Source organism: Cotesia glomerata, linkage group LG10, assembly GCF_020080835.1.
Source record: "Cotesia glomerata isolate CgM1 linkage group LG10, MPM_Cglom_v2.3, whole genome shotgun sequence".
In the NCBI taxonomy this organism is placed as follows: domain Eukaryota; kingdom Metazoa; phylum Arthropoda; class Insecta; order Hymenoptera; family Braconidae; genus Cotesia; species Cotesia glomerata.
Window position 1 is genome coordinate 4,349,124 of NC_058167.1, and position 68,072 is coordinate 4,417,195.

Here is a 68,072-nt window from a genome sequence, read left to right on the forward strand (position 1 = left end):
AGAATGGCGCTCATCATTACACCGCACCCCTTGTGCTACATCGGAGAGAAACAGTCAAGTGGTTGTTGAAGAAGCGATGGACACTGGAGCCGAAGGTGACGGAGAATCAGTCGCTGAAGAAGAAAGTGAAACTATCACAACGGCAGAGACTGAATCCTTTGACCAAGACGGCCGCATCCTGAGGAAGTTGAAAAGAAAAATTCGTTCTCCCGAAGGCGGAGCTTTTCATACTCCCAAGAAGCTGAAAGACGTTGGACCTGGTCATCCCATCAAGAAGCAGGAAGTGGTTAAGGATCTTCCACAAAACTCTTGTGAACAGAACAAGAAGCCAGGCTGGGAAAAGGTGCAGTCCAGAAAGGACAAGAAGAAGGAGCGCAAGAAACTGCTCCCAGAAAAACCTCTGGTGCCTCCACCGAAGCCGAACCAGAAGCCAAGAAGAACAGCAACGAGACCGGAGGCACTTATCATCCGTCCAGCGAACAAAGATAAGTATTCTGAAATACTTACACGGATCAAGGCGGACGTTCGCCCAGATCAGGTCCGCAACACAGTCGAGAAGATACGCAGGACCGCGACAGGGAACATTCTCATCACGCTGTCGAAAGGCAGTAGTGATAGAGGTAAAGACCTGCAGAAGACTATCGCGGGAATACTTAAGGAGGACGCAAATGTCATTAGTACAGGACCTGAAGAAGACCTGGAAATTCGCGATATTGACGATACTACAACTAAAGATGACATTCTAACAGCTTTACAAGAGGCAGCTGGAAACGATTGTGGTATAACAGTAGAGGCCATTAAAATTCGTAAGGTCTTACGTAGCAGAACACAAATTGCGTCGGTGACTCTGGCAGCAACGGTAGCGCAGAAAGTGGTAGGAGAACACGGTAAGATTAGGATCGGCTGGACCAATTGTCGTATTAGAACAGTACTAAGACCAGTCCGATGTTATAAATGCTGGCATTTTGGACACCGTGCGGTTCAGTGCACAAGTAAAGTCGACCGCTCCAAACTTTGCATTAAATGTGGAGAAGAGGGACACAAAATCGCCGAATGTAATAAGCCTGCTAAATGCGCACTGTGTGCGGATCAATCCGGTACAGAGAATAACGCCCATCATGCCGGCACAAGCAGATGCCCAGTATACCAAGAGGCACTCAAGAAGATAACTGACAAACGAAAATGAGAATACTGCAGCTAGACATCAATCACTGTGAAGCGGCACATGATTTGCTCATGCAGACAGTACGTGAACAGAAGCTTGACCTTGTGCTTATATCGGAACCGTATAAACACCTCGGCGGCCAACCATGGGAAACTGACTGCACCAAAAAAGCTGTCATATGGTCCTGTCGCAAGCTCCCCTTCCAGAGTGTCGTTAACAATGGCAGCGCCGGCTTTGTAGCAGCATCGGTAGATGGCATCCGCTTTTACAGCTGCTACACACCACCTAGCCTCACTATTGTTGAATTCATGGACTTTCTGGATCGACTGACGGAGGACGCGAAGCAGTACTACCCAGTGGCAATAGCTGAAGACTTCAACGCCTGGGCAGTGGAATGGGGCAGCAAACACACCAACGCTCGAGGTAAAGAACTACTGGAAGCTTTTTCTACGTTAGATGTAGTATTGTTAAACAGCGGCGATGCGCCGACGTACACTAAAGGAGACGCAAGTTCTATTGTGGATCTTACTTTTGTCAGCAGCAGCCTCATCAGAGGAAACTACGACTGGAAGGTGATGGAGATCTACACGGCCAGCGATCACAATGCGATTCTCTGGGAAGTATCAAAGGACCAGAATCCTAGAAGACCGGCTAAGAAACTTGACATCGTTGGGTGGAAGGTGAAATCCTTTGACCCAGGTGCTCTAGTAGCTGCCCTAAATAGTGAACCGCTTACTACTGGATCTGCAGAAGAAATGACCAAGGACTTGATGAAGAGAGTGACCCAGGCTTGCGACACCTGCATGCCTCGTAAACGGGGCATGAACCAAAGACCTTCGGTGCACTGGTGGAACGAACACATCAGCTTCCTACGGAAAGAGTGTCTCAAGAAAAGAAGAATATCTCAGCGTGGTTATCGGCGGCCTGACTCAGCGGAACTAGTCGCAGAATACAAGAAAGCTCGTCGAGACTTAAACAAAGCCATCAAGGATAGCAAGAAGAACTGCTGGAAAGAGCTAATCAACGAGGTGGACAAAGACTTGTGGGGCAGACCTTACAAGGTAGTCATGGCAAACTTGAAATACCAGCCAATGCCGTCTCCTACGTGTCCTCAACTCCTACAGAAGATCGTGACTGCACTGTTTCCACGACAGCGCGTTTTCAACTACCTGTTGACACAAGACGAACTGAATGATATCCCACCTGTGACGAAAGAAGAACTGATGGAAGCTTGTAACCGCGTCGGGAATAATAAAGCGCCGGGATTGGACGGAATCCCTAATATTGCCTTGAAAACATCTATTAAAGCAGCGCCAGCGTTATTCCTCGATGTCTACAACATCTGCTTGAAGGAAGGGATTTTTCCTCGGAAGTGGAAACAACAACGGCTGGTACTACTTCCTAAAGGAAAAAGCCACCGGAAGAACCGTCATCTTATCGTCCACTCTGCATGTTGGATACAGCCGGTAAGATACTCGAACGTATAATCCACCAAAGGATAGAAGCAGTTGTCGATCCACTATTAGCAGACAATCAGTACGGATTTCGAAAAGGACGATCAACCCTGGACGCAATCAACCTGGTTGTCGGTATAGCCAAAGACGCAATCGCCGGTACCAGATGGAAGGGTGGAACGAAGAAATATTGTCTGGTGGCAACCCTAGACATTAAAAATGCCTTCAACTCCGCCAACTGGGATCGCATCATGCAAGCTCTTCAAGAGATGAACGTACCAGGATATCTACGAAGGATAGTCGCTAGCTACTTCACGAATAGAGTCCTTAGATATGACACGAAGAATGGTCCAAAGGAGTATGATGTTACTGGAGGCGTCCCGCAGGGTTCTGTTCTCGGTCCACTTCTCTGGAATATCATGTACAACGGATTGCTGAGACTGAAACTACCAAGAAATGTCAAACTGGTAGCGTACGCGGACCACGTAGCCGTAGTAATCGTCGCCAAGCATATTGATGAGATAAATCATATGTTCACGATCACCTTTGAGCGAATTAACCAGTGGATGGACACAGTAAACCTACAACTGGCTAAACAGAAGACCGAGGCTGTACTTATCACTAGCAGAAAAGTGGTGGAAACGATCAATTTAAACGTCGGAGACCAAGAAATCACATCCAAACCATTCATTCGATATCTGGGAGTGATGCTCGATTCCCGACTTAACTTCAAACAACAAGTTGAACACGTGACCGCCAAAGCATCAGCAGTAGTGGCTAACCTAGTACGATTGATGCCCAACATCGGTGGCCCGAAGCAGACAAGGAGGTTATTGCTATCATCAGTAGTTACATCGGTCCTCACGTATGGGATATCCATTTGGTCCGACGCACTTGAGACCCAAGAATCATGGAGGAAAGCATATCCGGTTTACCGACTGAGCGCGCTAAGAGGAGCCAGCGCCTTCCGAACAATATCAGAGGAAGCAGTGTGCGTCATTTCTGGAACTCTGCCGCTTAGAGTCTTAGCTAAAGAAAGACGGGCCCTTTACCATCGAAAGAGGTCAACTACACTGAGCGCTGAAGAACTAAGAACAGAAGAACGGCAGCACAGCATCTCGCGATGGCAACTTGAGTGGGACGCCGCAGGAAAAGGAAGATGGACACACCGCCTCATACCAAAGATCGACGTTTGGCTGAGCCGAAACCATGGTGAAGTCAACTATTACCTAACGCAGATGTTGTCAGGACATGGGTGCTTTCGAGAGTATCTGCACCGCTTTAAGCACGACGATTCTCCGGAGTGCCCGTCTTGTCCAGGGGTTATTGAGGACGCAAGGCACGTTTTCTTTGTGTGTCCACGTTTCGATCCTCAGCGTGAGGAGTTAGAGAGGATCCTGAACTGGAGAATCCAACCAGAGACAATAGTAGATGCAATGTTGTCGAATCAAACTGCTTGGAACGCTACAAGCACTTTTGCCACAGAAGTGCTTACAGAGCTGCGTTCCATTGAAAGAAAAAGAGCAAATGACAGAAACTAGAAGGAAGGAAAAATAACACCTTAGCCACCAGAAGGAATAGCGGTAGCTGGATCCTCCCCTCACGAAGTAATGCCTGACGGCGGTTTCCATGAGGGATTAGAGGAAAGAAGAAAAGGGGTTTAGGGTTTAGTGGGTAGGGGCGTTAGGGTCGAGTTTTAGTATGACACTGCGTCGAGTCGCCACATATCCAGGCCAAACAACTATGCCTGGAATCCGTAAGAAGGATTCCCCCCCCTAAGATAAAAAATTACACACACACACACACACACACACACACACGGACATACTCGTGTGTGATTCAACCGGAGTCACGATGAGATCAACTATTATTTAACGCAGATGTTATCAGGACACGGATGTTACCGGAAGTATCTTCACCGCTTTAAACACGATAATACCCCAGAGTGCCCGTCCTGTCCAGGGGTCAATGAAGATGCGGAGCATGTTTTCTTTGTGTGTCCACGTTTCAACCAACAGCACGATGAGTTAGAGAAGATTCTGAAAAAGAGAACCCAACCAGAATCAATAGTAGAAGCAATGTTGTCGTCAGTAGCTGCCTGAAACGCTACAAGCACTTTTGCTACAAAAGTGCTTACAGAGTTGCGATCCATTGAGAGGAAAAGAGCGAAAGACAGAATCTAGACGAAAGAAATAACATCTTAGCCACCAGAAGGAAGAGCGGCAGCTAATTCCTCCCCCCGCGAAGAAATGCCTTACAGCGGTACCATGGGAGATCAGAAAATAGAAGAGAAAGGGGTTTAGGGTTTAGTGAGTAGGGGCGTCAGCGTCGAGTTTTAGTATGAAGCTGCGTCGAGTCGCCACATATCCAGGCCAAACAGCTATGCCTAGAATCCGTAAAAAGGATTCCCCCCCCCTAAGGAAAAAAAAAACACGGACATACTCGTTACATACGTACGTACTCTCGTGTTGGGCTTGCTGGGTCCCGCATCGGGCGCCTCCCCAGGTGGCGGATAGGGGAATGCCCGGCATATCTGCGGATATAGAAAATGCGGTCACTAAATTCGACGGCGAAGTCATCGTAGCTGGAGACTTCAACGCTAAATCGGCTGAGTGGGGCGCTGCTTTCTCCGACACCAGAGGTAACGAGGTCGCTGACGTCGCGGCTAGACTCGACCTTATAGTGCTGAACACCGGGAGCACCACGACCTTTAGAAGACCAGGGTACCAAAAATCCATCCTCGACATCTCGTTGGCGACTCTAAGGACTGCCAACATGATCGAAGACTGGACTGTATCCGATGAATGCAGCGGCAGTGATCACCAGTTCGTAACATTCAACGTTGGATTGGCGTCTGCTTCGGTTTCACAACGCGACCTTTCTAAGCGGAAGTGGAATGCCACGAGGCTTGATCCAGAGGCATTGCAAGCTTCACTTGCACGAAGCTGGTCTATCCTTCAGAACAACCCGACTCCGGATACCTGCAGCAAGACGGAAAAGGCAGTGCTAAATACGATGAAGGAAATTGCTGCCGCATGTGACGCCTCTATGCCACGGCTGAAAAATCAGAGTTTCCCTAGGCCGGCGTTCTGGTTGTCAACAGAGATAGCAGAACTCCGGAAAAAACGCCACAGACTACGTCGGCTAGCAACGAGAGCTGCGAAACGCTCCCCCAATCAAGATCTACATTTGAGCGAGTATAAGCAGGCCAAAAAGAACCTAAACCGGGCAATCAAAGCAAGCAAAGCGGAATTGTGGCAAGAGATCTGTAACGACCTTGATAAAGATATCTAGGGTAAAGCCTACCAAATTGTCACCAAACGACTTGGAAAGGCTCCACCAGAGGCACCGAAGTCTCCAACCTTAATGGACAGCATTGTAGCAGAGCTTTTTCCCAAACACCCACCGTGGGAGAAGAAACACCACGATAGAAACAGCGAAGTAACACCCTTCACAACTAAGGAACTACAAGACGCGGCCAAGTCACTCAAAACAGGAAAGGCACCCGGCCCTGCTGGCATCCCAGCATCGATGATCAAGACTGTAGCCCTGGAATACCCAGACATACTCCTGAACACCTACAACGCATGCTTGACAACTGACACGTTTCCCGCGGTCTGGAAGCGGCAGAGATTGGTTCTGCTAGATAAAGGCAAAGGTGGTGCTGCAACACCCTCGTCGTTCAGACCACTTTGCATGCTGGACATTGCTGGGAAATTGCTCGAAAAGCTTATACAGGGAAGACTACGAAACGACATCGATCGTGCTGGAGGCTTTGCCGCAAACCAACATGGCTTCCGGAAAGGACGTTCAACAGTCGGCGTGATCCAGACAGTCGTAGGGACAGCGAGAGAAGCATGGACTGTTAGCCTCAAAGCTCGTGAAGTATACATTCTCATAACGCTAGATGTCAAAAACGCATTTAACAGCGCGAATTGGGGAGATATCCTAGACGCTCTGGAACACAAATTTGACGCAAAGCCAGAGAATTTGGCACTAATCGACAACTACCTTGAAGAAACAAAGCTAATAGCAGAAACTACAGAAGAACGACAAGAATACACCATAACGGCCGGCGTGCCGCAAGGCTCAATAATGGGGCCCGATTTATGGAACGCCGACTATGACGAGCTTTTTAAGATTCTGTTACCAAAGCAAGTAGAGCTAACGGGCTTTGCAGACGACGTCACGGCCACGATAATAGTAGACAGCGTAGAGGAGGCCGAACTACTAGTTCGGGAAACCATTGATGCCGTCGAGACTTGGCTCGATAAACACCACCTGAAACTCGCCAAGCACAAAACCGAGATGGTCGTTCTGACTCGTCAAAAATGGTTACCCAAACCATTCGCTGTGGACATGGGAGGAACAACACTAACGTCAACAAGGGCCCTGCGCTATCTGGGGGTAATGATAGACGAGAAACTATCTTTTCGCGAACACCTCGATAATGCATGCCAGAAAGCCAGCAAGACGGTGTCTAGCCTAGCAAGAATTATGACCAACACCATGGGACCAAGAACAAAAAAGAGAAGAGTTCTTCTAAAAGCAGTCCACTCGGTACTGCTCTATGGAGCTGAGATATGGGCAGACATATTAAAGCAGAAGACCTACCGGCGAAAGATAGCAGCAGTACAGCGGCGAGGCGCTCTCAGGGTTGCCTGCGCCTACCACACAGTTTCCGAAACGGCTGTATTGGTCATTGCGGGAGCAACGCCCATCGAACTATTAGCGTTCGAGAGAGTTAAACTCTATGACGCTAAAGATAGTGACGAAAACATGAAGGACGCAAGAATGAGGATAAAGGCGGAAACGCAGCAAGAGTGGCAGGACCGATAGACATCGAGAGAGACGGTACGCCTGATCCCAAACATTAACGTCTGGCTTTCTCGAAAGCACGGAGACACGGATTTCTTCCTGACCCAGCTATTGACGGGACATGGGCAGTTCAATGCCTATCTTTTCAAGATGGGTTTGCACAGCACACCAACGTGCAAATACTGCCCAGACAAAATTGACAACGCCGAGCACACGTTTTTCGAGTGTGATCGGTGGAAGGACGACAGAATCAGCACCGAAGAAACAATAGGCACAACGCTCTCCCCTGAGAGCTTGGTAACTTGCATGATCACAAAAGAAAAAAACTGGTCAGCTGTTGCAGCCTACGCGCAGCGCCTTTTAAACGAAAAAATCGCAGAAAGGGATTAGAAACCAGTAGTTACAAGAAGTAGGTGTCGTGAGACACAACATGGACTGGATCGAAGTAATGCTAACGCGGTCCCGATCCAGTCTTCCCTGTAACATCTATGAAGAAAGGAGAGAGGAGGATGTTTAGTCGGTATTGTTACAAAATAATATTGACTTCTGAGTCCGACATACCCAGGCACCAACACCTAGTCATGGCACTAACACCAAGTCCTGGCATACGTTAATGTATTTTACCTCCTCTATAAAAAAAAAAAAAACACACATACGTACTAGGGTGCTTTTTTCTTCAACTCTTTTTTTCTTTTTTTAGTCTCATCGTGAAATTTTGTTGCAAGTACTCAGAAAAAAATACCCTGAAAGTTTGGACCCTTAATATTAATATTAAGACCTCGACCCAGGCGTTTAAAGATTTCCCCTTAAAAAAACACAGAAACTCTGATTTTTTTATGTTTAAATTTCTATAGCTCAGTTGAATTTCATAGCATCGCTTTGACCATGGACGGGTTTTTTTCAGAATTGAACTTTCTACAAAAGTGTCCATTGCGGCTAAGCCGTAACTCAAACCGGCGAGGTAGTACAGGCCTCTAAACACGATTTTTCATGAAATTTGCGACTTGATGAATTAACTTTTAATTCTTATCAGATCTACGTTTTGATAAACCCTTTTGAATGACGTATCGTAGAACTCAATCGGTTGTTCGTTTTTGAGAAACCGTACGACAAAAATTTATTGACACACACATGGCCGGACACCTCGGCGGGAATAATCAGAATGGCTTCCTGGGACCTTAAAACGTGGACATCCGATCAAAACTCGACTTTTGAAAATCGGACCGAAATCAATAACTTCCCATTAATAAAAATTTTCAATTTTCTTAGCAGGAAGTTAAAAATATATATTTATATGAAATATCGTGAATACAGTAGCCAGTTCTCACGCAAACATATGTAGATGTACTTATTTTTATTTTGTTGGTAACTTTTTTTAAAAAACTAAAATGTTGAGTAGCTAACTTCAGAATGTCGGTTTTTCGTGACGGTGTGCATGCGCATCGTAAAAATTTACCCTCATCATTTTTGCCTAACGCGTCAAAAGAAGTTTAACTTCAAAAAATTAGGAAAACGGTTGACCCTGAAGGCCATCCCTACAACTTCCCGCTAATTCCATACTTGGACGCTTAAAATTGCACTTATGCCGTTATTGAGCTCTCCAAGTTCAAAAATACAATTCATGTATTGTTTTGAGCTCTCCGAGCTCAAAGAGATAGCTTTTCTATGCTTTTGAACTCTTAGAGCTCAGAAGTCTGATAGAAGTTCGATATAATACTACTTTTTGAATTTTCAAACCACAATAAGTTATTGCCAATAACTTTTGAATGAATGAACCGACTTTCACGCGGTTGGTGGCATTCGACGCAGTTTTTCAAATTCTATGATATACTTTCAAACACAAATTGATCAGACCGGGAATTTCGGTGTTATTAAAAAAAAAACTTTTTTTTTTATTTCTCTCGTCAACGATAACTCACGAACGAAGAATATATGGCGAGGCTTTCGCCTACCTTCGAAGAGGCCGTTTCCTGAGCTCAAAAGAGCTATATACGCACGTATATTTGTCCTACTCCCACCATAACGAGAACACAGCCCAGTTCGCGGACAAGGAAAAACCGCCGTTCTCTTGTGTTTATACACATTCATTGAACAGATAACTCACGAACGAATCAACTGATTTTGACCGGCTTGGTGGCGATCGACGTGGTTTTTCAATGTTAAGAGCTGATTAGTTTTTAGAATTGATCGGTCAAGCCGTTTAAAAGTTATTCAAAAAGACCACATTTGAAAAAATTTTTTTTCATTGTTTTTTTGAGATTGCTCAAAATCTACCGGTCCAAATCAGTCCAAACTGTATTTAAAATCTAAGTTCAGTTGAGCCCTTTCGAATGGCGCCAACCGCGATGAAATCGGTCAAGCCGTTCAAAAGTTATGAGAGGTTTACATACACTGATAGAAGGATTTAGTTCTATCGAATAAGATTTAGTAACAGATACTAAATGATTTAGTAACAACCTTAAATTACTAAATATTTAGTAATAAGTATTAAATCATTTATCAAAGCTCATTTAGTTCCATCAAATAAATACTTAGTAGTATTTAACAAATGATTTATTGGTATTCAATAAATCGTTTATTGGTATCAAAGAAATTAATTTTTTAACTAATTTTAGCGTGTAACTTAACTTTTTAACTTTAAATAAATGAAAATAATTAAAATAAACAATTTTAAGTAAAAGTATAAGGTATTATATGAAGGTATTATATAAAGAAAAGAATCTCATTAAATTATTTTTTTTTTGTTTGAGACATTTATAAAATTTAAAATTAAACAAGTTTTTAACATATCAATAATAGACAAATTGAAAAATGTAAACTAAACTCCACTGAGAAAAGACAGCAATAGAAGTCATTTAAGAGCTGATTGAATTTTTGAATTGATCAGTAAAGCCATTTAAAAGTAATTACAAAAGAACCACATTTCAAAAATTTTTTTTCTGTAGTTTTTTTAAGATTTCTCAAAATCTACTGGTCCAAATCGGTCCGAAGTATATTCAAAATCTAAGTTTGGTCAAACCCTTTTGAATGGCGCCAACCGCGATGAAATCGGTCAAGTCGTTCAAAAGTTATAAAAGGGTTACATACATACACATACACACACACACACACACACACACACACACACCTGCGGCAGAGGAGAAACCGCTACCAGGCGCGTCTCCCCGTAGTGGATGGGAGAACGCTCGCTGCCCTTGGATGACACTAGGTCTCTTAGTTGATGAGGTACAGAGGGTAGGAGCCAAATAAAATACGCTCCCGTGGACGAAACTCCCCCACCCCCCTTTAATAGGTTGGTCACACTAACTGACCTAGCAAGACGATCGTTCCCTGCTGTAACTCACTGGGAGTGTCCGGAACCCGTGTCGATTATTTCCGACGATGCAGGCTACGGCTGATGTGAGCTTGCTCTGCCGAGGTGTAAGTTGCAGTAGCGGATCAGGAGCCAGCCACTTCGGGCCTTGATCAGGAAGTATGCAGTGAGTGTTAGAGATCGGAATCTTCACCGCCCCGAGCGAGTCTAGTCCGTCCGTGTATTCCGGGACTGGCTAAGAGTCGACCAGGTCTCAAGGAACTGGGGTAGGAGTACTATCTTCGAGGGTACACCCGTTCCTAGTTATGGCAACCCGCTCCACTCCGTACGATGCGCTGGTAAATCAAAAAGTATGAGTAATTCACAGGAAACAAACAAGAGTGGAAATAGGCTTCATGCCCAACAAGCAGCAATTGAAGCAAGCGCTGAAATGAAGAGAACGCAAGCGCTGGAGCGCCTTGAAAAGCTGACCATTGAGCTGCAAGAGTTTGTCCAAACTAAGGTCAATATCCACAAGGAGATAAAGACCAAGACAACTGGTGTAGACAATGCTCTTGGAAGATTCAAGAAACTGGACAAGGAATGGCAGTCATCACGACGACGCATTCAAACTGAAGTTGAGACGGAAGAAGCAATGGACACTGGAGCCGACGGTGATGGCGAATCTGCTGCTGAGGGCAAAGGTGAAACTGACAAAAGACCTGGAAAGATAAAGGACCGAAATTCGCCAAAGCCAACCGACAAAGTCACAAAGAAGAAGGACTTGAAAAAAAGCCCTCCCAAACGACTGGCAGGGCAGAGCGACGAATCTAAGAACGCGACTGATTGGGAAAAAGTACAGTTTAAGAAGGAGAAGAGGAAGCTAGCTAGAGAGCAACTCTCAAAGCAGCCGCCGAAGGAGCCCAGGCCAGAGCCTAAGCGGAAAAAACCACGCAAATGGATCATTCTGCGTTACATAAAGCAGGACGTCTCAGATGAGCAGGTTTGTTCAACGGTAGATAAGATCAACAAGACCAGAAGTGGCGACTTGTTGATTACGATTTCGAGGAAGAGCACTGACAAAGGCCAAGCCCTCCAAAAGACGATCGCAGATATCCTTAAGGAGAAAGCCAAAGTGATCTGCAAAGGACCACAGGAGACCATCGAGGTCCGAGATGTCGATGACGAGACGACGAAAGAGCATATTCAGACTGCTCTAAAGAGCGAAGCTGGAGAAAGTTGTGAAATCCCACTAGAGGTAATCAAAATACGTAAAGCCTTTAGGGGTCCGCAGACAGCCACAGTTTTACTACCAGCAGCTGCAGCACAAAAGTTACTGGAGGGAAACTGCAAAATAAGGATCGGCTAGGTCAATTGCCGAATGAGAGCAACGAAGAGACCCATACAATGCTTCAAATGCTGGCACTTTGGGCACTTCGGATCTCAGTGCAAAAGCAAAGTCGACCGGTCTAAGCACTGCATAAGGTGCGGAAAAGAAGGACACAAAATTGCTGATTGTAAAAATCCAGCTAAATGTGCACTGTGTGTTGAACAGCACGGCGTAGAAAAGGCGGCTCACCATGCAGGCACGAACAGATGCCCCGTCTTCCAAGAAGCGCTCCAGAAGATAACGAAGGCAAGAACATGAATATATTGCAGGTCAACCTCAATAATTGTGATGCTGCGCATGACTTGCTCATGCAAACTGTGCGCGAAATAGAGGCAGACGTAGCACTTATAAGTGAGCCTTATAGACATCTGAGTAACCAACCCTGGGAATCCGACAGCACTAACAAAGCCGTCATCTGGTCCTGCGGTAAATGTCCTTTTCAGAGAACAGTCAACAATAAAGAAGCCGGCTTCGTAGCAGCATGGGTAGATGGCCTCCGCTTCTACAGTTACTATGCACTACCTAGTCTCTCTAATGAACAGTTTGAAGACTTTTTTGATCAGCTAACTGAGGATGCAAGAAAACACTTTCCCGTGGCAATAGCTGGTGACTTCAATTCCTTGGCAGCAGACTGGGGCAGCAAGTTCACTAATACATGTGGAAAAGCACTTCTCGAGGCAATGGCCACACTGGACGTGATCCTTCTTAACACCGGTGACACGCCAGCGTATACTAAGGAAGAGGCAAACTCAATTGTCGACCTTACATTTGTCAGCAGTTGCTTAGCTCGAAGAGGTTTTCCTTGGAAAGTATTGAACATCTACACAGCCAGTGACCATAGTGCGATACTATGGGAAATATCAATTGGCCAGAATCTAACAAAAGTCAACAGGAACGCCAGCGCGGTTGGGTGGACAGTTAAATCTCTCGACCTCACTGCTTTAGTAGTAGCCCTAGAGTGCGATCCGATCATCGTAGAAACTGCTGAAGAGAAGACCAAGGACCTAATGAGAAGAGTCACCCAGGCTTGCGACGCCAGTATGTCTTGGAAACGTGGCATGAATTCAAGACCTTCGGTGCACTGGTGGAATGGTTACATTAGCATTCTACCTTCAGAGTGTCTTAAAAAAAGAAGAAAGTCTCAGCGTGGCTACAGACGACCTAACTCCGCAGAGCTGTTGGCAGAGTATAAAAAGGACCGTCGAGAACTAAACAGAGCCATTAAAGAAAGCAAAAGACGCTGCTGGAAGGAACTGGTCGCAGAAGTAGGGAAAGATCCATGGGGCAGACCGTATAAAGTGGTTATGACCCACCTGAAATGCCAGCCAATGCCATCACCTACGTGTCCACAGCTCCTAGAGAAGACTGTTACTGCGCTGTTTCCCCAACAGCCAGTATTCACCTACAAGTTGGAGCAGCTCAACCCTGAAGACATTCCAACTATCACGTTGGACGAGTTGATAGAGGCAGGCAATCGAGTAAGGAATAATAAGGCGCCGGGATTGTACGGAATCCCTAATATTGCCCTGAAATCAATCCTTAGGGCAGCACCGGCATTATTCCTGGACGTTTACGATACATGCCTGAAGGAAGGGACTTTTCCCCAGAAGTGGAAACAGCAATGGCTAGTGCTACTTCCGAAGGGGAAAAAGCCGCCGGAAGAACCGTCATCCTATCGACCACTCTGCATGTTAGACATGGCTGGCAAGATATTCGAGCGCATAATTCATCAGAGAATAGAGGCTGTAGTCGATCCACTCCTGGCAGAGAACCAGTTTGGTTTCCGAAAAGGACGGTCAACTGTGGATGCGATCAAATTGGTTGTTGATACAGCCAAGGATGCAATCGCCGGAACGAGATGGAAGGGTGGAAAGAAGAAATACTGCTTGGTGGCTGCTTTGGACTGTAACGGGTACCTTTTGACGTATTTTTACCCCCGGCTCGATTTAAGCTCGCAGGTGTCCAGGATTCTAACGAGGGTAAATCTAAATTAATTAAACTCGAAAATTTAATTATATTTATCAAAAATAGAACCTCTTTATTCTAATAAACAAAACATTAAATTCATACATTTTACAATAACGGCGATTAATTAAACAAAACCCATACATACACGGCGTTTACTAATATCATTACCGACTTCGGTAATATCATACTCCCGTTGTTTACAAAAAAAACGCGTCGCTAATTCCCTTCCATCGGCCCTCTGGTGCCCGATTCCTGACGGGTGACTAGTGACGCCCTGCAGGTCCTACTTCGCGATTCCCAAGGGGAGAGTGAATAAAATCCACCTCGCCCCACCTAATCGGCTGTGGTTGCCACCTTTTGGCTGAGGGCCTCCAGGTGGAGAGTCGCCTTTTCTCGTAGGAGATCAAGTTCACTTACCTGTGGTAGTCTGCACCAGGTAGAGTGGACCCTCTTCTAATTCCTCGGCCAGAAGTCTCTAGACAAGAAATTAACCCCAGAGAAAGGTTGCTCAACGGCGGATAATTTTCGGGCTTTATCAACCCGAAAATTATTACTAACACCGAAAATTATTGGCAAATTATCACCACCTATCGCTCGCCGTCGAACTTCGGGAAATCCCCAAAAGTTTCTAAGTTTTTTATTTAAATTTCCGAAATTAAATATTAGATTCATTCAATCAATTTAACAGATTTCATTAATTTCATTCAAATTACATTTTCATACTAATTCATCCACGACACTTAGAAAATAATTTTTATAAGAAATAAATAATTTTCGTAAAATTATTTTCCCATACTAAATGGCCGCTGGGACCTAGAAATTAATTATTGATTGGATATTTCGAATTTATTCGAAATATTTCAATCAATTGTTATTTTTTTTTAAAGTCAATTTTTGTTCTTTGAAAGAACAAAAATTATCACGACGCGGTTTCGCTTATATTAGCTCGGCGATTTTTACTGCGAGCGAACAAGCGACGCCATCTATCGCGACGATGACGAACTAACAAAATCCTTTTTTACTTTTCAACGCCGTTTCCAATGATTATTAATAATTAATTAATAACAAATAAAAATAATAATAACCAATAATATTTAATAATTAACAAAATAATTCAACTCATAAACAAAACTAAAACTAAATACATAAATGCCGTAGTACGGGCAGTCGACGCGGTCGCGGTAGCGGTAGCTTGCTCGGTCCGTCGATGAGGCCCGCGGTGCCGTCGCTTGTTACACCCCTCCGCCTTCCCGCTTATAATACCTTCTTCACAGGACATCAAGAATGCCTTCAACTCCGCTAACTGGGACTGCGTTATGCGGGCTCTAGAAGAAAAAAACGTACCAGGATACCTTCGCAGAATGGTAGCGAGCTACTTCACGAATAGGGTTCTGAAATATGATACGAAGAACGGTACGGAAGTATACGAAATCTCCGGAGGAGTGCCACAGGGATCAGGTTTAGGTCTTCTGCTATGGAACATCATGTATGATGGCCTCCTGAGAATAGCATTGCCTACGAGAGTCAAACTTGTAGCATATACGGATGACGTAGCTGTCGTGATCGTCGCAAAGCACCTCGAAGAGAAAGAAATGGCATTTGATATTACATTCAGACGAGTCAATTTGTGGATGGACATGATGAACTTGCAACTAGCCAAGCATAAAACCGAGGCAGTGCTCATCACTCGTAGAAAAACGGTAGAAACCATCAAGTTGAGAGTCGGAGAACAAGAAATAACATCACAACCATTTATCCGTTATCTGGGAGTGATGCTGGATGCCCGACTCAACTTCAAGCAGCAGGTGGAACACGTCAGTGCCAAAGCGTCAGTAGTGAGGGCTAGTCTCGCACGGCTTATGCCTAACATCGGAGGCCCAATGCAGAGCAGGAGGCTACTATTGTCATCAGTAGTCACATCAGTGCTCACTTACGGAATATCCATTTGGGCTGATGCACTGGAAACCCAGAAATCATGGAGAAAAGCTGGACCAGTATATCGACTGAGTGCCCTGCGATTAGCTAGTGCCTTCCACACTATATCAGAAGAAGCAGTGTGCGTCATTGCCGGAACCCTACCTCTTAGAGTTCTAGCAGAGGAAAGACGGGCCCTTTACCAACGAAAAAGGTCAACTACACTGAGCCCTGAAGAACTTAGAATTGAAGAACGGCAAAACAGCATAGGCCGATGGCAACTACAATGGGATGCTGCAGAGAAGGGTAGGTGGACGCACCGCCTCATACCTCGGATCGACATTTGGCTTAACCGGAATCATGGCGAGGTCAATTACTATCTTACGCAGACGTTGTCGGGACACGGGTGTTTTCGAGAGTATCTACACTGCTTTAAGCACGATGACTCTTCAGAGTGCCCGTCCTGCCCAGGAGCTGCTGTAGATGCGGAGCACGTCTTCTTTGTATGTCCTCGTTTCGATCCATAGCGTAAAGAGTTGGAGAGGATCCTGAACCAGAGAATGCAACCAGATTCACTAGTGGAAGCAATGTTGTCATCAGAAGCTGCCTGGAACGCTACCAACACGTTTGCAACAGAAGTCCTCAAAGACTTGCGTTCCACCGAAAGAAGAAGAGCAAATATCAAAAGATAGAAGGAAGGTAGTTAACACCTTAGCCACTAGAAGGAAGAGCAGTAGCTAGTTCCTCCCCTCACGAAGTAATGCCTGACGGCGGTTCCCATGAGGGATTAGAGGAAAGAAGAAAAGGGGTTTAGGGTTTAGTGAGTAGGGGTGTTAGCGTTGAGTTTTAGTATGACGCTGCGTCGAGTCTTCACATATCCAAACGAAACAGCTATGCCTGGAATCCGCAAAAAGGATTCCCCCCTCTGAAAAAAAAAAAAAAAAACAACACACACACACACACGCACGCGCACAAACAAACACATACATACATGCATACATACATACATACACACGGACATCATCGCGAAAACATTCAGGGAAGCTTCTTAGGACCTCAAAACGTCGAGATCCGATGAAAACTCGATTTTCGAAAATCGGGGTAAAATCAATAACTTCCCGATTTTTTAAAATCTTCGATTTTCTTAGCGGGACGTTAACAATTTTTTTTCGATAAATTTTTTGAAATTTGACCTCAGATATCTTTGAAATGGTTATTGTAACCGCTTACACATATTCGATCTTTTTTGTAGGTCATTCAATTTCCTACAAAAATCTGTATGAAGATTTGATTAAAAAATTGATCAATATTGAGATATGATCTTTTTCATAAGAGACTAACAAAAAATGTAAAACTGTCATGAGCATAAGCTTCCTACCAATATTAAGAGCTCAAATTTGGTGAGCATTTTCTAGAAGTGCCTGAGAACCAACTTTTCAAAGTCGGAAGTTAAAAAAAAATAATCGATTTTTCTGATCCACCCTAATATATATAGATATACAGTCTTCTGGCTTTTTTATTTTTTTAATTGTATATGAATGACACTGAATTACATAACCATTCGCATTCGGTGATCTACAATTCTTTCTAAGAATTAAAAAAAAAAAATTTAACTTAATTGATGCATTTTTTCGGAAGTTATAATGTTTTCAGAGTTTCATACATGACGGACAGGAAAATTTTTTGACCTATTTTGATGTTTTTCTCCGTTTCTAGTGCAAATCAATTTTTAAAAAGTGTCAAATTAATCTCAATTAAATTATCTTGACAGTAGTATGCAAAATATCTTGATTCCGTGAACTAACAAGACTATAATAATGAAAATAGTTGACGAAATGAAGCGAAAAAAATTTTTCGATCGTAGAGCACTCTCTGATGCTTCGCATCATGAATCGTGCACAATCTCAAAAAATCGAGAAAATTGCCGTTATAAATATGCGAAAAAATCTATTGAACATGATTGTTAATGACTTGGATGTATTTTTATAGATGAAATATGATCTTAGAATTTAAAAATTGATAAAATTTTTAAATCGACAAAAAATAGCCTGTAAGGAGAGGGTACGAAACCATATTTTCGAATTTTAGACTGTCGTTCGTTTGTATCGAACTGTTTTATCTTTAAATGACCTACGCAGTGGGTTCTCTATACGTTTTCTGTTTTCTTTTGGTATTTTCCTTGTTAGCATCCAGCAAAATCTGCCATCATGTTGACATTCTAATTTATTCGATACCTACCCTTCATTTCGCTTATGTCTTGATGAAATCGTTTTCCTTGTTCTTCGCTATAGTCCCCAAGATTTTCAGGAAAGTGGTTGACGTGAAAATCCACGAAGTGTAGTTTGAGGTTCATTAAGTGTAACGTTCCAGTCAAATTAGGGGGCGGCCTCTATTTTTGGTAAAATTTTATGGGTTAAAATTTCACCGAAGAAAAATTTATTATAAAATTTTTAAGGACCCTGGGAGTGATTCGTTACTTTGCGTCAGCAAAGTAACGGAAATCTCTAATGATAAGAGAGTCGCCGGGCGGTAGTCTAAACACCAGCGTGAGAGCTGGGCCCCGACGACTCCACCAGGGTGTAACCTGAGATGCAACGTCAACTATTTTGATTCGAAGTTGTAAATCATTTTCTGCGGTTAGTCAGTCCAGAGCGAGTCCCGAAGCTGTGAGGACTGACTCCGCTTATGGCTTTTTAATTATTTTCATTAAAACTTAACTTTAATTTTAAATTATAAGTTTTTATTCAAATAAACTTACAGGGGTGAGAGGTATTGATACCTTCACGAGGCCAAACCTAGATTTAAATTATTTAAATTCAACGACCCGAAATTTGGGAACGTTACATAAGCAACCTAAATTTTTGTAATTTGTCACCAATTCTTCCTATAACGTCCTGTAGTTTTAGCTATTTTTATTTCCTAAAAAGTTTTGAGACACATGTTTGAAACTTACTCAAGCTGCTCTCTCCGTCTCGTTTATTTTTCCTATAAAATTTGCATCCTGAAATAGAGTTAAAATTTGGGGTCCATTAAAAATTCCTTACGATCGCTTGTACCTGAAACTAGGGCACCTCCACGTTGTGATGGTGGGCAACAAGACCACCTGGCGAAGTCCCTGGGTTAACGGCGTATGTGCCGTCATGGCAGGTACAAGTGATTACTTTACGATGCAGGGATCCGGAAACCCAGTGTCGGCGTCTGGTCAGGGTGAGAAAACACGCCCGCAGGCGTCGTCATCAAGTGACTGCAGCTCTTCAATAGTGGGAAATTTGGCTACTCAAGAGTATACCATTACAAGAAGTAATTCCCACCCTGGCGGTTTCGGCGACACGGTGAAAGCACGGTCGATCGACGGTTGTTTCACGGTCATTTCACCGTATAAAGTTCGTTTTTACCGAGTGGTTTGTCAGTCAGCATCGGATACCGTTGTGAACGATGTCTACTATAAATTTATCGAATATATACGGTGCATACGCAAGTGAATCTACGACGTTATGACCGACACTGTACGCTCAATATACCGTCGAAATACGATAATTTTACGCTACTGTCACGGACAATAAAATAAAAAAAAATATTTCGGACAGACCGGGGCTCGAAGCCGACTCATCTAGTTGCGCGCCCGAGACTTTACCAGTTCGGCTATCTAAGACACTGTTCGAATTGATTAAATCAGTCACCTCATAAAGTGTCAAAACCAAGTCATATTTTTTTCATTGTACAGATAAAAATAGCTTAAATAAATTTATATTTTTTCCATGACTTCACAATAATAATCGTGATAAATGATTCAAATTTTTGATGATTACGAAAATCTTGATTTCGAAATTACGGTGAAATTATTAACTGTATAAAAAAAGATCTGAAAAAGAAATTATTAAAAATTTAACTGTTAAAAAAAAATATCTCATAATAATTTTTCTTGATAACAAACAATTTTTCCGTAATTTTGAAATTAAAGTTTTCGTCTTTAAAAAAAAAAAAAAAACTCAAATCTTTAATAATGGATTCTAATTTTGGAATAACGGTGAAAATATTAGACGTGCAGAAAATATTTAAAGTTAAGTTGAAAATAAATTATAATTTATTAATTAATTGTTGAATAAAATATCTAACGATTAAAAAAAAAAAAAAAAAAAAAAAACAATATTATTATATTTTTCATAAACAAAAATTATTATGGTTTTTCATTTAAGACTATGAAAAAAATATAACACTTGTTCCTGACTTACCGACATTATACGCTCGTTTCACTTACAGACTACTGTGCATCCACCACCGAGTTACGGTTTTTTGACAATTTATATGTTTTCAAATAACTGTTAAATGACAGACGATCGATCGATGATCTACGATTTTTACTCGTAAAATAAAAAATCGGAGAAGTCAAGTAAAAATTTGGTTTTTCCAAGAGTGAAGTATGATAACTATACAGAATAAAAATCATAAAGTAACAGTGAAAAACTTTCACAATGATACTCGTCGTTCACTGTCAAACGATAGCCGTTCGATAGTCAAGTGACGGTCATTCGACGATCATTTGTCGACACTGTGATTTCACGGTACATTCACCGTCGTTTCACGATCATTTTATCGTGACCACGAATCTGCCAGGGCATCTTCGGAATAAAAGTACTGATTCATTTTGTGGTGAGTTTGAACCGGTATAAAACCGTATAGCGTTTTCCGAAAGATTAAAAAAAAGTTATGAGGAATGCTTTCGTATTCAAAGTACAAATTTGGATTCGACCTGGGTCCCACACTATGTTTGTGGTCGATGTTATATCATGTTGATACGATGGGAAAAGGACAGAAAAAGAGAAAACTTGAAATTTACAGTCTCCATGACCTGAACTTCATCCACAAGTTCGCAAAACTGTTACTTTTGTATGACTGAAATTGTTAGTTTTTCCTTGACTAATAAAAATAAAATACGATACGCCAATGTTTCATCAGCTATTAAACCACAGAAAACAATAGTCGTAGATGAAATCGAGGCTCTTGAAGAGATGGAAGTAGAAAAAAAAGACGTATAAATGGAAGAAGAAATGCAAGAGGAAATCTCTGATGATTCAAATTCTGAAGATAAAAATTCTGAGGATGAAGATCGTTTGAGAACAAAAGAGTTCGATACCAACAAAAAATAGTTTACAATTCAAGAAAATCGTTCTTTTCATTGTAGTTACACAATTTTTCATCGATTTAAAAATTTTGTCAATGTTTCAATTCTAAGATCATATTTCATCCATGAAAATATACCCAAGTCATTAACGATCGTGTTTAAAAGATTTTCTCTCATATTTATAACTGCAATTTTCTCGATTTTTTGAGATTTTTAAAAATTTTAAAACGTTGATTAGACATGAAAACTTCAGATTCAAATTCAGTGAAACAAAGTATGACCAAGATTTTGGGAAAGAGACAGCTGAGGAGTAGGGCTTGGAAGACGGGACAAGGAGGGGAGCGACAGTGGCTACCTATTCGACGGTCCGATTTTCTTTGATTTAAATTGATTTAACTTTGTAAATAATTCTGTTTATTGTTTAAAATATGCGTTCAGGATTATTATTAATTATTATTGTTTATAAAATATTTCCTTTAGTTAAAATTATTTGTTCGTTCGATGACGCCGGACAGATGGTGTCGCGTGTCCGCTTGCAGTAAAAATCGTCGAGCTAATATAAGCGAAACCGTGGTACGATAATTTTTGTTCTTTCAGAGAACAAAAATTGAAATTATCTGAAATTAATAACTGATAAGTTCCGACGAGGATTTTGTATGAAAATGTATTCTGATGGAAATTTATGTAATCTGTTGAATTGAATGAATGCATCTGATATTTAAATTTCAAAGAGAAAATTAAAAACTTAGAATTTGGCGAGACGAATGGATAGAGAATGAGCGAAATTACGATTAAAATAATAAATAATTATTTTAAAATTCTCGTTCGATGACGCCGGACAGATGGCGATAAATTTCCAATTTTGTTCGCTTCAAGTAAAAATTTTGAATATGATAAAGTCCAAAATTTTGGCACGGAAAAGGCAAGTCTTGTGACAGAGTGTTATTTGTGGGGAATACTCTTCCAACATTAACACCTGGAGGGACATTACCTTGGTTCGCCTAGAACATTGGTAAGTACCTTTTGAACTCTTAACAAGATTTGGACTTCCCTGGATTTTTGACTTTCTGTCAAAACTCCAGTAGGTGATCATACGCCGTGTAGGTGGGGGCGAAGAGTATACTCTCCATTCGCTCTCGGGGTAGAGGTTTAGGCCCAGGGGTGACGGCTAGTCTCCTGAGGATGCGGGGAACCAGCTTTTGACAGTTAGTTCGCGATTTTGACGCTCACGGCGAGTGAGAGTGTGTGTGAGGATTTTTATTTTGTAAAGACCAGTTTTGATCGGATCTTCGTTACCGAAGGAAGGTACGCGTGCGTTTACCGATGTAAGATTATAGTTTGAAATCGTTTTCTTTGTATTTTCGTTTTGATTTAGTTTTGGGGTTTAATATAACCTAAAATTGTACTACGTGTGTTTTGTTGTACTTGTAATCTTTTCATTGATTTATTTAATTGATTTTGATAAATAAATTGTTTATTTTGTCTTTATCATAACCTGTTTGACTTTTCGGATTTATTTCTTTAGATTTATTAATATATCTATTATTTACATTTAAGTGAGTTTGTTTTGGCTTTTATTTCGGTTTGTATATTGATGAGAACCCCCTTTTGACCCTGGAATTCGGCGAGCTTTAGATTCGAGCAAGGGGGACGTTGAAATTACTGAAACTATAGTTGTTTTGCTTGTTACCGTTTTCTGTCGGTTAATTAGCTGTTGTCGCGCTGTGTTACCCAGTGTTAGGACTTTTGGTTCATTTACCGACAGTCGGAGAGGGGACCTGAGAAACGGGAGTCATATCCAAGGAAAGCTGCGGCGCGTGGATTGCCCATTTCGTAATTAGACAACCTGAGAAACGGTAGCCAGGTCCGAGGAAGGTAGCAGGCGCACGATTTGCCCCGAACGTGGCAAAACCGTGGAAAATTACCCGTTACAAAAGTACATAAAAATCATACTCAATCTGAATCCAAAAAATTTTTAACTTCCCGCTAAGAAAATCGAAGATTTTCAAAAATCGGGAAGTTATTGTTTTCACCCCGTTTTGCAAAAATCGAGTTTTCATCAGATCTCGACGTTTGAAGGTCACAGGAAGCTTCCCTGACTATCCCCGCGAGATTGTCACGGTGTCTGTATGTGTGTGTGTGTGTGTGTGTGTGTGTGTGTGTGTGTGTGTGTGTGTGTGTGTGTGTGTGTGTGTGTGTGTGTGTGTGTGTGTGTGTGTGTGTGTGTGTGTGTGTGTGTGTGTGTGTGTGTGTGTGTGTGTGTGTGTGTGAAAGTATGTGAACCGCTTATAACTTTTGAACGGCTTGACCGATTTCATCGCGGTTGGTGCCATTCGAAAGGGCTTGACCAAACTTAGATTTTGAAAACTATTTGGACCGATTCAGATCAATAGATTTTGAGAAATTTTCAAAAAACTGAAAAAAAAAATTTTTTTCAAATGTGGTTTTTTCGGAATAACTTTTAAACGGCTTGATAGTTCAATTCCAAAAACTAATCAGCTCTTAACCTCAAAAAACCATGTCAATCGCCACTAGTCCGGTCAAAATCGGTTGATTCGTTCGAGAGATATCGTGAACGAAAGAAAACCGAAAAAAGTGTTTTTTCGGAATAACTCCGAAATTCCCAGCGCGATCAATTTAAAATTTAAGTTTCTTTGTGAGGCTTGAAAAATTGCGTCGAATGCTGCCAACTGCGTGGAAATCGGTTTATTCATTCAAAAGTTATTGCGGTTTAAAAATTCAAAAAATAGTGTCTTATCAAATCTCTATCAGACTTTTGAGCTCGAAGAGCTCAAAAGCATAGGAAAGCAATCTCTTTGAGCTCGGAGAGCTCAAAATAACCCATAAATTGTATTTTTAAGCTCGAAGAGCTCAAAAACGTCATTGGTGCAATTTTAAGCGCCTAAGTATGGAATTAGCGGGAAGTTGCAGGGATGGCCTTCAGGGTCAACCGTTTTTCTAATTTTTTTCATTGCGGTGATTGCAGTTTTTCGCAATTTTTTGCCTTTTTTTGGGGTTTTTTTTTTTTTCATTTTACTCAAAGTTTTGAGGGTGTATGGGCAAAAATGACTTCAGATTCGGATTCAGCGCATCAAAATACTTAAAGATGGATAGGTCCGGTCCAAAGTACAGACTACTTTTTTTTGTGGGCCGGTGTTATTAATTAGTATACAAAATATTATTAGTTTATAAGCATGAATTCAACAATATAAATATATTTACAAGACGTTATGCTTAGTATTAAGTTTTGGATAAAAATTTTCTAAGCAAATTAAAATTATGAAACTGAAATCAGCGGACATTTGACTTTGACTTTTTCATTTTTTATAACAAATAACTATTATGAAAAATAATATTTAAAAAAATGACACCAATACATCAATTAGTCAATAAACAACGTGAATTTTAAAAAATTATTAATTTATCCAAACGCGTCGAGTGGTTCAATTGACCCCCGCTCGGGGGCAATTGAACCTCTGCTCGGGGTCAATTGAACCAATACTATTTAAAACTCAAACTCGAACTTTTAATAAATAACATATTAATTGTTACTTGCTAATTTAGTTTATCAAATTGTTAGGTTATTTCCCTAAGAATTTTTCGAGTACAGTCAAGATGCGCGCGCATGTCCCATGCGTCTTCGAATGGTCCAATCGTCCCCGGGACTGCTGGTTCAATTGACCCTTATAAGTTAAGATTTTCACAATCCAAAAACACCTCAACGTATCATTCCTAACAGTTAAAAGTTGGCGATATGGCCACAGCTGTTAAAACCGACTCTGAATAAAAATTAAATAAAAAAAATTTTAATACCAAAATTCTAAGTTATAAGTTTTCACTTCTATCGGCAGTCCCTATGACTGCCAAATTTTTTTTTTCTTTTTTACCTATGTAGTCACCGAAAATCAAGGTAATTTTCAACCGTGCTCGATAAGCCCAGTAAAAATATCGTAAATTCCGGTAAATCGGATCCACCAAGGTATATGCATTGGAAATTTTGGATTTCTAATATAAGGTTAACTTATGATAATAAAATGAAGTTCTCTTTTCTAACTTGTAATTTATTTTTATAGTTTGTTCAAGTATTACAAGATAATAGTATTTCAAGTATTACAAAATAATATATTTTAATTAGATAAATTTTATTCTGGATTACGATTTTTAATCTCTTCATGAAAAATGTATTGTTTATTTTTCGAGTATTTTAGATCGACTGGCTTTTAAGGTAGTACTACCGTTACCACAAGAGTCAAATCCCAAGACCTAACCTTATTTGATTAACGTAGTAGTTTTCCCTATACTAAATCGCGTTGGAGAAAGAGAGACAAAAATCAACTTGGAATGTTTTTATTAACAAATATTCTCATATTCTCGGAAACCATACTGATTGTTATTAAAGATATTCTAGATGTTATCTTCTCTCGTAGTCTTAATTTTTATAAGAATCTGAACGTCCAGTTTTATGAAATAAAATAAAGTCTGTGATTTTCCATAAGGATCAATGGTAAAGGCAAAAATATGTAAATATTAATATCTTTTTTTCAGTTCTCGGTAGGCCTCCAAAAATTTAAGTGGTTAATTAAAATATTATTATGTATCTATATGCCAAGTTTCATCAAATTCTGAACGTCAATTCTAAAACCGGTAGTACTACCTTAAGTATAGAGTAAATAAAGTTTTACATAAGTGTATGCATAAAGATTACTTATAGTAATCTATAAGATTAACTATAAGATTACTTATAGTTAAGTTTTACGTTTCTTTTCTCAATACTTAACATATATTAGTCTTAAATTATGCACGAGTAATTCGGGATTTTATTATCTTTACATATATTTCTAGTTAATAACTCTTATTTTTAATTTATTAATTGAATTTTGTTCTCAATTACATCAATTTTCAAAACCACTAATTCAATTTTTTATCTTTACAAATCATTTTTCCATCTAACGAGATTCCCTAAGTAATAAAACGAATTAAAAATCATTAAAATATCTCTTATAACAATATTTTACATAGTGGTTTTTCATTTAGGGGTCTTGCTGCAGATAATTATGACAGGTAAAAATTGCCGATCTTCTGCAAGTCTCCCACAAGAATTTGACTCTGTCTTATCGCAGTACTCTGATACAGAAAGATGATTTCAAATGATTACCTTCATGTTAATTGTATATCTATACAGTATTCAAATCCGATGTATTTAAATCATTTTAAATCATTTCAAATTAGATTTCTTAAGCAGGGTAAAGCACATAATTCTGTTGTGACAAAATCTGTCACTCTGTCCCATTTTCACAATTCATTTGACAAGTCATAAACAATTCTTCAAGTCGGTTCCTTATGACACGATCATGCAGAAGATCTGTACGTAGATGGAGATACTAGTAATTATAGCTTTTGCACAAGCTCTTGCTTAAGAATCTTGCATACCCTGATTAAAAATATTGATTGAAAAGTATTGGGAATCAGTCACCCCATGTAAACTGTATATCTATATATACATGAAAAAGAATTGAAAGTATTTAAAAGTATTCAAATTTCATCATTTTTAATCCTTTTCAATCAATATTTTTAACCAGGGTAAACACATGTTTCTTACGTAACGAAATTTGAATTTTCCTCAATTCTTCTGCATATTTTCAATACTTTTGAATTCCTTCTCTTATGGTGAATTAATATTTTACTGTTTAACAAAATGATCAGTTGTTTTGAATTTTTTTTCCGACAAGAGTTATTTCTGCCAGAGAGACAATCGACAAACTATAGACATATGGCACAGACTATTGTCGTTGAACGGCTATATAATTGGAATTCCAATGTATAAACGAATTAATCTAATAAATATAACAGTTAATATTTGAACATAATTGTAAGTCCAGTCAGAACTTCAAGTTCAAAGAGTAGAACCTTATATCTAAACCATAAGTGCTAGTAATAATTAATTATGAATAATCGAATAAAAACATTTATCCAATATAGAAACGTACTCTTGCTGAACATTAATATTAATCTTAAAAGAATTAGTTTTGTTCGTTCGAGATTTCATTATTTTCAATTCATTAATTAATTCTAATCGTTTTGTATTGAGGAGTTTAAGTGAAAGCACGTTATAAGATAATGCATCTAGACGATTTAAGCTATTGCAATAAATTTTTTTAGTCATTTGAATAATTCTTAAGGGTGTGCTGAGGATGAAAAATGCTACCTTTGCACGATAATTTAATCCTGAAGATGTAAAACCTATACTTTCATGAAATTTGTTCCATAAAATATAATTATTCGTTAACGGTGAAATATTTTTCAAATTATTAACAGATGAGTAATTTATAAATATTTCATCTAATGGATTATTTGGAATAAAAAAACCGTACTCCATATATAATTTGAAAGTACAATGACTACCATAATTGATAAATACTTGTGAATTTTCGTGAATGGTGGTCAAAGTAAAAATTTGATAAAATTCATTGCTTATATCATCTACTGGTTTTATCTCAACTAAAGCATCAAATGAATGATTTAACATATCTAAAAAAGGAGCAAGAGCTAAATTTTCATTTACGGAAATTTTAAAATCGTCATTAAAGTTATTATTTTTCATGTATATAGCTCTGGTATTAACAGTATAATAACTCCATTTGTAAGCTTCAAAAGAAAATATTTCAATTAAAGATAATTTACAATGAGGACATAAATCATAGCCATCCGTTTTCGACTCACGTATAGATTTTAAGATAATTTCGTAATCAGTTATTATTTTTTGTGATAAAATGCTTAACTTTTGGCGTACGATAAATGGCATAATTTTTTTTTCTATTTTCGCACAGAAAATTGGAGTTGTGTATGAATTTGGCAAGGTATCTAAATAATTCTTCCATGTTGAAGTATTTCCTAAATGCTTTTCGTATAATATAAAAGTTGCTAAAATGGAATGGACGGTATAACTATGATTTTTCAGAAAAATAAAATTTATCTTACTATTTAGAGCAACTAATGGAGTGATGAGAAGTTTTTTAGGAATTTTTACAAGAGAAGTATTAGGCATTATATTATTTACTGCCTTTAAGCCTCGCTGCGTAACAGGAAAAATGGTAGGTTTCAAATAACAAGATGATGTCCAACCGACAGATTCCATCCAAGACTCCAATTGTTCAATAACTAATAAATCTTGTATTGGTTGCTTAGTTGGTAGATTTTTCCTACGACGATTCCTGTTTGCTCTACCCATCATTTGTTTATACTTACTTTTCTGTGGGTGAATAAAAATGTTTTTTTCGTTTTAATAGAAGAATTTGATAAGCAGCTTAGAAACATTTTTACTGTTAACTGAGATATATACATACGTTTGTATTGATTCTGATGTACACTACGAGTTCTGTACCATCACGCAATACTAGTGATTGTGTTCCACCAGTGCTATCAATCAAGTCAAGGCACCTAGCAATAAAATAATAAATTTATTAGGAGTTTACTAGGTGGCGAATGGAGAGGAACACAAAAATTTCGTTCATAGAATTTTCTCAATTAATTTGCAATAAAAGTTGGTTATGAGAGAAAAATTACAAAAAGTGTGGCTAAGGAAAGATTTTAATTATTTATACAAAAAAGAACAGAGAGATAAGATTGTGATAAGAACCCGGGTAAAAATTAATTTGCCTAATCATATATATTTATGTATGATTATATATTGAATATATAGAATTATATATGATTATATGTAAATTTTTATATAAAATATATTATAATCATATGTAGACTAATATATTATATGTATATTTTATATAAGTCTAAACATGATTAGATCTAAGTAATTAAGGTCTATATATGATAATATATATCTATATATAATTAGATCTGATTAGACCTGAGTTATCTAGGGTTATATATGATTATATATAAATCTATATATGATTATATCTGATCAGATCTAATTGATATAGGACCATATATACAACACCGGCACACAAAAAAAAGTTGTTTGTACATTGGACCGGTCCCACCTACGAACATGTATTTCGACCCGCTAAATCCGAATCTGAAGTCAGTTTTGTCCCTACACCCTCAAAATTTTGAGGAAAATGCAAAAAAAAACCCGAAAAAAAGCAAAAAAATTGTAAAAAACTGCAGTCACAGCAATGAAAAAATTTTTGTGGACCCGGATCAAGTATGATTTTTATGCATTTCAATTTACTGAATCTGAATCTGAACGTTAATCAGCCCGTTCCCTGACGGATCTAAAGTACGGTAGAGTACGGTAATGTACGGCAAATTTACGGTAAGGTACCCATGCAGGAAACCCCCAGAGTTGACAAAGGGGCCAGGCTTGGGCCAGTACTGGGAAACCTAGCTTCGGTGTACCTGTATTGGCCCATGCGTGAGCCAGGCTGTTTAATCCAGCCTTGGCCATACCAATGATTACCTAACCTTCAGCCAAGACTGGCTAACCCAGCCTTGGCCATTCATTGGAGACCCAAGCGTGGACCGAGACTGGTTAACTCAGCCTCGACCATGCCAATGATTATCCAACCTTGGGCCAAGACTGGCTAACCTAGCCTTGGCCATTCATTGGCGACCAAAACGTGGGCCAAGACTGGTTAACCCAGCCTCGACCATGCCAATGATTATCCAACCTTGTGCCAAGACTGGCTAACCTAGCCTTGGCGATTCATTGGCGACCCAAGCTTGGGCCAAGACTGGGCAACTAAGCCTTGGTCAGCCCAATTATTACCCGAGCCTGGGCCAGAACTGGGTCACTCAGTCACGGCCACAATGATTACCCAAGAGTTAGCCAAGATTGGGAAACCTACACTGAAAAAAAATTAACTTGATTCAAGAAAAAAATTCTTGAACCAAGAAAATAACTTTGAAGAGTTTAATTATCTTCAATCAAAACGAAAAATTCTTTAATTAAATAAAATTTACTTAAATCGAGAAAAATTTCTTAGTTTAAGAATTTTTCTACTCAAATCAAGAAGATGAAATTCTTAAAAATTATTTACTTGATTTAAGTAAATTTTTTTTTCTTTGTAGCCATGAGCGTTGAATAGCAACCCAGACTTGAGCCAGAATTGGGTAACCTAGCCTTAGCCATTCAATGGGAAATTCAAATTTAATAAATCATTAAGTAATAGAATTTTATACAGTAAATATTTATTGTTTAACGAATATTTGCTAACAAATTCTAAAATTTAAAATTTATTATTTAACCAAGACAATTGCATATCGTCAAAATTGATATAGTCTTAAAAAAATTAAAATATAATAATTTACAGTTGAATTTTTAATATTGATAATTTTAAACATAAAAATTTATCATAAGATATTAAAAATATACAGAACTATGGCAAGCTGTTTTACTTTTTAATACATCAAGTATTTATAGCAAATTGGAAATTGTTATTAATAATTTAATTTGCTAAAAATTGTTTTGCAGCACATATTATTGTACGTATTGATAAAATAATATCAATTATTATTCGTTTTTAAGATAATGATAATTCTTCTTCCATATAAGTAATAGGGTTTATGAGACATTTTTATGTTCAATGAAATAATTTTTTATAATTATCTTGATGTTGCCACTACACCAACATTAATTTTTTTTTATTAATTTAATCGGTTCATATATTTTTTTATGATGCAATTAAAATAATCACATTATAATTGAGAATAAATAATCAAACAATTTTTTAATCCCCTTAAAATTTCTGATAGCAGTCAGTTTTACGAATTTTTTTATTGGTTTACATGATAAGATACACAGAATTTTTTTTACACTTTATTTAACATGAATTCTAATTATGCAGATAATAATAATTCAATAGATGAAAAAAATCCTTCATAAAATTGTCAATTATTTTTAGAAAAATAATACTAATTATTCATCGGGATTTTATGGTCAATTTTTTAATGTAACCAAAGTTCCGTTGAACAAAAAAAAAACGATGCGTAAATAATAAGACATAATTTTGGTCATAAAAATTGTATTTTATGAATATCATTTTAAAAATTAGCATTATGTCGAAAATCATAATTCCAACAATTATTATTATGTCCATGTATATTTGTCACGCTTTATTTTTATTTTTTTTTAATCTTCAGCGATTTGTTGCGGAGAGAAATTAATTATTGTCTCCACAATTAAATCCACATTTTTTTGTAAAGAGTAAATTAATTGTTTAATGTGTTTCATACTGAAAAAAGGTGACATTGAAAATATGATAAAAAAAATATGAAGTAAAATAATTCATCTTCATATTTATAATAGCTTAAATAGTAATAAAATTTTGACTGAAAAAAAAATTACTTAGTACTTTTTCACTGTTAAAAAGAATGTAGCAATTGAATTTTTTTTTCATTCACGTTGCTACTTTTAAATGATGCATATTGATGAATTTAATTCCAACTTCAAATTAAAATTATCTCCAATGATAATTTTAATTCCGAATTTGAATTAAAATTATCTCCAATGATAATTTTAATTCCGAATTCAAATTAAAATTATCTCCAATGATAATTTTAATTCCAACTTTGAATTTAAATTATCTCCAATGATAATTTTAATTCCAACTTTGAATTAATATAAATTCCAATGAGAATTTTAATTTCAATTTTGAATTAAATTTATCTCCAATGATAATTTTAATTCAAACTTCGAATCAGAATTATCACCATACAATTTCTGGTTATGCCTATGGTACTAGTTGATAGTAGTTATAACGATCAAATACGAAAACGATCTTTGTACTCTTTTATATTATGTTGGTAACAAAAAAGTTTCTAGTAAAAATATTAATCTTGATCTTAAAATTAAAATTATCTCCAATGATAATTTTAATTCCGAATTTGAATTAAAATTATCTCCAATGATAATTTTAATTCCGAATTTGAATTAAAATTATCTCCAATGATAATTTTAATTCCAACTTTGAATTAAAATTATCTCCGACGATAATTTTAATTCCGAATTCGAATTAAGATTATCATTGGAGATAATTTTAATTCAAATTCGGAATTAAAATTATCATTGGAGATAATTTTAATTCAAATTCGGAATTAAAATTATCATTGGAGATAATTTTAATTTGAATTCGGAATTAAAATTATCATTGGAGATAATATTTTCAGGTGAATCTAAAGCTCGTTAAAACTGATATAATATTGAAATTATAATGCATTTTAAAAAATAATAAATTTTTTAAACTTTTAATAGATGTTAATAAAAAATCGTTTATTATCTACGTTTTAAACATAAATATTAATTTCATTGTAAGATATTATTCGTAGTAATAATTATTTTTATGTTTGTATTCAATTGCAAAACGTTTTTTAAGAAATTTACGTATTAAAAAATATTTCAATTTAAATCGATTTGAATTTCGTCATAGGCTGTGACAATTCATACAATTAAAATTATCGACATAATGAAAAAAGAATCATATTTTATGAATATTGTAAATTTTAACACTTCTTAAATCAATTAAAATTTTATATGAATTTATTCTTTAGTGAAAAAAAAGAATGCACATCAGCGAACGTAGTCAATAGATAATATTGCTTGATTTTAATTTTAATAGTTAAATCGAAGACCCTAATTAAAATATGGTTCCATCGCAACGAGTTGAATTACATTTATGTCTGATCACAAATTATAATCGAATTAATTATAATGTTGATAATTTTGGATATAGATTCAAATTCAGTGAATTTTTTAGTTGTGATGAATTATTATTCATGTAAATAAATATTGTATTCGCATATGTTGTTACTATATTTTATATCATGAATATCGCAAAAAATATAAATAATTACTGGACAATTTATAAGATAGGCTTTTTTTTTATTGTATTAAAAAGTAAAACGGCTTGCCATACAGAACGATGTACAAAGTTTAAAGTAATATAAGAACTTGACTCTTGCATTTTTTTAACTATAATAAACATTTGTAAAAAATAGTTAATTTTCATCGAAACACAATATTAAATAACATAAATTATATAAATAATAAACCGCCACACTTCGTCACCATATAGATTTAGCTTATCAGAATATTGAGATGTGCATCAACTTATCGGTCGTACGGTGTAAGGGTTAGTTATCAGTCTGGCAAGTGCGCGGCTCGGGTTCGAATCTCGGTTAGAACGGATACGATTTTCACTTTATTTCTATAATTAGCAACAGTTAGGTTCGAATTTACTTTACTTACAAAATAAAATAAAAAAATAACATCCCAATAATTCTTTTTTATCATTTTTTATCAAATGGCATGGGCCAGACTTGAAAATTAACTATGGCTCAGCCCTGGTAACCAGGCATGGGCCAGTCCTGGTAATCAGGCGTGGGCCAGTCCTGGTAACCAGGCTTGGCCCATCGTTATCATCCCAGACTTCAACCAAGACTGAGCCAAGCCTGGCTTACAAGCTTGGCCCAGACTTTTACATAGTTGGGCCAAGCTAGGCCCCGTGGTACTTTCCTCCATGGGTACGGTAGAGTACGGTACGTACAGTGATTTACCGTAAGTTACGGAGACTGTACGGCAAAGTACCGCGATTGTACAGTAATTTACCGTTATTGTACGGAGAGATACCGTGATTGTACGGTAAAATACCGTAATTGTTAGTAAAATACTATAATCATCCGGTTAAAAAAGTACTGTTTTTGTACGCTAAAGTACCATAATTGTACGGTCATGTACCGTAATTGTACGGTAACTTATCGCTAAAATAGGGTATTTTTGACGGTAGGTTACCATTGGAATACGGTAATGCGGAAAGTTCAGAAGTGTACATTCTACTATATTTTCACCGTTCTTTACTGTACGTTACGGTGTTTTACGGTTTCTACTGTGCAATTAGAATGCTACTCTAATCTACGGTGGCCATACGATATATCGACCGTATTTTTACCGTACAATACCGTAATTCTACGGTATTTCAGATCCGCCAGGGTTGAGCCATCAAAATTTGAAAAAAATGCGATAAACCCAAAAAAATTGCAATAAATCATGAAAAATCGAAATTATCGAGATAAAAAAAACTTTTTGGATTCAGATTGAGTATGATGTTTTTGTATTTTATTCCACTGAATTTGAATGTGAAATGTTGTCTCATTAACGTTTTAAAAAGAAAAAAAATCTCAAAAAACCAACAAAAAACTTGAGAGGTGTCAAGGGACACCCGGATGGAACGAAGTTCCTTTCGATTAATTAGTGAAGGAATTGTAATAAAATTTTATTTTATTTAGAAAGACGAAACGAAAATAATATAACTGGCTTGCTTTCTATAAGAGAGAAAGAGAGACAGAAAGAGAAACACGCGCACGCCGCACGGCTTACAACTATAGCAAAAAGTGTCGTTACAACTTTTGGTCTTAATTTTTTCCGTCTAGTCCCCTTTCACAACGCGCGATAAGGAACTTCGTTCTAAAAATCGGGAAAACTGCAGTTATAAATATGAGAAAAAATCTATTAAACACGATTGTAAATGACTTGGGTGCATTTTAATGGATGGAATATGATCTTAGAATTGAAAAATTGACAAAATTTTTTAATCTGTTAAAAATAGCATGTAAGGCGAAGGTACGAAACCATATTTTCGAATTACAGACTGTTATTTGTTTGTATCGAATTTTTTATCTTCAAATGAACTACGCAGTGGGTTTCTTTTACGTTTTTTGTTCCCTTCTGGTATTTCTCTCGTTAGCATCCAGCAAAAATCTAACATCATGTCGACATTTTAACTTACTCGATACCTACCCTTCATTTCACTTATGTCTTGACGAAATCGTTTTACTTGTTCTTCGCTATAGTCTCCAAGGTTTTCAGGAAAGTGATCGACGTGGGAATCCATAAAGTATAGATTGGCGTTCATTAAGCAACCTAAATTTTTGTAATTTGGCATTAATTCTTCTGATAACGTCTTGTAGTTTTCGCTTTTTTTATTTTATTTCCTAAAAAGTTTTGGGACACATTTTTAAAACTTATCCAAGCTACTTTCACCGTCTTGTTCATTTTTTCTATAAAATTTGTATCCTAAAATAGAGTTCGAATGTGGGGTCTATCAACAATTTCTCCTTTTAATTGTGCATCACTTATTACAGGAAACTTTTCTTTCAAGTACTGAAAAAAATCACCATTTTTGTCCTTAAACTACACTTCAAGAATTTTCACATCGACCACTTTCCTGAAAATTTTGGAGACTATAGCAAAGAATAAGTAAAACGATTCCATTAAGACATAAGTGAAATCCCTGTTAAAAAACTCCAATAAGATCTCATCAAAAGCGATAAAAGCCACTTAAAAACCAATAAAATTTATGGGTTTCTAAGTGGCTTTTGTCGCTTTTGATGGGATCCTATTGGAAATTTTAAACAGGGATGAAGGGTAGGTATCGAGTAAATTAAAATGTCGACATGATGTTAGATTTTTGCTGGATGCTAACGAGAGAAATACCAGAAGAGAACAAAAAATGTAAAAGGAACCCACTGCGTAGTTCATTTGAAGATAAAAAATTCTATACAAACAAATGACAGTCTGTAATTCGAAAATATGGTTTCGTACCTTCGCCTTACGTGCTATTTTTAACAGATTTCAGAATTTTGTCCTGGATTTAGCGGGTCGAAATACATGTCCGTAGGTGGGTCCGGTCCAATATACAAACAACGTTTTAACTTACAGCTAAGAAAATTGAAAATTTTCAAAAATCGGGAAGTTATTGATTTTACCCCGTTTTTCGAAAATCGAGTTTTCATCTGATCTCGACGTTTTGAGGTCCTAGGAAGCTTCCCTGACTGTTCACTGTAAATCCAAGTGTTTTAACAAAGCACACATAAAATGTTTTGTTTCTATCTTAAAGCATTGGAGTCATTCCATATGAAATCGTCTCAAAAAAAAAAAAATTGTTGCCGTCTCATTTTAGATTTTGGTGTAACTTTGAGAAACTCTTCTCTAGGGTCCCAAAGAACAAAATTTACACGAGTTTGATTTTTACAAGCGCGTGTTTTCGCCTATTTAAATAAAGACTTTTAAAAATCGATATTTTTAAGGCTTATTAACTTTTACTGTGAAATTTTTCTGTTTGAAGCTATCTGCATGATCAAGATGGAATTCACAGTGGGAAAGATAGTAGTTTAAGGAAAAATGAAGATAATTGGCTCGGACGAGTCCTTTAAATATAAGCAGCGTGCTGAAAATGAGTGTTTTTTAGTCATTTTTCGTGAATTTCAATCAACTCTAGCGTCTTAACTGTTGATAATTAAAAACTTATGCTCCGCGGGAATTAAGTATGTATATCATAGACAAAATTCAGCCACAAGTTGACTTGAGCTGCCCACTCTTCATAGAAGAAAACTTTGCTCGAAGTTTTGAAATTAAAAAAAATTCCAATTTTCAGGTTATGAAACGAGCTTGTTGACTGCGCGATAACAATCTGATACTCACAGAATCTATTGTTCTTACCTCCAACTTTAAACGACTACATCACTTGTTTTGTTATTTTCATTTTTAGTGCATGTGCGAGCCGTTTTTTTTATAGCAAAAATCAACTCAATTTTTTTTTTTTTTTAAATAACTGGTAGTTTTTATCTCAATTTTTTGTCTATAAAAATTCTGTCTTCACAACAGAATTTTTATATATTTTTATGCATGCGTATAGAGATAAGCTTATTTTCAATATTTGACTGCATTGCATTGAAAAGTAAGTGAAAATAGACGTAAATTCAAACGAAAAATTAGAAATATTATTAATTATTAACAATATAAGTATACTCGAGAAGTAAATTCGAGTTCATAAGTATCAATTAAATTACTAATAACTTAATCTCTGTTACTTTCCAATTTATATATTTTTTTGTGATTCGATGCCGTCGATTGGAAAAGTAAGCAAAATGGAAAAGTAAACAAACTTCTTAGATTATCGGTGTCAAATTTTACGCATCAGCTTAACGCTATTGTTTCACTCACTCTTCGCTTGTCGCGTGCTTTCCCCGACCAAGTTAGGTTGCATGGTAGTAATTAAGCGGGAGAGCAGCGACATTTGGCCGTGGCGGATTTTTGAAGAACTTTAACTCTTTGTCTATAAAAGCTCAATTGTCATTGTTTCAGAGAGCGTTCTTTTGTTCAGTTCGGTTGTTTTAGTAAGTTGATGTGTATTGTGATTTCTCAATTCTTAAAAAAAGTAATGGAGTGTTCGATTGGTTTATTGTTAAAAGAAGATTGCCATAAATTAACGTTTTCACGATCATCAGAGTTGATCGATCAAAATAATCTGAATGAACATGAGAAATACTTATTAACTAAACGAATTCAGGCAGTATCTTTCACAGATATCTGTACCTATCATTATAAAAATACTGTGCCTTCTTATTTTTCTTTGTTTGGAAAAAAATGTTGTGATCCATCAAGTGCTCATAAAAAACCTATTCTTAAGTCCTTGCGGGAAATAACTGTAGAGTTTTGTGAAGCAAATGAGAATCTTAACCTTATACCAGGCCGAGCACTTTGTTCACGTTGTATGGAAAATTTACGAAAAACCGAAACAAATGAAAATTATGATGATATTACCGATACATTATCGCGAAATTTTGATGATCTTGGGGTATCTTTTGATCCTAAGTACGAAGTTTTAGATTCACTTAATAAAATTTGTTCAATCGTAGAAGAGTCACCAATCCCACCTATCCAAAAATTAAGTATATCAAAAAGAAAACGAAAAATTGATGAAAAAGTAAATCAAATATCAAGTAAAATACGAAAAAAATTAGAAGCTACTTTTGATGTTGTGGAACATGAAAATAATAAAAAAGACAATGATCATATTTGTTATAATGCAGACTATTTAGAGTTAATCGATGAATTGAAAATGAAATTTAAAGCATCTACAACGTTTGACGAGAAATATGAAATTTTAAGTTTATTACCGAAAAAGTGGACAATTTCTAAAATACAGTCAGAATTTGAATGTAGTGAATATCTTGTAAAAAAAGCTAAAACACTGAGGGCACAATATGGAGTATTAGCGAAGGCTCCAAAAAAAGAAAGTGGACGTCAGTTGAAAACAAAAATTGTTGAAGCTGTTATAAAATTTTTCGAAGATGATGATATTAGTAGATTGATGCCAGGTCAAAGAGATTGTGTAACTGTACGCGATAAGAATAACGGAAAGTCTAAAGAACAAAAACGTTTAATCTTATTTAATTTGAAAGAAGCCTATGAAAAATTCAAGCAAATTCATCCAAACTTAGCCATAGGATTCTCGTCGTTTGCTTCACTTCGACCGAAGAACTGTGTTTTGGCTGGGGCTAGTGGTACACATTCAGTATGTGTTTGTTTGATCCATCAAAATATGAAGTTAATGTTAATGGCGTGTAAAACTAAACTTACCTATAAAGAATTACTGAAAAAGATAGTTTGTAATGATAGCAGTGAACAATGTATGTTATATAGCTGTAAAGAATGTCCAGGCACTGATGTTATTGATTCCGATATATGTAATGAATGTGAATTGTCATCTGAAATTAATTTTAAGCAATGGGTTTCTACTGATCGCTGCAATTTATTAACTGTAGTTAAGAATGTCGATGAATTTAGAGATGATTTGAAAATACAAATGACAACTTTAAAACCTCATCATTTTATTTCAAAAAAACAATCCGAGTATTTGAGATACCTGAAAGAAAATTTAAAAGACAATTCAGAGTGTATAGCATTAGTTGATTTCTCAGAAAATTATGCATTCATGGTACAAGATGAAGTACAATCGTTTCATTGGACAAATAATCAAGCTACTCTACATCCCTTTGTAATTTATTTTAAAGAAGACGGTTTACTTAAGACAAAAACTTTATGTGTGATTAGTGATTATATTACTCACAATACAGTATCGTTTTTTGCATTTCAAAAAATTTTTCTCGATTACATTAAAAACAGTTATCCGGAGTTTAAAAAAATTTATTACTTCAGTGATAGAGTAGCCGCTCAATACAAAAATAAAAAAAATTTTATAAATATATGTCATCATGAAGCGGATTTTGGATTAAAAGCAGAGTGGCATTTCTTTGCCACTTCTCATGGTAAAAGTCCATGCGATGGAGCAGGTGGTACGATCGAAAGGACCGTAAGAAGAGCAAGCTTGCAAGGATCTACCGATGACCATATTTTAACTCCAATCGCAATGCACGACTTTTGTTCTAATCAAATTTCTGGTATAAAATTTTTTTTTGTATCAAGCCAGGATGTAGAAGCTGCTGAGACATTTTTATCTGAAAGATTTATAAATATAAATACAATAAAAAATACGAGATCATATCATAGCTTTATACCAATTTCTCAGAATCAATTACAAGCGCGGAAGTATTCAGCTTCCGATAATTTTGATATTGTTAATATTGTAAAACCAAACCGTAAACGGTTGAATAAAAAATAATGTTCTAGTTGAAAAATTGTTCACAGTTACTGTCATTTTCGATAATAATTACTTCTAAAGACAATTTTACACCCCAAATATCCATAACTTTATTGAGACTAGAAAAATTTTAGATATTTATAGTTGTTTCTGATGGTAAGTAATTTTAATCCATTTGTAAAAACGTCCAGATTTTTGCTGTAAAAAAAACGGCTCGCACATGCACTAAAAATGAAAATAACAAAACAAGTGATGTAGTTGTTTAAAGTTGAAGGTAAGAACAATAGATTCTGTGAGTATCAGATTTTTATCGCGCAGTCAACAAGCTCGTTTCATAACCTGAAAATTGGAATTTTTTTTAATTTCAAAACTTCGAGCAAAGTTTTCTTCTATGAAGAGTGGGCAGCTCAAGTCAACTTGTGGCTGAATTTTGTCTATCATATATATACTTAATTCCCGCGGAGCACGAGTTTTTAATTCTCAACAGTTAAGACGCTAGAGTTGATTGAAATTCACGAAAAATGACTAAAAAACACTCATTTTCAGCACGCTGCTTATATTTAAAGGACTCGTCCGAGCCAATTATCTTCATTTACCCTTAACCTACTATCTTTCCTACTGTAAATTCCATCTTGATCATGCAGATAGCTTCAAACAGAAAAATTTTACAGTAAAAGTTAATAAGCCTTAAAAATATCGATTTTTAAAAGTCTTTATTTAAATAGGCGAAAACAAGCGCTTGTAAAAATCAAACTTGTGTAAATTTTGTTCTTTGGGACCCTAGAGAAGAGTTTCTCAAAGTTACACCAAAATCTAAAATTAGTCGACTTTGCTGATTAGACAATTTTAGATGGAATGACTCTTGTCTTAAAGGCTGATTTTGATTTGGATTGTTATCATTAGGAAACTCTGTTTGATGAAGTTCGTCGTTTGGTTTACTATAATTATGATCAGATTGACAATATTGAGATCTCGTTGATTCATACGAAGATAGAGAATGATATGATTGTCTTCAGAATATTGATATTCTGATTTTGTCGAAAACGATGTAGGGATTGACGTAGAAAAACCGTCATGTATAGTAGAGCAATAATAATGATTGGATCTCACATTGTGTTGTTTGTTAGATTTTATTGTGGAGACTGCTTCAGGTATAAATGACTTTAATGGGGAAGTATTGTGATGCATAGGATTGAAAATCAGATTGTTATTTTCTGGGTATCTAAACAATGATATATTACCTGGCGTAGACGGAAGATTTACAAAATTGTTCATAATATCATATAAAGCAGAATCTGAGGGACAGTTAGCATTGCCAGAGGGTGTTATAGTAACATTTTCCGAATTACTATTTATAATATATCTGTCGAAATTATTTGAAGATGATCTAATATGAGAGAATGAATGGGTGGTTTTTTTCTTTAACAATTTGTGGATTACGTTGTTAAACGTAAAGGAAAAAAAATAAAAAAATTTTTTTCAAAAGATATCCAAATTCAAAATTTAGCGATTTTTCCAGTTTTTCAATTTTGTTTTTGTAATATCTCGAACGCTATTATAGATACAGGAATGGGCTTTCGTTTGTTTGAAAAGGGACACTTAGGGCTATTGAAAAAAAAAAAAATATTTTAGAAAAAAATTTTGAAAAATACCAAAATTGTCAAATTTTGAATTTTTGAAAATCGTCAAAAATGACGACCGCCATTAAAATTTTGGCTCAATTTTTTTGTATAATATCTTGCACTGATCTTAAAAGATCCTGAAATTTTTGGAGAGGTGTTTTTTTCTCAAAAATATGAATTTTTTAATTTAAAAAAAAAATTTTTTTTTGTTTTTTGCAACTTCTAAATAAGGTAAAATTATGCAGATACATAATATTGTAATTTTTAGCATTTAAAAATTGAATGCATGACGTGGGAATATTAAATAATAAATTAATTTCAACTTTTTTTTTATTTTTTGGATATAATCTTGAAGTCATCCTTAACGCATGATATCATTTTTTATTTTTTTAACGCATGATATATTTTGTCCGTTTCTTCACTTCAATTACAGTTTTCAACCTAAAATAACTCAAACAGATATTAATTTTCAATAAAAATCGGAAATAATTTCATGAGAATATCAATTTCTTTTCGTTCTTTCGAATACTTATTTACTTACAAATTTCTGCACATTAATGGTTCTCAATCTCAAATTACAAATTATTCCCATATTAATAAGACGATAAGTGGCGTCAACAACTACAAATGAAGTAAGAAAAGGACAAATAACAAATTATATCATGCTAAATTATAAATGATAAAAGAAAACTTCTGATCAAAATTTATCCAAATCGAAGGGGGTCGATTCCAACTATTGGTCGATTTGACATGGAATGACCCATATATTTTTCAAATTCACCACGTCACAACGTATTCGACTCCTAGAATCCAGCCTTTAATTTAATTTTTTGTCAACTCATTTTTAATTTTTAATTTTCAATTGTTTTATTTGAAAATTATTGATAATGTGATGATAATACTGAAATCATCAGTCGCTTAAAAATTTTTTGTTTTTTTTCATTAATTAAATTAGAACTAAAAAAATATTTCCAAAAATTGCACTTATAGTTTTTCAAAAAAATCTTCTGCATGTAAAATTTTTCTTCTAATTTCCAAAAAGTGCATTTATCATTTTTCGAAAAGATCTTCTAATTTTATTTTAATTTTTTAGTTATAATTCTTTCAATGATTAAAATTGTCAGATATCTGCTAGTTTAATTTTCATACATGATAAACTATTTTTTTTCTAAATAATATATGTATGAAAATTAATAAATGTTATGCTAAATAATAAAATTCTAATATTTCAAGAGGAAAAAAAACTTCATGATGGCTTCACCTATTAGAAAAAATTATAAATACTTTTCGTAATAAGTGGTAATATATGTTGTTGTGAATCCGAAAGGATTGATCACAACGCTCTCTATATATTAATATAGAATTACATATAAAAAAGATGGCTGCAATAAATGATAGCGGGAAAAACCCAGAAAGATTTAAAATATATGGGGTATTCCATGCCAAATCGACCACTTTTGAACTCGACCCCTTTAAATTTTGCTGAAACATTTCCATTCTTTTCTACCCTTTGAAAAACACTTTTGAGAATTTTTTCAAATTTTTTTGGCCAACCCAAAAAAAGTTATGAATTTTTCAAAAAAACGGCTTTTTTATTTTCAAATAGCCATAACTTTTTTAGGCATCGACTTTTGGGTACCTTTTTTTTTTAAAATTTTTGTTTTAAATGAACTTTTTGAAAAAATATATCAGAAAATTAAATATCATCAATTCTTCAAAATAATCGGCTTTTTTTGACCAAAACCGTTATTTTTTGGAAGTTCGACAGTTTTTTTTTTCTTAAAAAAAACTTCAATTAATATAACAACTTTTCCCGTCCATCTCGGAGTGGCTCGGATTTTTTAATTTTTTATTCAATTGAAAAAAATTGTCAAATTTTGAAAAATGGAAAAAAAATTTTTTTTTCTAAGTTATTTCTATAATAAAATAAATGTAATTTAAATGTTTTGTGGTATAATATCCTTAATTTATAAGCTTATAAAACGATAGTAAATACTAAGATTCAAATTTGAACATATCAGTAATATCGATAATCTAGGGTATGACAATTATGGACTTATCTATAGTCAGTATAGTAAAAAACTATACGCTAGTATGTTTCGATTCATAAGTAAGGCTGTCACGCTCATATCCAAACATAACCTGTTAACCTTTTGTGTGATGTAGTGAGAGATTTTTGTCATTCCATTTTTTAAATAAGAGAATTATTGTTATAGTTGATTTGACCTTGTTTGAAAAGATAATTATCTTACTTCTACTCATCTACAGTGATTGGAATAATTTCATCGAGACATAATGGCATCAAAAATATTTTTCGATCGTTGTTGTAATCCATTTGATTTAGAATCACATTTTAAAAAAAAAAGTTTACGTCCAGCGACTGACATCATGAAAGTCACGTTGGGATTAAGTGATAATTATTCATTATGCAGTTCGTGTCGAAACAAAGCTTTAAAATTGGTAAAGGAACAAACAAATACTAGTAATGATACTACCGTTGATGCAAGTGATCATGAAGATGATTCTAGTGATAACAATGAGAACAGTGATGGTGCTGACAGTGATAGTAACACAACTGCCACAGATCTCCCGTTGTCCTCATCATTCCGTAAGTTTTTTTTAAATTATTTATACATTACTTGAATGCATTTTTAGCAGCTATACGATTCATTGTTTTTTTTAAGGTTCCTTGTCGTTTAATAGTGAACCCAAAGATTCACAATCAAGCTCGGCATCCCAAGTTAGTGCTGCAACTCAATTACCCAGTATAAACGATGCATTGCGACTATTAAATCAATCGCCAATTCCTTCAAAAAAATTGAATGATTATCAATTTTTGAGTAATAAAATAAATCAGACGTCTGACAGCTTGAAAAAAATTTTGAACTCAACTGCTGACGAAGGATCAATTGATGACGATGGTGAAAATTTTCGTTCATTAATTGAAAAGCTGCACGATAAATTCAATGATAAAGAAACAGAAAAGTCTTTAAAGATACAAATCTTAACCTTGTTACCTGAAAAATGGGGTGAAAGACGTATTTGTAAAACTATGAATACATCAAGACATTTATCAAGAGTAGCAAAAAAGTTGGTTGAAGAAAACGGTATACTTTCAACACCTGAAACAAAATTAGGTAGGTATAGCGTAAAATCAATGGCTCTAATACATCTGAAGATTGATTCACTTAACATTTTTTTTATAGGGACGACAATTACTGATCAAATATTATTGAAAATTGCGAATTTTACAACGATGATGAGTATAGTGCTTTGATGCCCGGCATGAAAGACTTTGTTTCAGTTCGAAATGATGATGGTAATCGGGTACACGTCCAAAAACGGCTTGTTCTGTCTAATTTAAAAGAACTTTACCAATGTTTCCGTGAAATAAACCCTGCAGAGAAAGTTGGATTTTCGAAATTTGCTTCGTTACGGCCGAAACATTGTGTGTTAGCAGGAGCAAGTGGAACGCATACTATCTGTGTATGTACTATCCATCAAAACTTAAAGTTGATGATGCTTGGTAATTATCCAATTTATTAATAATCATACGTGCCTAGATTTTCAGTTTACTCAATCACTTTTATTTCAGGTACAAATGTTCATTCTTTAACGAGGAATACAGAAAAGTCGTTGAAACACTATAATGATTGCTTGAACATGATAATATGTGAGACTCCAACAGAAAAATGTTATTTGGGTGGATGTAACAAGTGTCCAGGGGTAGATGAGTTGAGTAACATTTTACTGACATGTTTTGAGAATCAGGAAATCGAGAATGTCACGTACAAGCGTTGGGTATCAAAACCAAGGAGCAGTTTAGAAACTTTTATACAGCCTACAGAAGAATTTATTGAAAATCTTTGTAGTGAATTGAAAGTTCTTCTACCTCACTCATTCATTGAAAAAGAACAAGCTAAGTTTTTAAAAACATTAAAGGAAACACTAAAACCAAATGAATATGTCATTATTTGTGGTTTTGCAGAGAATTATGCGTTCGTAGTACAAAATGCAGCATCTGGTTTTCACTGGAATAATGATCAGGCGACAGTTTTTCCGGTAGTTATTTATTATAAAGTAAATGACAAACTTGAACACAGAAGTTTAGTGATTATTTCAGACTGTAATAATCACGATGCTGTTGCTGTTCATGTTTTCATCAAAATAATAACTGATTATGTGAAAAGTCTTCCTGAACGCTGTAACAAGATTTATTACTTTTCTGATGGGGCTCCTCAACAGTTTAAAAACTTTAAAAATTTTGTTAATTTGTACTACCATGAAGATGATTTTTGATATTCCTGCTGAATGGCATTTTTTGCAACTGCCCATGGCAAGGTCCGTGTGATGGAATTGGTGGTATCCTCAAACGACTTGCAGCAAGAGCAAGTCTCCAGCTTGCGGTAGATAAACAAATAACAACACCTATAGGACTTTACGAATGGACTTCTGATCCGGATAACTTGCCAAATATCATAGTCAAGTTTTCTCCAGAAGAAGACTATAATACAGCATTGAACGACTTGAATGACAGATTTACAAAAACGAAACCAATTGTAGTAACTCAACAACTACATTGTGTAATCCCCGACAAAAATGGTTGTTTGTATGTAAAAAAATTCTCAAACTCTAATGAACATAGAATTTGTAAAATATTGTAACGCCAGAGAGAACATTAATGATTAAATTATTATATTGTTTTTGTAAAATCATTAAAAATTAACAATATTAATTAATAAGCTTAGTATTTACTATCGTTTTATAAGCTTATAAATTAAGGATATTATACCACAAAACATTTAAATTACATTTATTTTATTATAGAAATAACTTAGAAAAAAAAAATTTTTTTCCATTTTTCAAAATTTGACAATTTTTTTTCAATTGAATAAAAAATTAAAAAATCGAGCCACTCCGAGATGGACGGGAAAAGTTGTCATATTAATTGAAGTTTTTTTTGAGAAAAAAAAAAAAAAAAAACTGTCGAACTTCCAAAAAATAACGGTTTTGGTCAAAAAAAGCCGATTATTTTGAAGAATTGATGATATTTAATTTTCTGATATATTTTTTCAAAAAGTTCATTTAAAAACAAAAATTTTAAAAAAAAAAAAAGGTACCCAAAAGTCGATGCCTAAAAAAGTTATGGCTATTTGAAAATAAAAAAGCCGTTTTTTTGAAAAATTCATAACTTTTTTTGGGTTGGCCAAAAAAATTTGAAAAAATTCTCAAAAGTGTTTTTCAAAGGGTAGAAAAGAATGGAAATGTTTCAGCAAAATTTAAAGGGGTCGAGTTCAAAAGTGGTCGATTTGGCATGGAATACCCCATATGTATTTTATTTGTAATAGTATCGGTAAGAAAAATAAGAATCTTTAAAAAATTTTAAACCTTTCTATTTTAAATTCTATTGTTAAGTATGGGAAATTTTCTATCATAAATTTTAGGGTATAAGGTAAAAGCCCCAATAGATGATCACGTACCAGTATATGATCACTCCATGTATTTGTATATCTATATACACAAATATAGGTATACAAATACATGGAGTGATCATATACTGGTACATGATCATCTATTGGGGCTTTTACCTTAGACGAATTTATAATTACCGGAAATTCCCAAGGAAAAACTTATAAAAATTTTTAGTACTGTCCAGTTAGTTTAGACATGCTAAGAAAAAATTTCTTTGTTAAAATAAACCTACGTTAATTGTAATGGTCACTTAGGATAAGATGCCGAACGTTTTGGAAATACTCTTTACAATGCTGGGAAAACCCGGAGATCTTTATTTATTACTCTTTTTATTGTCATAATCCTTTAAGTAACTTATTTTACAAAACGTTCGCTTAAAAAAGGGATTGCTCGAGTACTCAAGACTAGGTCATAAAAACCAGGCATCCATGCGGGTTGCATATAGTCTGGGAATGTCGAGTCGCCGTGACGTCATCGCAGCATAGTCCCATTTTTACCAACTCGAGAAGGGATGCTTGCTGAAAACAGGAGTCGCAGAGGCGCACGCAACTACCCTCACTACCCTCTGGAACTCTCCCACTCCAAAGGTACGAACATCTCAACCAGGGGAGTCGAAAACCAAGGAACAAGAAGACACTTATCAAAAAGCAAGACTGTAGTACACTACGCAAATTTTCCTTTTTCGAAATTATTGTCGGTACTTTTTATTTTGTAACCTATTGAATAATAAATAATATATTTGCGCGCAAGGCAAATCTAAATTAAACTAAAATAATCTGAGCGTTTTAAATTCATTGAATATTTATATTATTTATTTTAAATTATTCAAATTTAAATCTACTCTCCCGCCTTAATCTATTTACTGCGAGTTGAACGCCCTACCGCGTTCCAACGGGCGAATTAAAGGAACTCAACAAATTTACTATAGCCAATTTGGGGCTATACAACAATGTAATATAGTACTTTGTAAAGCTTCTAGATGCATCCAGAAGGTGACGCTACCAGCCAGTGCAAATTTAAATGTAATTTAGATTATATTAAATTATTTTATTAATTCATAATTTAAATAGTGAACACTATCCAAATTAGAAAGTTTAGGTTCTGTATCGTAGAATATTTATTATATAGAGTATATTTTGTTTCAAATAAATATAAGCTATTATCGAGTACAAAGGGACATTGTAGTTGAGTTCTGAGAAACCTTAGGTACTTGAGATTCTGAGGAAAAACCATAAAAGACACGTGCGAGAAAAATTCTATGATCCCTTGTTTTGACGGCTAAATAATAACGTAACAAATATGTAACAAAAAAATAAGATCGTCAAATAACATATTTTTGTTAAACTTGCTTTAATATAATATTGCAACGAAATATATAAAAATTAAATTAAAAATTTACATCCTGTATCCAACTTATAAATAATTATTAATTAATGTTAAAAGAATAAGATTGTATAAAATAATATTATTAAATGATATTTATCTCTTACGTTAACAATTAAACTATTTCATAGTTTTAATAGACTATAGATTGATAGAAATAGTAATAAGCTTAATCTAATTTGCAAAATACGAATATTAATGCACTGTAATATATATAATTTATAAATAAATATATGTGAATATAATAGAAAATATTATATATTAGTGTGTGAAAATCATTTATGTGTAGTAGAAATATGTGTACTTATATATGTACAAGAGCGGATATATGTATGGGAGTTATGGTGGGAGAAGAACGGAGTTTGAAGCTCTTCGAAAAAACTATGTAACGACATACTTGACACACTTGGTGTGTGTCATTGTGTATGTCAAATTTTTTTTCAGTCTTAGTAGATAGATTTTACGAATTTCATAAAAAGTAAAATATTTTGCAACCACGCACACTAAATACGTTCCAAAATTATTTCTTTAATTTTTAAATTTACAACAAAATGTTTTTTAATTTCCGAAAATTATATACAATCATATCGGTTACTTGAATTTTTAATATTTTGATTTTATATCTTTTTGTAAAGAAAAAAAAATTTTTTTTTCTTAAAAGTCTTATGAACGTGGACTTGGCGCGATTTTTTACAGTGAAACTGTTTTTGTTCGGATATGATTATATCTGATTAGATCTAATTGATATTCCAGCTGTCGGGTTGTAAAAAATGTCAAAAGAAAATTGCTATTTTTGCTTTTGATTTTAAATAAATATTTTTTAACTGTTAACAAATATTTATTAACATTTAATAAATCGTATTTAATAAATAATTTATTAACTGGTAATAAATATACAGAGTGTCCCAGAAGTAACGGACGCCATTGTAGCATCTGATAAACAAAATAATTCTGAGACGAAAAGTCCTTAGCCATTTTTTAATCAGACGCATAGATAATTAATTATTAATTAAAATAACGTCCTTTTATGCGTTAGAGAGAGAGCACTAGTGTCAAGTCAAGTGCGTTCCAACGAAGACGCTTGCACGTGTGAATGTGTAAGTAAATATGTGTGACTACGTTAGCTATAGAAACCAGTTAGTCATACAGTTAGTTGTGTCTTTGTTTGGCACATACTTTACTGGACACTGGCGCTCTCTCTCTAACAAATAAAGAGACGTTATTTTTAATTAATAATTAATTATCTATACGGTTAATTGAAAAATGGCTAAGGACTTTTCGTCTCAGAATTATTTTTTTCATCAGATGCTACAATGGCGTCCGTGACTTTTGGGACACCCTGTATATTAAATCCCATTATGTTAAGAAATCACTTATTAACAGTTAATAAAGCTCATTAAATATAAACAAATCATTCTATCAATATCAGTGTAACTATACGGAAATCATATATAATTATATATGCATTTTGTGATTACTATAAAACATTCTCTGTTTTCATCTCAGAGTCTGCTACTCCAATGATTAATAATCTTTTAAACTATAGTTTTTTGTGGATGAAATAATGGAACTGTATTAATTAATTTAACTTATAAAAATCGATTATGTATTCGATTTGCATTAGTTGTATGTATTTCAAGCTTAACTCTTCCAGTAAGTCTCGTAGGTGAACGGATAGCGTGTTAGTCTTTAAAACGTCAGGTCCCCGGTTCGATCCCCGTCCACGGTGAATTTCTTTTATTTTTATAGAAATAAATATATATAATTATATCTAATTATATATGATTAGATCTGGCCAATTTTCAGGTCTAATTATATATAAGTGATTATATATAACTATATATGATTAGGCAAATTCATTTTTTCCCGGAAGTAGATTGTCATAAAATCCACTCTTAGATCATTTCTACCTCGCATATAGCAGATTCTTACTAAATTTGGAGCCTTTAGGATCTACAGCTCGGAAATTTAAAATTTTCATGGTTAACATCCACCCCCGCAGCCCCCTGTGAGGTGGGATATCGTAGATTTCGTTCATAAATTATTTTTACATCACTTACAGAAGATTCCTACCGAATTTGGAGTCGATAGGAGCTATAGCTTGAAAATTAAAAATTTTCATTGGTAATACCCACCTCCGCAACACCCTGTAGGAGTGAGATATCGTAAAATTCGTTCACGAATTATTTTTGCATCACTTACAGAAGATTTCTACCAAATTTAAAGTCGATGGGAGCTATAGTTTGAAAATTAAAAATTTTCATTCTTAATAGCCACCCCCGCAATACCCTGTAAGGGTGAGATATCGTAAAATTCGTTCATAGATTATTTCTACATCTCTTACAGAAGATTCCTACCAAATTTGGAGTCGATAGGAGTCACACGTACAAGCGTCTTCGTTGGAATGCACTTGACTTGACGCTAGTGCTTTCTCTCTCTCTAACGCATAAAAGGACGTTATTTTAATTAATAATTAATTATCTATGCGTCTGATTAAAAAATGGCCAAGCACTTTTCGTCTCAGAATTATTTTGTTTATCAGATGCTACAAGGGCGCCAGTTACTTCTGGGACACTCTATATATATATATATATATATATATATATATATATATATATATATATATATATATATATATATATATATATATATATACTGCTCTTAACATATATATATATATATAAATTTATCAGTTTAATGAACCCTACAGCAAAGCCATTAAGCGGGTTCCATATTACATATAATTTGATACAATATGATTGGCTTAAAAGTACTATTATGATAAGTCTCTAATTAACTTAGAAGTAAAGATATTATGCTCCAGTTTATACAATATTTGACAAACAAAGTTTTGAGAAACACTCAGAATTTTTATCTTGTGAACGTCCAGGCTGTTATATATATCTTATAGAAAGTATTGAAGGCACTTATTAGTCGGTATATGGGGGCAAAAGTAGCAAAGTTGGTGCCATCTTTTAGAGAATATTCGTATTAATTTCAATTATTTAAACTATTCCATAAAATAAGTTATGACACAAAATTTATAATTAAATATTTATTAAAAAAATTATTTACCATACTTATATTACTCCAAAATTCACTCGCAATAACAAACTGTTATTTTGCTTTAAGTTCTTAGAACACTAGATGGCAGCATTTTCGCTTGCTCGGTCCATCATTTAACATACGGTCATGTGACGGTCCTGTGACCGTCCGATGACCAAAAAAAATGTCAATGACGGGACCGCTCGCATCTCTAGCAGGAAGTTAAAAATTAGGAAAACGGTTGACTCTGAAGGCCATCCCTACAACTTCCCGCTAATTCCACACCTGGGCGATTAAAATTGCACTGATGCCGGGTCGGCGACAATGTGCCCGGTGTATGACTTCCCTGAACCTGGCGACTGAAAAATCGTTTTCAGTATTTTTTTATAAACAAATCGTTTGTTCGTCGTTTGTTCTTATTTGTTCGTCAAAAATCATTATTTGTTCGATTATTGTTTATTTATAAAAAATTAAATAAATTTACTCTTGTAAGTTAGCGCAACATTAATCAAATCTAAGTTTTTTTTTTTTTAATCGATAGCTTTTTTTTTTTATTATTTGTTCGATTAATTAAATTGTTTGTTCGATCGTATTTATATTTTTATTTAATTTTTTTTTATAAATAATTCAGATCTTAAATTATAAGTGCGCATGCGCTGGTTAGTTGTGTTAGTTGAGTTACAGGATTACTTAATAGCAACTAAATGGCTTGCGCGGTTTAATTCGAATAATAGTAATTATAACAATAATACTGTAATGGAATGGAATAAAATTATAAAATCTAATGTATTTATTGCATTGTTTATTATACGGAGCTTAGATAGAGCTAATTCTATCTATCGTGAATATAATCGAAGGTCTATTGACGCCATCCAATAAGGGTCACGGAACATACATTAAACACGGAAGGAAAATTATTTTACACCTAGTGAAACTTATAATTATTTGTACGGTACCCGGACGAATGTTTTTGTAGTGAATAATTTTTGTTGACTAAATGACGAATAAGATAACACACAAGGAATTTAAATATTTATGCAGCGTTCAAAATAAATATATTGATCCTGCGTTTATTATAATTAATTAGTAAATGACGGCTAATAAAATATGAAAGCTCAATAATACAACTATAATATGAGTGTTTAATATTTTTATTAACAACTTGACTCGAAAGTTATTCATCTATTCAAAAATTTTTGTAACTTTAAAGTTTTTACGCTCATAATAAAATTAGATAACTGGTAATTACTTGTATCATTGATTTATTAATTTATATAATTATTTTTTATTATGTAATTCAACTATTTATGTTTTCTCATTTGTAAATATTTTTTTAGGTTATTCATTTCAGTAAGTCTGTAGGCTCAGATTTGTTCAATGGTAACAAATCTGATGGTAACAAAAATATATAATTTTTATCATTTCTGAGTAAATTATTATTATGTAAAAAAAAAAAGGTAAATTATTTTAATTATCTCATCAATATTAAAAAATATGTTATTATTTGAATAGAAACTTTTGTTACAGGTTTTACACATTTTTGCACATTCAGTAAGTTTTATCAGGACATTGTTTGTAACCTTTGTAATTTTAATTGCTCGTCTACTTTTGTGTCCGAATTTTTTTTACATGAAGGACATTTACAATCATTTATTTTTTTTTTGTGTTGAGTAAACTTCTATAAGTCTCCAAGCGTCCACAGTGAAAATTTTTTCATTTCTAAATTATATTTATAATTGTTATCTATAACTGTAGAAGTAAAGTTGTCTGGAAATGTTTTTATTTCAAATTCTCTAATCGAATAACATGAGTTTAATGCTTTAAAAACCGTTTCAGTATTTACAAACCAATTTATCATTTTATCACATTATCAGCAACTTATCATGCAATGATTTCTTCATGAATGGTTTGATTAATTTTTTTTTTCACTTAATAGACCAATATCAGTATTTTTGTGCCTCTTGGTCTTCCTCGTCTTTCATAGCAGGCTGAATTGTAATTTTTTACAAAGTTTTAAATTTTTTGTTAACATTAATCCAGCAACGGGTTAGTAAATCATGTGGAGGGTCCTGGAAAAGGTAATTTCTTAATACCTTCTACATCAGTATTTTATTTATATATTACTTATGTTCGAAAGTAAATTCAAATTTTCTTAATCAGTTGTGAAAGACGATCGTGAAGCAGATAAGAATGAAGAAGAAAAAGATGGTGATAATAATTTACGCCTTTTTCTGTTATTGTTCTTCTAGTTTTATTTCTTTTGCAGTTTTTTTTGTCTTTCATACTGCTGTTGCTGCTACTACTTCTACAACTATGAAGCCTTTGGCTGGTGACTTTTCGGTTAATTTTTTTGATTCGCTTGATGAAATGATGTATTCAGGTGCTGTGGTATCAATATTTACCGTTTGAAAAATCCGTTGCGTCTTGAAATAATATTCTCTTCTCTAACGCTCCAAATATAAGTCTTCATCATAACGATTGAAATTATTTAATCCCTTGACAGCAAATATGTGTCTGTAATAATTAATAATAATTAAAATTAACCACTAGTGCGTATCAGGTTTGCTCTTAATCCTACAGTTAATTTATTTATTTCTTTTTAATAAACCCAACAGCTTTGAAGACGGGAATAAGGGGGGGGGGCACTTATAGTACAAAAATTTAACAAGATTTAAGAAAAAGAATAAGAATGTAGTAATTTCAATTTCTAGTAATCAATCATAAATAACAAATCATTAATTTAAAATAAATTCTAGGTAATTTTCACTTGAGTGGTTTGCGAACAGGCTCATACATCTACTTGTTCTCTCGCAAGCACAATGAAAATTTTCTGCTATGAATCGAGGACACGATTTACATCATGCTGCAACCTAGAGCCATGGAGAGGTTAATGAACAACTTAATCTAGGCGAGAATAATCATCGATGAAGACCCGGTGAGTGGTGGACCGACTGGTCCCTACATTCAGTTTGAGCAGCTAAAAATTTTCCAAAAGCACGTGAAGAAGCTGTTTGACAGTGATAAGATGTATCAATGGCTCTCATGTTCTAGGTCTAGTCAAGTGTCTAATATCTACGCCTAAGTACGTAGAAATTTATCAAGCTTTTGGCTGCACGCCTCCTTGCGTTGGACACACTGCTGATTCTCAACACTAATGACAAAAAATTGTCCAAAATGCAGAGGGATATCAGGGTTTTGACTTCTATCGGGAACAGGGAATTTTTTTTTAGCTTTGATGTATTAGGGTAAAAGACCCCATTAGTGGCGGGGATCCCATTACTGACACTTTCTTTGATTTTGGTACTTACCCAATTAATTAAATCATTAATTCCAATAATGAATATATTATTTCTAATCTTTAAGACCTTTTGATCAAAAAAATTTTTAATTTTTATTCCAAGTAGAACATTTTTTCATTGAAAGAAAAAGTACCACTAATGGAGGTTAAAAGTGTCACTAATGGGATCTTTTACCTTATTCGCTGGGTGCGTAAGGCATAGTGGGGGACACAAAACTGATGTCAGCGCCCGCTGCGGGACAATACAGAACTAAGGGTGGCTCTTTATTACTAAAAGCTATGAAAATAACACGTGTGTTAGTTTATTTAAATAAATAAAATAAAATGGGTCATCAAAATTGTTGTGTAGTTAATTGTAAAAATACTAGTAGAAATAGTGATTGTAAATTTTATAAGTTTCCGGTTGCCAATTGGAAATTAAATCAGCGAAAAAAATGGATAGCTGCTGCTCAACATCTCTCATATGTTCAGCCAGGATTAAATTTTTACCCTTTATTAAAGTTTGTGGTTGAAAAATAATATTATGGGTAATAGATTGCAAAATTAAATAAAGAATATAAAAATTTAAGATACATTCGTAAATATATAGTTATGTTAAATAGAGCTATTCGTTATTTTTTATATAATTTCAGATTGTTATATATTTAATATTAATACTGATTTTTCATTTAATATTAATTTAACAATAAACACCTTGACAGATTTTAACACTGATTAACCTAATTCACTTGAGATTTGTTTTAGTTATTGTGTTTATTTTCCTTACTATTTTCAACTGACCCAAGAAAAAATTTTTAATTTAATCTACATTCTGTGTAATATGTCACATTTTACATAGAAAACAAATTTTTTCAAGTTTATTTAATTGTTTAAATAACTATTTGGCATCTAATACATGTAAATTTTCTTAAAAAAGCCACCGTAAGTTGTATCGTCAGGTGGCGGTGGGGTCACGCACCCAGCGAATATTACTCACGTTGGAAGAGGATTTGACATATATTTTTTGCTTTCTTGTTAAAGTTGCGAGTAAATAGCAGTGTTTTTCTTGATCGTTTTTGAGTATGATGAGGTGGCTTACAAAAGGTAAGTTTTGAGTAGACCTAGCAACTAATATTTTTAAAGGGTTTTAATTGCTGCATTTCGTTATACAGATGTGTTTTAAACATAATTATTAAGATGATCGTATAAATAAATACAATTTTTTTAAAACTTTTTGTGTAAAATAATTATATTTTTTTAATCATGCTACAACAATACGTTTGTTTATGCAACGCGATATTTTATTGGCAATCTTAGTGAAGAATAAGAACAAGATATTGCAATGTTATAGTACATCAAACGAGCAACACACTTACAGTTAATATTAAAATTACAATTATTCAAAAATGCCTTAAAAAAGTTTATTAACTTATCCATTAAAATTATAATTCTATAGATAATAAATTTCAATTATTTTTTAATTATTAGATTACTTAAATAATCTATAGATGTGTGTGCTGTTTGCCATTTAGGCTTTTCTGTAATTTTTTTTGTTTGCACAATTATGCAGTACAACTGAAGGTAATATTTCTTAATATCATCTTATATTCGGTAGACTATACCTAAATAATAATCTCCTAAGCAAGTTTCTAGTGCTGCAGCATTACGATTATTCCGATGTAAATAATATATTTATAAACGTACGCTGAGAAAAAAGTATTTTGATAATCACAATACTTGGTATTCTGATAATCAAAATACCAAGTATTCTGATTATCAGAATACTAGTCAATTCAAGACCTATACTCTGCGCAGTAAACTATAATACATGCGCTGTCACTGTCATCGACGTTTTGCATGACTTACTCGAGATCTGCTACACGAAAAGAATTTTGTAGTAGTATCAATGATCTTTGTATTGTAGGTTTTACAATTTATATGATGGTTATTTTTAGTATAATACGATCGTAAGAATAACCATCTTGATGGTTAAATTGACTATTAAATAATAATTCTAAATATTATACTCTTTCAATTGAGCATTGAAAATTAAATGACAGGATAGATTTTCACTTGAAATAATTTACTTATTAGAAATCAGACGTACACGAGCCAGTAAATAAATTAGAAACAGTTCAAAATATCAAAACAGTTAAAAAAAAAAGATTTATAAAATCTAATTACGTGATAATCCAAAAAAATAATTTATTTATTTGTAATTTTTTTTTTAAATGTAAGTATTCATTTCCTGATCACAATACATGAGATTTTTAAGAAGTGAATTATTTCAATGTATTCTATAATCTTATTTTCATAAACATTCGATGGTAAATGTAACCATCAAGATGACAGTTCTTATGATTGTATTATGATGAGAATTTCCATCTTATAAATTGTAAAAACTGCAATTCAAAGATTGATTACATTACCACAAATTCTCTCCGTAAAATGATCTGCGATTTATCTATCTTAGTCTCTTTTATAGAGCGACAAAAATATTAATGTGTCTTTCAAGTCTCTCACGAAATGAGTTATGTTCGGTACAGTTATTTCAGTGAGATTTTACTGTAAAGAAATTGAGGATATTAGAAAACTTTCTTATTATTTCTTATTATAATACAATTTTTGATTTTTTAAAGTTAAAAAAAAAACTTTGTCACGCGATATATATATATATATATATATATATATATATATATATATATATATATATATATATATATATATATATCATTTTTTTTGCTCCAGTATTTTGTGATTACTTATAGACCATTATCTTTTTTTAACTAAGAGTCTGTTACTCCAATGATTGATAATATTTCAATCTATAATATTTTGCGAATGAAATAATAGAAACTGTGTTAACTTATAAAAAAATTAAATTGCACAAAAATGAATAGTTTTGTCAAGTTTAAAAATTGTTACCCAGGCCCTCCAACAATATATAGTTCCATATAATAAACAAATAATTCCATCAAAATTTTAGCTTTTAATTATATATTGTCATATAAATGTAGAGTATTGCGGTAGTGTTAAGTCTATTAAATATATATGCAAATATATGAATAAAGGAAGTGATAAAGCAACATTTGGATTAAAAGATGAAAATGATGAAATTACTAGGTACCAGTCGGGAAGATATATCAGTACATCTGAGGCAGTATGGCGTATATTATCTTTTCCTATTCATGAAAGGTTTCCACCAGTGGTTCATTTAGATGTTCATTTAGAAAATGGCCAAAGAATTTATTTTAATCCCGTCAATTTAAATAATCAAATTGAAAATCCAAGAAATACTACATTGATGGCATTTTTTAAGTTATGTCAGGAGGACGACTTTGCTAAAACACTTCTATATGATGAGATTCCTTTATATTATATATTCGACAAACAAAATAAAATATTTAAGAAGCTTGAAAAGAGAGGACGTAAAGTTGATGATTATGTAGATATTTATAAAGAAAACGTAATTGGACGAGTATATACTATACATCCCAGTAATACAGAATGTTTTTATTTGCGTTTATTGCTTCATAATATTCGAGGTCCAGTATCCTTTGAAGCCTTAAAAACAATTGATAATATTATCCATCCAACTTACCAATCAGCATGCAAAGCTTTAAATCTAATTGAAGATGACTCACACTGGGATGAAACACTAAAAGAAGCAAGCTTAACTGATAGCCCTCAAAAAATTAGGCAGCTTTTTGCCGTAATGTTGGTTTTTTGTATCCCATCAGATCCAATGGAACTTTGGATTAAATATAAAAAATATTTATCCGAAGATTATTTAAGAATTATAATGAGGAATCTTCCTGATGCTGATCCAGATCAATACACAGAAGAAGTAGAAAATCGTTGTCTTATAGACTTGAATAATATACTTATCTCTATTAGTGGAAATTCTTTAAATCATTACGGGCTCCCTACACCAACTGTTGATTATAGAAATGCTATTAATAATAGAGAATATTTAGAAGAAATAAATTATGATCAATCAGTACTATCACAATTTTTAATAGAAAATGAGCCAAAACTTAATAAAGAACAAAATAAAATATATAATGAAGTGATTAATAGTGTGTCTACATCCAAAGGTGACATATTTTTTATTGATGCTCCAGGAGGTACCGGCAAAACATTTTTAATTAACTTAATTTTGGCAAAAGTAAGAAATAGTAAAAAAATAGCATTAGCAGTTGCATCTTCAGGTATTGCGGCCACTTTATTACCAGGTGGAAAAACAGCTCACTCAATGTTTAAAATACCTTTAAATTTGGATATTACTGACAGTCCAGTTTGTAATATATCTAAAAATACTAACAAAGCCGAGCTTCTTCAGAAAACTTGCCTTATTGTATGGGATGAATGCACGATGGCTAATAAAAAAGCTATTGAAGCTGTTGATAGAACGTTACAGGATTTAAGAGACACAACTTCGGTAATGGGTGGAATAACATTTTTGTTTTCTGGTGATTTTCGTCAAACACTACCAGTAATAACAGGAGGTACAAGAGCTGATGAATTGAATGCTTCTCTGAAACAATCTTACATATGGAATGAAATTAAAAAATTGTCATTATCAATTAACATGCGTGTGAAAAAAGATTCAACCTCTTTGGAATTCTCAAATTTATTATTGAATGTAGGGGAAGGTACTTTAACTGAAAATCAACATGGCGAAATTTTATTACCAGAAGGGCTCTGTAAAATTGTTTCATCCATTGATGATTTGATCGAAAAAATTTATCCCGGCATAAATGATATTTCAAATAAAGACAATGAATGGTTCTCTGAACGTGCTATATATTGTGTCCGACAAATGAAATTGTAAAAGGTATTAATAGTGTTATCATAGAAAATTTAATGCTGTTGAAAAATTTATACATCAATTAATACTACTCTTAATCAAGATGACCTTACTAACTATCCTGTCGAGTTTCTTAACTCTTTGAATACATCAGGGTTGCCAGATCATATAATTAAATTAAAAGTAGGCACTCCGATAATTCTTATGAGAAATTTGAATCCACCCAAACTATGTAATGGGACGCGATTGAGAGTAACTAAATTAATGAAGAATATTATAGAAGCCACAATATTAACTGGATCAGGTACAGGAGAAAGTACATTCATTCCTCGAATTCCTATTATTCCTAACAATTATCCTTTTGAATTTAAACGAATCCAATTTCCTGTCAGTGTTTGTTTAGCTATGACGATAAACAAGTCACAAGGGCAAACTTTGAAAGCTGCTGGTGTCGATCTAAGAACAAATTGTTTTTCACATGGACAATTATACGTAGCGGTGTCTCGCGTAAGCTCATGTGATAATTTATATGTTTTATCTCCTAATAACACAACACGAAATGTTGTTTTATCCGGAAGCATTAAAATAAGATAGAATAACTTATACTTTTAAATATATTGTTTATATTGTTTACTTATTACTATTTAAATATAGTTTTTATTTATTAAATTTGTAAATTGTAAAAGAATAAATAAAAAATTCTAGAAAAACGAATAAATGAACCAATAGTCTTTTATTTTTAACCTAAATAATTGAAGATTTTTTTCAACACAAAATAATTTGACGAAACGTCATTTAAAAAATTGATTAATAAGAAAAAAAACAGATGGCTGAAAAGAATTTAACGTTTGAACATTTGTGTGTGTATGCTGATCAAGTGTTCGGCAGTGAAAACTGGTCACATGTAATCAAAAACCAAACCATTGGTAAATTAATTTTAATTTACATGTAAATAAAAATTATCAAATCTGTAAAAAATTATCTTTGAAATTATTAAATTAAATAGATTTCGAAAAAGAAGATAAGACTAGGAAAGTTACGATAGGATGTTTTACAATAGTGAGAGTAAGTTATCAAGATGAGAGACATCACGAAGGTGTTGGATTTTATGAGGGTACTTTTGAGACAAAAGGGACAGCTTTTAAAGAAGTTAGAACGGTATGTGACTTTAATTCTTATAGAGACTTACGATCGAATACTTCTATATTAACACATTTTAATTTTATTTTATTCATTAACCCATTTGTAGAAATCTTTGGTTGATGCAATGTATAATACTCTTATCAGCTTCAAGGAAATTCGTGATTATTTTGAAAATCTAGAGAAGAAGAAAGTGGAGCGTATTAAACGACAAAATGAACTAAAACAACAATGGATTTCTAATAGTAAGTATTATCAGATATATTTAATGATATTAGTATGATACATAAAATTAAAAATAACTAACTAAATAATATATTTTTCAGATTTCGATTCCAAGAAAACAATGATAAATGAATCCGAGAATACTCATCACTTAAAAATTAAATTATAATTTGTTGTTTTAATTTTTATGTGAAGCCAAATTTATTTATGTAATAAATGAATAAAAATTAATTAATAACTTTATAAATTACTATTAGAATCCAAAAATAACCAGTGAAGCGGGAAAGTAACAGCTATATTTGATATATATTTATAACCATATTCATATTAGATATTATATTAAGTGTACAGTTGAATTATGCCGCAGAAGCTTGAACTACGGGCACAACTAGTATATATATATAAATATATAAAATATGAAAAATTGATGTGAGTACTCAAATGAAAGGTCTCGATGAGTGTAACATCAATATGTGGGAGTACTTTTTCCACTCTCGGAAATTTTGCGTACCAACCACTGCAATTTCTTTGGGCCATAAAATCCTCTTCCCCGGACATTCAAGGGGCTCATGACGTCACGGGACCCCAAGACCAACGCTAAGTGTTAGCAAAGGCTACCACCCCTCAAGAGTCAAGGGGCATGAGGCAGATTTTCCTCAGCCACTGAGATATACACACCTACGGTCTAGGACACATCCTATTTTCCTCCTTTATTTCACGCATCAAAGTATTATTGTAATCGCAAAGTACTATATTGACATTATTATTTATACACGAACTTTATCTATTGTATTGTTTTCTGATAACTATATTCTACGGGATTGATTATTTATTGTGAGATTGGATGAACTGCATTCGAATATTGTAAAGAGTATAGTTATAACTTGAATAAATTATAAAACGAAAAGAAATAGATTACTACAGAGTCAGAAGTGGGGATACACTATCGTGCCTCACATAGTGAATAGTGTAGCGAATAGTGCGGTGAACAAAGATTTTTAATAAATTTAAAATCATGAGTCGTGACCGAAGATCCAAGTGGACCGTGATCATGAGAGTGATCGTCACCGGAAAGATCGGCACAGATCTCGATCACCGTGACAAGCCACCGGGAATCACCACCTCGGCAGAGAGGGGTGCTTCCCAATAGTCGATTGAATCTAACTGTACCAAACAATCGACAAACTGACAGTTAAGCCAGCAGCGGCAGGAGTAGCGAGTTCCTGATGATTGAGAAACCTCACAGAGGTCCTCTCAAGCTTTGCACAGTCAGCACGTACACCAAGACCTAATAGTGGCAGTTTCACCAACGAGAAGCGCGATTCCGGAGTTTGATCCCGCGAAACCAGCCTATCTGCTGCGGAGTGGATTGCCAAGGTCAGCGCACATGCCAGTCTTTATGGATGGGACGAGCGGACAACACTTTATATGGTGACATGCAGGCTTTAAAAGGTAACGCAAAACTTTGGTATACAGAATTGCATGATTCGCAGTTAACGTGGGGGGCATTCTCTTCTTTAATTGCCGAGCAGTTTCCGGGTGAGTCGAATTACAGTAAATTATTTAAAGAAGCCGCGAACTTCGAATGCGCCGTAGGTCACATGCATCTTGTTGCGTACTCTTTTCCTTAAAATTGAAAAATTGTTTAAAACTTGAAATACCGGAGAATAAATTAGTTTCATGTGTAGTTGGGGAATTCAAGACGACTCGATCCGCACTACTTTAATGACCTCATAAATTCCAAACTATCGTGGAATTGAATGAGCGTCTCGCGAATTACGAAACTACGCATAAATCAAGAGATAAGAGTAAAGACGCGAAAAAGTCACACGCGCGAGAGTCCAGTAAAGTCAAAACTCGGGAAGACAAATCGAAAAACGTCTGTTACGGTTGCGGTAAACCTGGTCACCAACGTCACAACTGCCCAGAAGCAGACAATATTAATAAGAATTACAATACTAATAAGCCATGTGTATCGATCTTCGAGGAGTAAATACGGTCACCGTCGTCGATCCTCATCCTATACCTCACATAGATGACCAGATCGATCGATTAAGCGGAGTTTCATATTATATAACACTCGATTTAAAATCCGGATTTTATCAAATTCCTATGGACAAAAGATTCTATCAAAGTGACTGCATTTGTGGCTTGTAGACGGTCATTACGAATTTCTACGCATGCCGTTTAGCTAAAAGAATGCACCCGCTGTTTTCAAAGAGCTACATAAACACTGCTCACCGGAGAGTATAAATTCACAGCCAGCCTTGAGTGGCCATGTCCGACGACATTCTGGTTATGAGGCTCAAGCATAGAAGAGGCTTTCACAAAAACCTAAGGCTTGTTTTGAAAGCGCTCAGGAGTTACAACTTCACGCTTAAATTAGAAAGTACGCCAAGTAGCTTTCAAACAAAGATCGTGACTATTTGGGCCAGGAAGTATCCAGGGATGGAGTTCAAGTCCTAGGCGCTCATAAAATCCGAAGCCGTTAAAAACGCAGGAAATCCTTAAAGACGTTGAAAGGAGTGCGTTCATTCCTTTGGCCTTTGGGATACTTCCGGAAATTTATTAAACACTTCGCCCAAAAAAGTCTCTGCCACTTTAACAGATTTGTTGAAGAAAAACAGTCCTTGGGTTGCTTGGACTGAAAGAACATATTGGCAGTAATAGTAACCCAGCAAAAGAAAATATGTTAACAAATGTGAAGACCTTGTTCTCAAAGTTGCTATCTATAGTGGACCCGACCCTTGAAACTGAGTGTTCATACATGAGAACCACGCCAGTTCAATAGGTCTTGGAGCCTCATGCTCATGCAAAAACTATGGGAAATCTGAAAAGAAAAGCGTCTCTGCCTGAGTCAGCGAAAACAAACCCCCGATAGAACAAACAATATCATTCATATGACTTGGAAACTCTATGCGGTCGTTACAGCCCTCAAAACCTTTCGCGTATACTTTGATACTGGGATAAACTTCACTTGTAGTTACTGATCTTGCAGTGCCACCGTGCGGGCGAATCTAAGCGCTGTAAAAAGGATATACAACCACGTGTTGCCAGATGGTGGGTATATTTACAGCAGACTACTATGGCCTTTCGGCATTGTGTATCGACCGGGCGTTCAAGCGAGCGCATGTTGATTATTTAAGTCGGTATCCCATTGAATGCTTAGCTATTGACCAGTGTCACTCCCAGCAGTGGACCGTCAAGTTTGCTCAAAAGATCCCCGACACTGAGATAATCAACTGAAGATTCTGGAGTCTGGAGATAGCCGCTGAGAACAAAACATTATTTTGAAATTTATGACCTTTAGGAACGGAGTAGTTTTCCGAAGAACCGAGAATGGTAAATATTGATGGTTGGTACCACCGAGGCTTCTCGTTTCCACGTCGTGAAAATATCGGTCGCATGACAAATCAGAAGGACACCTCTGGGAATTCTGGATAAGACTCTTGAGTGAAACTGCGCGAACATTATTGGTTTAAAGGCATTGGAAGAGATTTGTTTCTAAAAATAAGCTAAGAACATGCTTACAATGTCTGTATTATAAGTCTACACCTCTGGCTGTAAGCTTCCTGGCATGTTACACCCATAGAGAAGGTTGCCCTTTTCCACACGATTCACATTGATCATAATGTGGTCCGCTTTGTAAAAAAGTAAACGAAGGCTATACGTTCCAGATACTAACTATAGTTGACGGGTTTACTAAATTTTGTACATTCTGGAGCCAGTGAAGCGACGTTAAAACCAAGTGCGGTCATTCCTGAGCACTTTTGACCCAACTCTTTTCACTTTTGGAGTTCCTACTAGGATCATCAGTGACAGAGGCACGAGTTTTACGTCACAACTGTTTGCTGCTTTTGTAGGAAATACAATATCAAGCACGTTCTCAATGCAGTCGCAACACCAAGGGCGAACGGACAATGTGAGCGTATGAATCGGACGTTGCTGAATTCATTAACAACTTCCAGTGCCGGGGCAGGCGAAGACCAATGGGATAAATTTGTAAAGATAGTCCAGGAAATTGGTATCAATAGTGGCTACCTAAATGGACTACACAAAACCCCAGCTCACCTTTTACTTGGTTACAGGCCCCGCAGTATAGCGGGTTCTGTCCTTTTAGGTTCAATTCAAAAAGCTCGTTGGACGCCCTGGATCTCAAGGAGATGCGAGAACAGGCGAAAGCAGCTACGGAAGTTGAACAGGAAAAGCAGAAGGCCAGGTTTGATGCCAAGCGGTCCAAACCACCACAGTATGCTGTCGGCGACATCGTTGTGGTTGCTACCAATCCGGTCGCGACTGGACAGAGCAACAAACTAGTCGCCAAGTCTAAGGGTCCTTTCAAAGGTTACTGCAGTGCTGCCCAATGACCGGTATGAGGTCCAAGACTTGCGGGAGCTGCAGAAATCCAGGAGACAAAAGACTGTCGTAGCGGTTGACAGGATGAAAAGATGGATATCCTTCAACGCACTGGAATAAATTAAGGTGAGATTATGATTCCTAATCAATGTTTGTAGTTTATAGATCTCAGAAACGTGTCTTTGGGTCGTGTAATGGACCAAAGAAGGGTGACCAGAACAACAGCGAGTGCTCTGGCGTTGAGGATCCATGATGGGTCTCCGGGATGCTCGACGGTGAGCTGACTTCCCAGGGACAAGCAACGAGTTGCGTCGTCCGGATTCAGTAACCGTGCTGGTCTTTCTGAGAACTCCGAGCCACTGGGTCAATTGGACAAGGCAGTGGATGCTCGATCTCACCTACTGCCAAGGCAAGAGCTTCTGGAGCCTGTCAGCTTGCTACTGACGGGAGGAACCTTGGAAGTTCTTGGCCAGTCTGGCATGACTAGTTTCCGCCAAGTCGGGGGCTTCTAGAGCCCATCAGCTTGTCACTGATGGGAGGAACCATGGAAGTTCTCAGCTTGTCACTGATGGGAGGAACCCATGGAAGTTCTCGGCCAGTCAGGCACGACTAATTTCGCCAAGTCTGGGATCTTTAGAGCTCGTCAGCTTGTCACTGACGGGAGAGACTATGGAGGTTCCAGGCCAGTCAGGCGTGGACTGTTTTGCCAAGTCAGTCGTTCTCTTGGTTCCTGGCCCCTGGTCAAGGCAGGTTCGGAGGACACTGGCCTAGGTTGGACCAGTTGGCCGCTAGTTAGAGTGTCATGCTGGACTTCAGTCAAGAGTCTTCAGGGACGTACACTCTAGCGCTAGGCCCAGACAACTCAGTATGTGTATACCTAACTGAGGTCTCATCCTGAACAGGCATCCGTGAACTATACCGTTTTGGTAAACGGGTTTTCACGGGGTAAGGCCCTGGAATGGTTGAGAATCCTATTTTTCCTATCCCTAGGCGCTACCTGGTTGCTATCGCGGGTCGATTCATACTCTTGGGAAGAGCTGATCACTCTGACTAGAGGAGTGTGGGTTGAGCGGCGATAGTCTGCTTGTAGTTTTAATACCTGATCGGGTCATTAATAAGGATTTGTTTGGATGAATTTTTCAGATCAATTGGCTGAGGCCGAATCTTAATGGCAAATCCTTTACAGCGTTTCAGGGAAAGGAGTGACACAAACCAGATTTTCCAAAATGTGAGCACTATAAAATTTTATGAGTCGTTTCTCAAATTCTTTGAGATGGGCTAAATATATCTATTATAAATTGATATAATAAATGATGCCAGGGGATAGGTGTGTGTGCCACCAGCACTCCTGCTGCTAACTAACAGGATGGGTTTTCCCATATGAAACTGGCCCACTAATAATGCTTAGGAATGGTTGCCACTTCAATATATTATGAGTTCATATGACGTGCCTGGGAGCCAAGTTTCTATATCTGTTCTGAAAACCAGCCAGCAGATTAGTTGAGGCTTGGAAAATTTAATCGCTTTGTTAACAATTCAATTGTTTTATTTAATTTCTTAATAATGTAAATTAACTTATCAATTATAATGAGGACCTCTCACCTATGGGCCTTTTAAGGCACAACTAAATATCTTCAGAGACTAACTTGACTATAGATCATTGCATCTATCTTCTTAATTTCCTAAATTCAATCATGAACCATTACGCATCTAGATTCTAATTTCTAAATTTGTCATGAATATTACAGATTCTTAATTCCTCAACCCTCGTCCAACTGACTTGGAATAACAAACAACTTTATATTTTACCCAATAAAACTTCTCAATGACTTCGTATTTTTCAAAATTTCAAAATTACGCGCCTAACAATTTCTTTTATAAAATTTGACCTTCGATTTTAATTCATTAAATTCATTAATATATCTTCTTAACTAAATTCATTTCCCAAATTTTTTCTTAAATAAAATTTTAACCAATTTTCACATAAATAAATTTAATCTCCAGATTAACTCAGTACCAAATTCTACAAATTGCCCCATAGATTTATCTGGCAAATTATATCAACAAATTCAATCAATTATTTAATGGTTGCCTTCGCTTAAACAATTCAATTACATTTTATCCACCATTTCATTTGTTTTCAAAACTTCTAATACTATCATATTATTGTCTACCTACTAATTTTGCATAATGCAAATAAATTTTTCCATTACATAATCTACTAAATTTCTTTATTACTAGTTCACTTACTGAAATTTTCTACTAATATTTTTCAATTAATAAATTCTACTGAACTCATTACAGGATTTACTCAATTTAATCTTCTAAACAAAATTCTAAACATCAACTATTCCAGATCCTAAGCGTCTCGGCCACAACTCTCTTAACTTTGGTATTCTAGAGCTGACCTTCACTGACAATTACGCATTTTCATTTCTATTCAAATTTACTTTTCTTTATATCTCGAAAATTCTTAACTAAAATTAATTTATCACATGGCTAACGAACATATAATAAGTACTTGCCAGGTACCTACTCTACAGTAAATTCACACAAATAGCTTCCATACTAATCTCATTCTTTTAAAATAAATATCCAATAACAAAAACTAGCTAAATGACCTTGGCACGCGCGCCTGGTTTCTGGCATTTAAAACTTCTAATATAAAAATGACCACTTTCGAGGGAATTAATTTTGGTATTTCAAAGCCTCTTAATTAAATTAATAATAATTTAGCTAAAAAATCAAAAATACCTGGGGAGACTATATTATTGTTTTATCAACATTGATGACTGATACTCGGTCAACTTGGCTTGGCTCTCTACTTGGCATCTTGTCGTCTCTCAAACTTCATATGTTAACTGGTCAGGGCTTGTCAATTCAAATACCGTAATAAACTCCTCAGTAGTTGCTTTTTCTATCGTCGGCGTTCAAAACTGCACTCTCTTAATCTCAACTTAAGGGTCACTGATTCACCAAAGGCAAAAGGCCGCTGGCTGAAGGGAAAAAGCACTCGATGTTTTCGTGCTCGCTCTTTTATGACTTCCTCAGCTGGGCTCTCGAACTTTCTATTGTTACGCACTTCATTTCGAAAGGAACAGTGAGTGGGGACTCTTGAATAACACGCCCGGTGACAAGTCGAAACTCTTGTCAAAATCGAGAAAAGTAAGGGGAAAACCCCTTACCTACCATGCGTCAGTATCGGGGGTCGATAATGACCC

General features: G+C 35.2%; 5 protein-coding genes and 2 long non-coding RNA genes across 11 annotated transcripts; 6 read left to right on the top strand and 1 right to left on the bottom strand.

The window, feature by feature from the left end:
- Positions 1-25,163: 25,163 nt before the first annotated feature.
- On the bottom strand, positions 25,164-51,142 carry LOC123273012 (SET domain-containing protein 4). The gene is made up of 3 exons (XM_044740088.1): positions 51,074-51,142; positions 28,467-28,560; positions 25,164-28,372 (listed from the first exon to the last, which is right to left on the bottom strand). The coding sequence occupies exon 3, from the start codon at positions 28,352-28,354 to the stop codon at positions 27,062-27,064; it is 1,293 nt and encodes a 430-aa protein (XP_044596023.1). The 5' UTR covers positions 28,355-28,372; positions 28,467-28,560; positions 51,074-51,142; the 3' UTR covers positions 25,164-27,061.
- LOC123273342 lies at positions 43,165-44,365 on the top strand. Its single transcript, XM_044740746.1, has 3 exons — positions 43,165-43,751; positions 43,828-44,284; positions 44,350-44,365. The coding sequence occupies exons 1-3, from the start codon at positions 43,439-43,441 to the stop codon at positions 44,363-44,365; spliced, it is 786 nt and encodes a 261-aa protein (XP_044596681.1). The 5' UTR covers positions 43,165-43,438.
- Positions 44,396-45,442, top strand: LOC123273343. The gene is made up of 3 exons (XM_044740748.1): positions 44,396-44,669; positions 44,739-45,205; positions 45,389-45,442. The coding sequence occupies exons 1-3, from the start codon at positions 44,420-44,422 to the stop codon at positions 45,440-45,442; spliced, it is 771 nt and encodes a 256-aa protein (XP_044596683.1). The 5' UTR covers positions 44,396-44,419.
- Positions 51,143-51,692: 550 nt separating the features above from the next.
- On the top strand, positions 51,693-54,330 carry LOC123272650. 5 transcript variants are annotated; one of them, XR_006511118.1, is made up of 4 exons: positions 52,715-53,121; positions 53,204-53,251; positions 53,310-53,734; positions 53,800-54,330. It is a non-coding gene; the product is annotated as an uncharacterized LOC123272650 (long non-coding RNA). The 5 variants fall into 5 exon arrangements; XR_006511117.1 differs by lacking the exons at positions 52,715-53,121; positions 53,204-53,251; positions 53,310-53,734 and adding exons at positions 51,693-52,284; positions 52,381-52,594; XR_006511114.1 differs by having other exon boundaries at positions 52,715-53,734; positions 53,800-53,978; positions 54,095-54,330.
- Positions 54,331-54,406: 76 nt separating this feature from the next.
- Positions 54,407-55,550, top strand: LOC123272651. Its single transcript, XR_006511119.1, has 2 exons — positions 54,407-54,493; positions 55,362-55,550. It is a non-coding gene; the product is annotated as an uncharacterized LOC123272651 (long non-coding RNA).
- A 1,831-nt stretch (positions 55,551-57,381) lies between these two features.
- On the top strand, positions 57,382-59,154 carry LOC123273344. Its single transcript, XM_044740749.1, has one exon. It carries the CDS (start codon positions 57,382-57,384, stop codon positions 59,152-59,154), a length of 1,773 nt encoding a protein of 590 aa, XP_044596684.1.
- Positions 59,155-59,899: 745 nt separating this feature from the next.
- LOC123273345 (DNA repair and recombination protein RAD52-like) lies at positions 59,900-60,664 on the top strand. Its single transcript, XM_044740750.1, has 4 exons — positions 59,900-60,056; positions 60,137-60,288; positions 60,380-60,515; positions 60,597-60,664. The coding sequence occupies exons 1-4, from the start codon at positions 59,957-59,959 to the stop codon at positions 60,662-60,664; spliced, it is 456 nt and encodes a 151-aa protein (XP_044596685.1). The 5' UTR covers positions 59,900-59,956.
- The last annotated feature ends 7,408 nt before the right edge of the window (positions 60,665-68,072 follow it).

Coding starts and splice junctions, on each gene's coding strand:
- LOC123273012 (XM_044740088.1), bottom strand. CDS start 28,354: ATGATGGGTAGAGCAAACAGGAATCGTCGTAGGAAAAATCTACCAACT.
- LOC123273342 (XM_044740746.1), top strand. CDS start 43,439: ATGGCATCAAAAATATTTTTCGATCGTTGTTGTAATCCATTTGATTTA. Junction 43,752..43,827: donor CCCGTTGTCCTCATCATTCC/GTAAGTTTTTTT, acceptor GTTTTTTTTAAG/GTTCCTTGTCGTTTAATAGT.
- LOC123273343 (XM_044740748.1), top strand. CDS start 44,420: ATGCCCGGCATGAAAGACTTTGTTTCAGTTCGAAATGATGATGGTAAT. Junction 44,670..44,738: donor CTTAAAGTTGATGATGCTTG/GTAATTATCCAA, acceptor CTTTTATTTCAG/GTACAAATGTTCATTCTTTA. Junction 45,206..45,388: donor ATCAGGCGACAGTTTTTCCG/GTAGTTATTTAT, acceptor GCTCCTCAACAG/TTTAAAAACTTTAAAAATTT.
- LOC123273344 (XM_044740749.1), top strand. CDS start 57,382: ATGAATAAAGGAAGTGATAAAGCAACATTTGGATTAAAAGATGAAAAT.
- LOC123273345 (XM_044740750.1), top strand. CDS start 59,957: ATGGCTGAAAAGAATTTAACGTTTGAACATTTGTGTGTGTATGCTGAT. Junction 60,057..60,136: donor AATCAAAAACCAAACCATTG/GTAAATTAATTT, acceptor TAAATTAAATAG/ATTTCGAAAAAGAAGATAAG. Junction 60,289..60,379: donor CTTTTAAAGAAGTTAGAACG/GTATGTGACTTT, acceptor ACCCATTTGTAG/AAATCTTTGGTTGATGCAAT.